At 36.9% G+C, this 60948-nt stretch overlaps 2 protein-coding genes across 3 annotated transcripts in view; both read left to right on the top strand.

Moving 5' to 3' along the window:
• The first annotated feature begins 724 nt into the window (after positions 1-724).
• Lipn (lipase family member N) lies at positions 725-20742 on the top strand. 2 transcript variants are annotated; one of them, XM_048807423.1, is made up of 11 exons: positions 725-868; positions 3441-3555; positions 4814-4929; positions 5745-5862; positions 8282-8480; positions 10048-10157; positions 12725-12861; positions 14544-14690; positions 16083-16154; positions 16697-16768; positions 18995-20742. In XM_048807423.1, the coding sequence occupies exons 3-11, from the start codon at positions 4825-4827 to the stop codon at positions 19226-19228; spliced, it is 1194 nt and encodes a 397-aa protein (XP_048663380.1). In that variant the 5' UTR covers positions 725-868; positions 3441-3555; positions 4814-4824; the 3' UTR covers positions 19229-20742. The 2 variants fall into 2 exon arrangements, with proteins under 2 accessions (XP_048663380.1, XP_048663381.1); XM_048807424.1 differs by lacking the exon at positions 725-868 and having other exon boundaries at positions 2491-3555.
• Positions 20743-47277: 26535 nt separating this feature from the next.
• The window catches only part of Lipm (lipase family member M), a 20796-nt gene continuing 7125 nt past the window's right edge, over positions 47278-60948 (top strand). The window contains exons 1-5 of the mRNA XM_015498867.2: positions 47278-47593; positions 52841-52958; positions 56362-56560; positions 57398-57507; positions 60907-60948. The exon at positions 60907-60948 is cut by the window's right edge and continues 95 nt beyond it. Coding sequence (XP_015354353.1) covers positions 47447-47593; positions 52841-52958; positions 56362-56560; positions 57398-57507; positions 60907-60948 — 616 coding nt within the window. The 5' untranslated portion in view covers positions 47278-47446. The remainder of the gene's footprint in view (positions 47594-52840; positions 52959-56361; positions 56561-57397; positions 57508-60906) is intronic.

Genomic DNA, 60948 nt, shown 5'->3' with positions numbered 1-60948 from the left:
CCTGCTATCAAGTTTCAATTTTTTATTGAATTAGTATGCTATGCAATCTATGAATAATAAAGTACCTACTTTAGTTCAAACATACAGCAAAATTGAGTTTTTCCCGTAAATTTTATGTCTCCTCTAAAATTTGCTAGATACTGTTAAGAACATTTTCCTTTGAAACACTTAGCAGAGCAATCCAGGAGAATTCATAGTCAAGCATCTCAAAGTAAAACTGACAGAGGAAGTACTCAATTCTTCAGTCACTAGGCTACATTCTCTGGACTTCTAGATCAATCCATCCATTCATTGCTTTAATGGTGATGTTGATGGGAAGGGGGAAATGAAATCAAAATCCTCTGCACTAAAAACCACTTACTTATTTTCAGGGATGCTGGTGAGATTTGAAAGTGATTTATCAGTAATTAAACAAAAAGAGAATATGCACTCAGGATAGATATAGGTGTATATTTCAAAAGAGTCAGTGTTACCTCTTTGTACATTCCAGTCACAATTTCATTTACCCATAAAATTGGATGACACCATATCTAAAACTAGATCCAACTTGAATTCCTGGCTAAGTGTCCTGTGTGTTTTTTAAAAAAGAATCTCCATTTGAATGTACCTCCTACGGAAATAATTCAAATGCAAAATGAGCTGTAGAAAATACCACACTTAAGTGGTGCACATTAGGCAAGCAGGGAGGCAGGTAAACCTGCTTGGAGGAGTAGATGGTATAATTTCCCCCCTTCAATGGTATGGCCCTTCCTCTTTGTTCTCACAAAGCTGTGACCTTTCCATAAATACAATCCCGATCCTGCCATTTCAGACATGGATGTCATCAAGGGCAGCCACCAGCATTTTGGGTAAAAACTTTTCTTTAAATGTAAGTTATTTTCCTTTGACCATTTTGTATTGGGATGGGTATATGTTCAACTAATTTATTATGGTCTCTTCAGAAACCTTTAATACTTTATTTATTTATGATCAATCTATCTTTTTGCCATTTCTCCTGTCTCTTTATCATCACTATGCTGTTTTTTAAGATGGGTGTAGTTTAGTGGTCCTTAAATGAAGATTTATTGTCACCAACACTAAAGAAAACATGTTCCAATCTAACAGGGAATCTCAAAAGCAACACTTTCTTATAGATATCATGAATATTGCTTTATGGGTAAGGAAATAAAATTTTAACATGTAAATTAAAAGTATTTTCCCACAGTCAGAATGTGCTAATAAATCATTTTATACCCTCCCCCCATCTCTTTCTCATGGTTCTGTTGAACCCTATTTTAATTTTAGGGTGCAGAATGAGTTAATCATCTCAGGGGGGCAAGAGGTAAATTCCAGGCTCCCATTCCTGCAGAGTCTTACTCTAGGGCAAAATTTGTCTCAAAGGTATAAACTTTCAAATTACTTATATTTTTCAAATTCTTATTATTTTCTATTTTGTTGTTTATTGCCTAAGTCTTTAGACTTGGAATTATATTTAAGGGGGAAATTATGCACCATTTTGCAAAAAGTTGATGTGTTAAGATAAAAAAACAGTCTTTGGAGAGAAAGAAGCAATCAAACAAACAAAAAGACAAACCATTGCTATAGCACACATGTTTTTAATTAGATGAGAACCATTTTTATAGTTCAAGAGATGCAAGTTTGACCATGTATTTTCAGCCATCTTGATAATTCCGTGGACGGTGGTCAACAAATACTGTGCCCAAGCTGTGACAGAATTCTTAAATCAAGATATCAGAAATACTAGTTTGTCCAAAAGATTGTCCCTCAACATACATTTTGCCCATGTACCTTTCTAGCTCTAATATCATCTAATTTTGTGAGGGGAGGGAAATGGAAATAATAATAGATGAATAGAATAGAGGCTACCATTTTCTATTTCACAGGGTTAAGGAAGAATTTTCAATTTTTATTTAAATAAATGTCAATATGAATATTAAACTATATAATAATTACATATGTTACTATTATAGATTTGTATATAATAATATGGATACGCATTATTGAGCTTAACACATACATATATTACTAAGTATAATATATATAATATTTAATAATATGCTGAATACTTATTAAAATAGCAAGATGATATAAGAAGAGTAATGAAACTGCCAAAAAGTTTAGTGTCATTTATTTGATACAGCTTTGTTTCTATAAAAGCAAAAGAATTGGAAGAATTCCTCAGATTTTAAGCTAACCCTCAAAGTTGAGGAAAGAATATGAGAAATCAATGATATAGTAATTTTTTGAGGTTTGAGTTAGTCTATAATCTGTAAAGACCTGAGAAGTTGAACTATACTCATGCTATTTCTACATTAAATTATGGCAACAAATCAACAAAATAATAATAATAATAATAATCTTAGAACTCTCTAGAATCCATTAAAGTTTTGTCAGTAAAGATCATTTTAAAGTCAAAAGCCATGAGCAATTCCAAGCACATCCATACACCTCTGTCATCACACAATCAATCAGAGCAAAACATAGTTGAGTTTTTTTATCAAAGACTGAATGAGTATCAAGTGGTGTGTTAACTTTTCCCTGTTTCAACATGCTGAGATCTTCCTTTTGCTCCACATTTATTTAAGTAGCACAGAATTTCCTACTTAACTGAAACAGATCTTAGGATTTGGACGAACACTGACCCTACCTTTGTTTCTGAAAGAATTTGACAATGAGTCCAAATGAATAGAAGTGAAACTCGTGTATCATGCTGAGTGGCAACTTAATTTTCCCTATCCTTCATGCTGTGATAAAAGAGACTGAGTTCATGTTTAGTCTCTATAGGTATAAAAAGTGAAGTAGAAAATTGAGCACATGTGCCTCCATTATGTGATATTTCATGTAGAGTTTAGAGATAAATTGTCTTCATTATTCTCTCAGGCTTCCATTCCTACATCGTTTAAAGCAGTAGTTAAATGGTTTCTGGGTCAGCTAGCACAGCAGTTACTGCCAAAGTTGACAACAGGCCAAATACATTTAACATGTGAGTCACTTTCCTCTGCCACATTGCTAGCTCCAAACTCCTCTGGTCTCAAGCATCACCAAACAAATTGCTTCATCTTCTTTGTCGAGTGACAATCATGCATATCCTTGCGAACTTCATGGTTGACACTATACTTTCACATACTTTGCTTCATTAGATTCTTACTGTTAGACTATGGGGTTTGAGGGGTGATACTATTATCTCTGATTTTGTCCATTAGAATCCTGATCTACTTCCCCGTTCCATGCACTGGTTTGAAAATGTTCCTGAACACTCCCCACAAGGACAGTGGAAATATGAATGATTCAGCCAAAGTGGTTACTTGGCATTATGTAGACCACAATTTCCCAATATGCAAACTGTATCATGACACTGTGTGTGCCAAGGAGACGCCTTGGGTGAGGCACAGTCCAAGTTTTCCTCATTTCCACAAGCTTCCTGTTTCTCATCTCTCTAGTTTCTAACAGTTACTGCAACCATATCTTACTCTTCAGCCTGATGTCAAAAGCAAAAATTCAGAAGTTCCTCATCAATCAGGAGTCCTTGGGAGCAGGTGAAGCTCACCTAAGTAGGTAAGATGGAGATTTTATCACAACTGGGAGGCCAGATGGCAATGACTCTCAGATGCAAGAGCTGCCCAGCCTAGACCTGTCACCGGCTTGTTCTGTATTCTTGACTAGGAATTAAATCTCTCCAAGCTTTTGTTTTGTTTTGTTTTAATTGATAAAATGGAGAGTATTGGTACCAGCTTCATGGAGATTTTCTAGCTTTAACTTATGAAGCACCGAAGACAATGCCTAGCATAAGGTAAGCACTTACCATTAGCTACTAATAGTTTCAAAGCAGTGTTTAGATTATATAACATTTACAGATATAAAATCATCTGCATCTAGGTAGCAAATGTATGAAAAGCTATTTTGCTTCAAAAGTAAACTGTAATTTTTATAAGTCAGACATGGTTTTGTTACAGTAAAAACTCTCTGGTATTAGTCATTGGCTTATTCTTAGAAAAAAAAATAATGAAAACATTTATTAAGGACTTACACTGCACTGGGTGTGTTATATATATTATGTCACTTAGCCCTCCCTATAACACTATGAAATAGGTGATATTATTATTTTTATGATACTGACAAACAAAAAGACAAAGCTACAAAATAACTTGCCCAAGGTCAAAAATCTTGTTTGTAGTGAGGCTGAATTTCAAGTTCAGGCCAATTGACTGCAACACACTCAGATGATGAGCAAGCTACTCTCTTACTGGTGTCAGCCTGCTTTTGAAACTGCTTTTGAACCATGGCAAGAAAGTGAGGTACACATGGACATGTGCAAGATTATTCCTCTGGATGTCCACATATGACATAGTCACAGCATGAGAAGCTGATCATAGCTTGTTTGTTGGCAAAAGCTTCATCAATTCAAGGTTCTTGGTTGCTTTGTGGGATTCTGGTCTACCCTAGAGACACCTCTACTTTCACTGTGCTGTGATGTGGAAACTTGTCCTATAAATCATTAGGAATTCAGGCACTTCACAGATGAACAATGACTTAAAATAAATTAAAAAAAATGATTAAAATAAGAGCAAAAAAAAAAAAGCCTCTGTGCTAAATTGAATTCATTCCCTTTTAAGAACTGGACTATGTCAAGACAGTTTCTATGTGCAAAAGTAGATTAATAGTGCTCTGAGTTAGTTCATTTTATCTGTTGTCTTCCAAACACTATCAATGTTCCCAGGATCTTACTCCAGTTTCCATTAGGGCACTGTTTTTATTTCACAAGTCAAGATTGATGGATGAAATAAATCTGCGAATGTTAAATATTTTCTGCCAGGCATTCCTGTGATGTGGCTGTTTTTAACAACAGTTTGTTTGATTTGTGGAACATTAAATGCTGGTGGATTCTTGAATTTGGAAAATGAAGTGAATCCTGAAGTGTGGATGAACACTGTAAGTCAAGAGCAATTCCAAAGAACATCAAATAAAGCAGGATTAGTGGGTGGTGGGAAAAATCTCTGATAAGAAAAACAGGTGGATGGTTTTTAACCACTCTAGAAGGGTCAAGCTAGGTAGATCTGCTCCTTCAGTTGAATAATTAATATTTTCTACCAGTAATACAAAGCAGAATTTTATTGTATTATATACACCAACTCTTGTACTGAATGTATACTTTAAGAATATTAAGCCATTTGGGTGATGTATGAGACTGCCTTCTATTAGTCTATAGTTTTACCATTTTTAAACCTAGAGAGGTCTCTAATGACAAGTGACTGGAAAATATAGCTTTGTGAGAAAGAATGTGTCAATGATGAATATCACCCCCCTCAAAATTTGCCTACACTAGATATTATCTAACATTCTACTTGTTTCTTTTGTTTTGCATTGTTTTTATTATTTTTAGTTTTTTAGGTACTGAGTATTTAACCCAGGTGTGCTCTACCCATGAGCCACATCCCCAGCCCCTTTTATTTTATTATTTTACTTTATTTCATTTTTTTGTCAGGGTCTCACTAAGTTGTTCAAATTGGCCTTGAATTTATAATCCTCCTACCTTAACCTCCCAAGTTGCTGGAATTACAGGAGGATGCCACCACACCTGACTATTTTTATTAAGACTTTAAGTGGGTAGATTAATTTTATGGTTACTTGTGGCTGAAGATTTTACACACTCCACCCCAATAAGATGCGCTAGGTGCTTTGTTCTAGTTCCTTTTGATGTCATTCAGAGAAGAAGTTTAGTGGATGGCTGTCTTTTCCCTGGGCAGAGTGAAATCATCACCTACAATGGCTACCCCAGCGAAGAGTATGAAGTCACCACTGCAGATGGGTACATACTCAGCATCAACAGGATTCCCTGTGGAAGACGGCATGCTAGGAGCACAGGTACAAGATACGCGTCTGCTGAGAAGGGACTGCATGTGACTGAAATGTAAAACTGGATATTCATAAAGAGAGTACTTTATCAAAATTTGTTTGAATTATTGGGGTGGTCTCTAAAAAAAGACTCATTCTTTTGCCTCTAATTCTTCAAAAACAGATAAAAGCCTAAAAATACCAAAGGCATGACCGATCCTACTCAGAGCCACTGGGGTTGTTTCTTAGGGTGGAAATGCCAAGGTGGAGGCTACATTTTGTTAGGTCATTCCTGGTTCCTCATATGTCCCAGGATATTGGATTTCCTCATTGTTGGAAGAGGTTTTTCTGGGTGGAAAGAAATTGACTCCAGTGGGGTACCCAGACAAGCTTCCTTTGCTCCCACTAAGATCCATGCTCCTTTCTCTGCAGAGTAAAACATCAAGTTAAATGACAGTGGCACTTCTGGGAACTTTTTCCAGGAAGGATAACCAATATTCACATGCCCCTTGGCCTAAGGGACGGTTTATGAATGGGAACAGCCTGGTATTGTAAAATGAGGCCTGAATTGTAGAATGAGGAGCCAAACATGCAGAAGCCTGGGATAGTGCTTCTTAAAAATGAACTATAACTGCACAGGCTTTCAGAAGGGAAAAATGAGAGTAAGCAAAATACGTGCAAAAACTCAAAGGCAAGTCACTTATTGGCAGATGCTTACCATCACTGTTGGTTCTGTATGGTTTCCCCCATCACCACTTTTAAGTGACAGCTAAAATCACTTTGTTTGACACTCTAAGAAAAAATAATTTATAATAAATATGTAAAACTAATTGATAATTAATAAATAATACTGAATAAATAAATTCAAGAATTTCAGAATGAAAAAGGGGAGTGGGATATAGATAGTTCTCCCAGATAAAGTAAGGGATTTCCAGTTAGATTTGAAAGCAGAATAAGCAACAAATAGGTTTTTTTGAATTTCCAATTTAGGCTGTGCTTGTACTAAAGAAATTATTTGTTGTTATCATGATTTCAAATTTAATAGTGCATCCTGCATCTCTTTGTTTACTTTGGGGTTTGTCTTTTACTAAATCTGGGCAATAACAGGCTTGAGGGCAAGGAAACTATGAAATAAAAAAGGAGGAAAAATCTTATAGAAAAAAGTTTGCTTAAGGACAGAGAATTTTGGAAACATTTGTAGCTAAAAACCATTTATTTTCTGTGTTATTCTAAATAAATCAGTTAAAACCTCCAGCAACCCAGTAGTCACCATCTTACAGATGATGAAACGGAGGCACCACAGATTATGTAACAAGCCCATAGTCACACAAATAACCAAGACACAGAACCAGAATTCCAGGCAGCCACTGAATTAAGGTTACTGTTCTGCATTGTTCGCCCTGGTTCTTCCTGCAAACTTTCCCTTATGAATTTGGGAGTTGAAAGAAGGATAAGCTAATTTTACTTATTAATTATTAATTATTTCAATATAAAAACTACTGTTGTAGTTTGCCAATGTTCTCCAGTGAGCAGAGGCTGGAGTCTGAGATAGACTTGGTGAGGAACTTACAAGTGCTCATTTATGCTTACCTCCTCTTCCTCCCTGGAAGAGATGTAGGGATCCATTAAGCATGATAAATTGTGCATCTTTATAAGCCACGTGCAGAACCTATGTTTACAGATGCTTCTCAACTTAGCATGGGATTATGTACTGATAAAATCAACTAAAAATTTAAAGTAGCATAAGAAAAAGTGAATTAAATACACCTGACCTACTGAACACCATAGCTTCACGACACAGTGCACTGTGTAGTATGGATCATTTATCCACATGATCACATGCCTGTCTGGGAGCTGATGGTCATTGCCATCATTGACCAGCATCTTCAGAGTATTATATAATATATTGCTGGCCTAGAAAAAGATCAAAATTCAAAATTTGAAGTATGATTTATATTGAATACATATCAGTTTTGCACATGGGAAGGTTGAAAACAGTAAGTCAAGCCGTCATAAATTGGTGACCATTTGTAAATGAACACATAAAAACAGAGCAGTTACAATTCTCTGTTGGAATGAGACATAATCAGGTTTGTCTCTTCTCTGTACTTTTGTTTGTTGAAAGACCTGCTGGGAAAATCACTTATCTTCCCTAAGCCTTGTTTTCCACATCTTTAAAATAGCAACTACTTTCAAAAGTTATTATAAGAGTTTAATAAGCTAATTCCTGTAAATCATTCTACCTAGCTCCAGGTACAAAGTTTGTGCTCAAGAAATTGAAGTTATATGATTATAATTCTCTGCACTAATGATAAGGAGAAAAGCATATTCTGTTTATGTCTTCTATTCTTGGCATGTATTTGTGTGTGGTGTGTGTTGCTATCATGTTTGGACATACTTTATTTATCACAGATTCTTCTTGATTTCTGTCTTTGTACCACCGTCACAGGTCCCCGGCCAGTTGTGTACTTGCAGCATGCCCTGTTTTCAGACACTGCCTACTGGCTTGAGAATTATGCCAATGGAAGCCTTGGATTCCTTCTAGCAGATGCAGGTTACGACGTATGGATGGGAAATAGTCGGGGGAACACTTGGTCAAGAAGACACAAAACACTCTCAGAAAATGAAGAGAAATTCTGGGCCTTTAGGTAAACTATATCTAAGAAAAACAAGTTGGAGGCAATTTCTTGAAATATATAATAGTATGGATGGTATTAATAATAGTCTATAATACTTGAAGTCATGAAGCTCCTCATCATTTCTACTGACATCTTAAATTGTAAGAATCTTTCATTTTGACTGATTCTCCCACAGGCAAATTGTGCCAGTTAAACAAGATCATCTGACATTCCAATTCAATCTGACTATACTTTATAAATATGCTCAAGGGACAACTTAGAATACTCCTATGACCCATGCATGCATTCATTCAACCAATATTTATGAAGTGCCTGCTGTATGCACTATCTTATGCCCTGAGCATTCAAATCTATTCAGATCAAATCCCTGGCCTCATGAAGCTTTTATTTATTCTAATGGCATTTTTATAAATCTTTTCCTAGACAGCCAATCAATTTTGCAAAGATGATGTGTATTAATACTGTATTTATTTTAAAAACACTGTTCTGAGATTGAACAGAATACAATTTTCAGGAAAATTTCAATATAAAATTTTCAAAACAGTATTAATGGGCAATGAGAATATTTTAATATGTTGTCTGTTTCTTTTAATGGAAGTGTTTCTCTGCTACCAGATGATAAGCTGGTGCCCTTCCTCAAACTTAAGCTCCCTATTGGTTTGCTGCTAGAATAGACCATGCGTTCCTATATTCTTGAATATTAATGAAATATTAAGCACCCAGTGACAGGCTGAGAGGAGAAGGAGGATAGAATAAATTGTTAGGGCTAGAGCTCTGTGGAAGGTGCTAGTCAGGAAGCATTTCATGTCACCAAGTCCTTGACTGGGAGCTTGGCGGTAAATGCACTTGAAGGCATTACAAAATTCCACTTATACTTGGTAGTATCAATTTAGAGATCTCCTCATATATGCTTTTAATAAGCAGGTCTCTAGCTCTTGGTATACCTGACAATATAACAGGCCTTTTCATTAATGCTGGTTGGACTGGTACTATAGAACTTTTGTATATATTGAATATATAGAAAGAAGTACTAATAATAGCAACATCTGATCAAGTGCCTACCAATAGTCAGGTCATTTCTTTCACACTATGCAACGCGTAGAGCAGCCCTGGAAACCAGGACCTATCCTGTTCATTTCTCAAATGAGGAAGTTTAGGCTCAGGGCATTTCAGGAACTTATCAAAAGTGACTCAGCTAGTGAATGATAGGACCATAACTGACAACAGTCCTGTTTCCAAAAGTGAGTATTACATAGCCCTAGGAGTCTTGAATCCCATGGGATTGTCAGAAGCAGAGACATGCAAACTATATGGGGAAAGGGAAGAGAAAGAAAAGCAAGAGAATAGAATGAAGAATAAGACTGAACTTTAGATAGCATCCCCAAGTCTTACAAGCACTTCTGTTATTAGGAAGTGACCTGTAAATCAAGACAAAAGCTACAATGGTCTATACTTAATTGGGTAAGTAATGAGATATCCACTGACTAAGTAGACAGCACAGAATTCTGGGTGGGAAAGTGTCTGAGTTTTAAACTTACAGTTTCAAGTATTTATAAGGCCTTGTTTTATTTTGCAGTTTTGATGAAATGGCCAAATACGACCTCCCAGGAATAATAGATTTCATTGTGAATAAAACTGGTCAGGAAAAGTTGTATTTCATTGGACATTCACTCGGCACTACCATAGGTATGCTAACAAAGGCCAGTGTTATTAGAATCTTATGGGAATATGCCTTTAAACTGGAATAGAGTAACTGCTATTCATAGTGCCCTTACTACTCTGTCCTGTGCTGGGAACAACCCTCACGCTCTGAGTGGCTATGAACCTCCAGTCCAGAGACAGGCAGCATATCCAGCAAACTTTTCCTCAATTTTGGGTCGTAGCCACACATCTGTAATGATGTTGTAATTTTCCACAAATAATCACGTGCCCCCAATCCAGTGAGGAAATTCTAAAGAATAAGTTTCTAGATTTCCTCTGAGCTGAAAAACTGAAGCATAGTATCATGAAATATCTCTGAGAAATGATAAATATAAACCAATGGGGTCTTCCTTACAACCCAGATTGGATTGAAATAAAATAAAAGGGAGAGGATCATATTTAATTTAAACAAGTTTAAAAGATAAGGTCTCATTTGTTTGTGGATTGGACACAAAAGCTTATTGTGATAAATTAACTGAGCTAATATGCTCAGCATATTATCTAATATTCATCTAATAACAAATGTAAACAGTATAGATATTTATAATTTAAAAAATCACCTTCTTTTAAAAAATGTATACCTTAATGATTGTCAAGATTTTTTGGAAAGAAATCAGTAATCTAGTTCCAAGTAAAAGTTTAAAAGAGGTAAGCATGGTGGCACATGCCTCTAATCCCAGTGGCTTGGGGGACTGAGGCAGGAGGATCATGAGTTCAAAGCCAGCCTCAACAAAAGTGAGGCTCATTAAGACCTTGTCTCTAAATAAAATACAAAATAGAGCTGGGGATGTGGCTCAGTGGTTGCGTACCCCCGAATTCATCCCTGGTACCCATCAAAAAAAAATTTTAAGGAAACTACTAATACAAATTTGAATTTGTTATTGATCTTCCATTAAAGTTTCTAATTTTAAGATAATAACTTTTTGTGGAAAATGCACAATTTGGGTAAAACTATGCAAGAAACAATAAATCTTGTTACCATATTTCCACAACCACCACCATCAACATCAATAATAAACAGATACAGAGCATTACTTTATAATGATAGTTTACAAGCTTGAAACAGGCAGGGAGATCAGAGCACACAGACCAAAAGAATATAAAAAGACTACCAGGAGAGTCCAAGAAATGCTACTGAGAGGAGAATAATTTTACCATAATTTCGAGTGCATATTGAGCACTGATTATGTTTAAGACCTATGTCCAGTGCTTTTTCTCCCTCTAATCTTGTGAACAACTCTACTGTTATTATTTTCATTTCGTACAAGAGGAAACAGATGTTCAGAGAAATTGAGTTTCCTAAGGTCTCTGAGCACATAGAGACAGAACATACATTCAAACCAAGTCAGTCAGCCTTCACCAACAGAGGGTCTGGGCACTGTGGAAAGAAGGACAGTACAGAGGAGAATGACTTGGGTTGAATCTGGGAAAGTGAGACTTAGATATACTCTTATATTTAATCTGCAGAGAATACAGAGAATATGGCCATCCGCGTTCTGCACTAGACCGAGGGCATGAAATGTTTCAGTGAGCACTGTTTGTATTTTGGACAGAGCAACTTTGTCACATGGAAAGGATCCACTGTTTGTAGGACATTTAGCAATCCAAGTCCCAGGCCCACTAAATGTCAGTATGGCTTCCAAATTAGTGTAACCACCAGAAAACTCACCTGTATACGTTTTCAAAAACCCTCTGGCAGAAGTATTACCCCTTGTTCAGAGTTGTTGACTCAATTGTTTAGTCAAATTGTCCAGTTTTTCCCCCACTGGCCAAAATAGTTTTAACATTTTAGTAAGCATCTCTGTGTGCCATACACCCACCCCGCTTCCATCAGAGGCCCAGGAAATCACCTCATGAAATCAAAATATATAGGTACCCTGCATAGTCTTTTTAGCCTAGTGATGAACTCCACCATCATCCTCACAGGGATACTGTTGAAAGAGTAGAACCAATGGAAGGACTAGGTCCTTACTGGGATCATAGTGGACCCAACAAAAGCCCCTTCCATGTTGGAAGCTGGAAAGAGTCTGAGTTATTGGTGAGCGTCCAGCAAGGCACTGGTGCAAAGAAATCTTACTCTATAGTGAGAAAGAAATCCTATGGAATAACTGGATAATATTGTGGATGAACCAATCAATGCATGTTTTGTGGACTGATTCTTTCAGAAGCTCTGTGACTCATTGCTCATCTCAGAGTTGGGGGTAAAATGATTCTCCCCATAATTCACCCCATGCTTGGGAGGTGAGACTGAGTACAGTTCACCCAGCTATTAGTAGATGCTTCAGCAGCCTCCCCCTCCCCCTTCACCTACCAGGTACTCCATATCCACAACCAAATTAAATTGTCCATCAATGGAATAAAAGAAAGGGGGACTTGGGAGTAGAAAGAACTGAAGGCAGATTATCTTTGCAGAAAAAAATCCCACTTCATCCACAAAATCGTTGCAATAGAAGGACAAAGGAAATGAATAAATAGATCCCCACTTTTGCTGGTAGAAATATTGCCTATGTATTTTTAATTTTTACAAGATTATCTTGTCTCTATTCTCCCAGGATTTGTAGCCTTTTCCACCATGCCCGAACTGGCACAAAGAATCAAAATGAATTTTGCCCTGAGTCCTGTGATCTCATTCAGATACCCCACAAGCATTTTTACCAGTTTTTTTCTACTTCCAAATTCCATAATCAAGGTAGGCTTCTCCTTTTGCCAAAATTTACCTGAGGATCTCATTTGGGATCATAGATCTTTATTAGCTTTAAATATATTATGAAGTAAAGTAGGAACTCTAAGTAAATAAAATCTAAGACTCCATGAACATGTGCTTGTGAATGTGTGTATTGTGTGTGCCATGGTATCTACAGGTCCCACACAATATCTACTGTACCCAGTCACAGAGCTGAGTACATGCCAAAATCTCAATCTGAGCTGAGTGCTATATTCATAGAGAGTCTTCTCACAAGTTTTCTTGTTCTATTTATTTGGGCAGGTCAATGAATTCACAATGTCCAATTAGAAGACACTCTTCAAGTTATGTATGATCATGGATGTCCTCGTTTAGATGTTAGAAAAGCCTAACATGATTTTTTTTTCCATATGGGAGCTTCCTCTAATTTATTAAAGTTACATTCCAAAGCCTCAGTGTCTTACAGCTCATGTATTTATTCAAGTATTTATTGTTATTATTTAAGGGATGAAAGGGTTCTGTAATTGACAATTATAGATTTGAAATTTTATTCACTAAATCATTGTTCTGTATTTTGCTTGTTTTTGTTTTTCCATGAAGGTCATGTACACAAAGAGCATATATTTTTAAAAGGTTGCCCTTTCAATTTGGGGCAATGGTAAAAATGGATTTGGGCTAAAATCAAGTCAAGGGAGACTATTTAGAATATCATAGTAATTCGCTTATAAAAAGATGAGACCCAGATTTGGAGTAGAGTAGTAGGAATGGAAAAAATATTAATGAGCTAACATAAGGAGGAACTTCTATTAGGCCTAATGATTCATTTGATAACAGTTTTATTCTATTGTTTACTGTGAGCACAAGTGAGGTGACATCCCCTTTGCAGGGTTGGTAGTTTTTCTTCAAAATGTGTTGACATCAGTTAATCGTGACTGTTACCTCCATTTGGGCAGGGTTGAGTAAACTAATCTGTCAAATTCAGAGGCAGATATATCTATCTATAAATAAACCAGTCTTATACATGTGTTGCTATCTTATAGATCAGAAGTCAACCAAATAATGTCCCTGGGTTATCTTAGTTCACATTCTGTACTGTCAAAATTCCTGCCATTTTAAGTCCTATTCTCTGGATCCCCACTGCCTTTGATTACCTCCGGAAGCTTATTTTTCCAAGACTTTGAAGTTTTTAGCTATGCTGTCTGTGTGACGTCATCACAACTTCGATGTCCAGTGGCACCTTCTCTTTGGTACTACATTCTGTACTTTACATGGTGACAGCTGACTAATCTAGGACAGTACAAGAAAGCCAATGTGTACGTGAGTAATATGAAAAACCTGCTTTTCCTTTCTAGTCAGTATAATGTTTCACCTTAAGAAAAAAAACTGTCCCATTTCTCTTATCAATAAATGAGGAATAATGGCAATTGCTGATTAGACAGAAAACAGGAAGCTTCATCATGAAGAACTAAATTTGAGGTGAAGATTCCTTACTGCTGACTCCCTGTAAATAACATTTAATGATCTTCCTCATTTGAAAGTGAATTCCTAAGTCATTTTTCCTGAGCAACTTGGTTTCCTGGACTAAAACAGCAAATAGATCCTCCACTATGATGCATTTCTACAATGAAGGTATTTTCAAGAAGTCTGAACATGGATCTTGAAAAGATAATTGATTTTTATTTTTACAGGCTATGTTTGGTACTAAAGGTTTCTTTTTAGAAGATAAGACCAAGAAGACACCTTCTACCAAAATCTGCAACAATAAAATACTCTGGGTGATATGTAGTGAATTTATGTCCTTATGGGCTGGATACAACAAGAAAAATATGAATGTGGTATGTATAATAATTTTGGAGCCATTTAATGCTTGAAGAAATCCCAGCTTTCCTGTGACTCATTCTTATCCATGTAATACACTATAGTTTGTATGGTCTTTTAAAGGCACCTTTAAAGGCAGATATTTGCTGTGCATAGCTGATTAGATATTCCATGGACCTTACATGTAAGGACTCTGGAAGGGAAAGGCAGCTGCATCCTTCCATCCCTGGTCAAAGTTAGGAGCGTGGATGTTCCATGATGAGTAATAGATTTTCACCTGTCCACAATCAGCCACAATGTACTACAGTTAACATGTATTTATTGCATTTGAATATGTTTAGTTATAAATGAAATCCTAGAAAAGGATGAAAGCATTGTTCTCATTTCATATGTGCCTTCCTGTATGAGTGACTGTGGTTTCAAATAAAACTCACCACTTAACTTGGAAAAATCTCAGACAATATGGGAAATAGAATCCCCTTTCTATGAAGAAGTAGTAGTCCATTTTAAATCAAATCTTTGTTATTGAGAATTCAAAAAGGAGGAAGAGGTGAGCAATTTCCATTCACAGATTCGTGTGGTTGAATAGTTTTCTCTGCTGTATTCTAATTATCAGCCAATTAGTGTGTTATAGTGAACTCAGTCCCAAGATATCTATTTTCCACAAGCCAGTCCATCCCTATGCTTATAGAAGCTAAATTATGTTAAGTTGAAACTCATGAGGAACCATTGTTCAAAGCCTATTTTTTTCCAAAAGTACAGATTTTTAAATTTCCCTTGAATGAGTACATTATATTCTAAGACATATAATTACAATTACTCTTTGATCTCTATAATTTTCATCCTTAGAATGTTTACAGAGATTGAAGTACTCTTTGGAAATAATTGACTTTTAGTTTTATTTTTACTCCCATAAGAGCCTAGCCAGTTTGTAATATTTTTAATATATTCATTTACGAGAAGTGAAAACAGAAACTCAGAGATACTCAATAACTTGACCAAGGTCATAGAGCTGATAATGAACAACATGGGTCTGAAATCCAGGTTTTATACCTCTTGATCTGTGACAGTGCACATATGTGCACATGCACATACCAACGTGCTCTTGCACATAACACCTTCCCTGGTTTCTGAGCTCCTTAATGTCCATCACACCTGATTCTACTTCAAAATAAGTGAATTACCCTGCATATTCAGAGCTGGCGCAAGTTTGCTGTCCAGCAGCCCATCCTACTAGTCAACCTATGGTTCACTCACATTCAAGTTCCTGACATCAATATGGGTTTATTTAGATGATTCTCCCTCATCATTTTCAAAACACCAGTATTGATCATTAATTCCTGCTTTTGAAATGCATGGTTCATTTCATTGGGTGATTGTTGCTGTAACATGGGTTTGATTTCTCTTAGAGTCGAATGGATGTGTATCTATCCCATGCTCCCACTGGATCATCAATACAGAACATATTGCATTTAAAACAGGTAGAGTCCTTGTCGTGGGAAACCACACCGATCCTTACTCTCATTATAGATAAATGGACAGAGTTCACGCTCAGACTCACCCAAGAACTTAGCAACTTGCTTTCATTTTGTCCTTGTTGTCTCCTTCCTGTTTTGATTTCCCTAGATTCACAAAGAAGGTGGGGAGGTTTATAGTGCAGACCAACTAGATGACATAAATGAATCCCATCTAAAATCAAAACAAATAAAGTAGTCCCTGAGTTTAAGTTAAGAGTTAAATTGAGAGGGCCTCAGAAGAGCTGCAACCTTTCCAGAGAGAGAAAAATCTGGGATTTGACTTTCTTCTACAGAGACTTGATTTTCCATTAGTTTTTCTTGTAAACCAAAGAAGACCATTGTTTCCCTTTCAATAGAAAGGACACAATCTTTCATGATAATAGTAAGATATACATTCTTCTGGTGATCCAGGGGCCTTGTTTTCTTCCCAGTGTTTTTCTCAGATTTGCTGTTGGAACTCATGATTCTTATCCTAAAATTCTTTTTCTAAAACACATTTATTTCAGCTTTACCGATCTGAAGAATTCAGAGCCTATGATTGGGGAAGTGAAGCTGAAAATATGCTTCATTATAATCAGGTAAGCTACTGAGAATGACCCCAGGAGGGGATTTTGAGAAGTTTTAATATGAAATTATTTGAGAGTAAGAAGAATCCTACCTGCTAATTGGTGACATTTATGCTGATGAGAGTTTTATGAAATAAATATCTAATTTTAATCTGCATTCATTTCAGAATTTTTAGGAAATAAAAGGGATACATATAAAGAAAGTAAAATCATTTGTATCCTACCACCCAGAAATAACTGGATGTATTAATGATCTGACATATTTATTCTGTTTTTTTCAGGATCATGTTGGTTTGTACAACTTTTAATCTTGCTTCTTCATTTTAAATTATAGCAAGATAACCAATGTTACTGATAGCTTTTTTTTCAAAATATATTTTGTAGAGGGAAATACATTTATTCATACATAGCAGAAAGTATGAATTTCATTTTGCGTTAGTTCCTCTTTTTTATTCAATTTCTGAATATTGGTCTCATATTTTACTATCTTTTTGTATAAGAACATTTTAAAGTATTGGGTTTTCCAAATATGCAATAAAATTATCTTGAAATAATAAGTTTCTGATATATATATATAATATATATATTATATATATATATATATATATATATATAATATATATATTATATATATATATGTGTGTGTGTGTGTGTGTGTAATTTTAATGGGGGCATAATAATGGAAATTGTTTCAGAAAAACTTTGACAGAATACATACACATTTTTTAATACCAACAGGGGAAAAAAACTAAGATTCCACATGAAAGTTAAAAAGCTTTATTTAACATTTAAGAATTGGATTATAAGGCATCTTTTTCTATATAACTTTACATATCAAAATTTGTAGACTCATTTAGCACTTCATTTGAAATCTCTCCCTTTACAACCTTTCTATTCTCAGTCAGGGATTGGGCTTCTAAATATGAACTAAGTACATTAAATTAAATTTTCCAATGTCTTCCCGGACTATCTTAAAGACTTTTTGCTAGTGCAAACACATATCAATTAAGTTGTTTCTCAGGATCAAAACAATTAGACCAGTCACTTTCTGAGCAATGAAATAAATTGTTAAAGGAATAAGATTCTACTAACCTCTTAAGACAATTATAAGAGGTAAACTGTATCATTGAAGTCAACTTTATTACATTCCCTAGAGAAACTAGTCTGTACTAGCTTCAGCTTGCTCTCCCTCAAGTCCCCAGCTTGATCTCTGTTCCCACATTATGTGTTATTGAGTGTTAGAGAATCAACCTAGTGCCACGAGTATAGGGCTTTCCCTCCATCTCATTCCCCAATGTTTTCCTCACCTGGAAGAGAACCTGGCATGTCCAGAGCCCTTAATACCTATGTGTTGCGTAAATGAACTTTACCTGCACCCAAATATCTCTGTCCTCCTCATTTTTTCCCTCTTTTCTCTATTAGGAAGATAATCTGCTTCTGTGCCCATTTCCCTATATCTTCTTACCTCCTCTTCCTAAAGTTTTGGTGTGTAAAATTATACGGAAAAATATACCTTGGGATCCAATTCTTACCTCCCGTTCCTCCTGGTTGCTCTTTTTATCTTACATGAACTCCTGTCCTTTATGAAAACGAGCAAACAAACCTTCTCTTAACCTGTCAATTCTATCTAGTTGTCATCATTCCTTCACTGTTTCTGTTAACATTTTTCAATATTCAAGAGAGCGTCTTTCCCTCTTTGGCTCACTCCTTAACCTTGGAAAATGTAGTTTCATCCTTTATCTTTCTATTATAAGTACTCTATTAAGTCACTCTCAGCTTTTAATTGCCATCCATCTCATTCACCAGTGTTTTGTTTTGTTTTCATTTTGAGGCACTAAGTTACCTAGACTAGCCTCAAATTTGTGATCTTCCTTTGTCAGCCTCCCAAATCACTGGCATTACGGTTATATACTACGGTGACTGGTGGACTCCTCTTTTTTGAAGCCCCCAGTTAGAAACAATTTCCTCTTCCTTTTCACTTCCATTGCCTTTCAGGGGTGTTTTATGGCATGCAGCATACACTACTTTACATACAGATGTTTGTTTAGCTGCCGTGTCTTTCTTGCTCCTCTGCGCTCCTTGAAGGTAGGGACAGTAGAGTATCTTCTTACCTCCCTCATTGCCTCACAGAGCTATGATCATGGCAGACACTCCTTTAGCAGCCTTCCCATTTATTGGAGTTCAGCTGCTGCTATGAGGCGCCTCCTCTCATGAGTGCCTTTTCTTTCTCTTTCACAGAGTCGTCCTCCACTGTATGACTTGACTGCCATGAAAGTGCCCACTGCTATTTGGGCTGGTGGACATGACATGCTTATAACGCCAAAGGACATTGACAGGATACTCCCCCAAATTAGGAATCTTCGTTACTACAAACTATTGCCAGAGTGGAACCACTTTGATTTCATCTGGGGCCTCGATGCCCCGCAACGGGTGTACAATAAGATCATAGCTTTGATGAAAGAATATCTCTAAATCTAATGCATCTACTTTTCAGTTCAAAATTTCTTCCAAGCCCCCAAGAAGCCTTAGGAGAAATACTAATGAACAGTGAGATCGCCCCCACCACCCTTGCTGCTATTGCCAAGGTGTTCCCTTATCTGGGCATCCCAACTAGGGATTACTTGAACTGCGCCACTCTTTTCTTTAAGAGGTGTTTGCACCTGAAATCTCAGGATCCTACCCTCTTAGACAGGACTAAGGTCTCTTTTTAATCCAAGATGATCTAGTAAGCACGTCTCTATTAAATGTACAATTGAGAGACTAGGTGAAAAGGAGTTTCTTTGCCCTACACTTCATGCAAACAATAACTCACCACCTCCCTATACCCTTTTTCAATGGATTAAATGGAAGCAGAGAAGCATTGGCTGGAGAGAAAGTCTTCATCAGGAAAGCCATTTAGGAATATATCTGTGGCTGTGACCTTATGGTTTTCCTGAAGCCACAATTGGGCCAATAGTCATTATAGTCGTCATCTATACACAAGTCCTGAAATAAATTGGCCCATATCAATAAGCCTGATGGAAATGGCAGAATGAAAAACTAATAAAATTTAAGTTTTCCAGGAGCTTGTTATACTGTAACAAGCTAGAAGGGAAAAGACTGAGATAAGCTGAGTGATTAATTACTAAACTTATTCACTATAGGCCATTGCCTCTGAAACAAAATCAAACTAATACATTAGTCTTATAATAGTGTGTTAGAGATCCCTGGCAGAAGACAAATCTTAGAAATGATTTGCTCTAAGGAGAAACTAGGCTGATCAGCTACTATGTCTTCAGGATCAAAATGGAATTTATACTAATTTATTTGTAAATAGCATTCATACTGGGGCTGGGTTGTGGTTCAGAGGTAGAGCATTTGCCTACCATGTGTGAGGCACTGGGTTCGATCCTTAGCACCACATAAAAATAAAATAAAGATAATGTGTCTACCTATAACTAAAAAATAAATTTTAAAAAATTGAATTTATATTGCACAATTTATAACATTGAAAGCAGCTCCCAGAAAGCCTGATTTAGAATGAGCAAAGGAAACTCACAGACAGCTCCATAACAGTCTCTATAAAAGGCTGGACACTGGTTCCAGAATTTCATAGAAAGCTCAGTGTGTAGCATGAAGTTTTACTGTTAGTTCCTGTAATCCTGAATGATGTGAACTCAAGAGTCTTTACCAGTAGTGAAGATGTAACTCAGAACTATTCATGTTCCTTAGGAAATCATTAAAAAAAGTGATACACATTCATACTCTTGGTAATTTATTTTTACTTAAAACAAGAAAATGTAAATTAGCACACTAATTAATGTTTTCTTGCAGGACCAAGGGCTTTCTATTATTGGGTACAACATAATTTATTCTTCAATGAATAATCTATTATTCATCATTCTTAGTTTTTAGTTTTAGAGTTTTTAAAATGTGGTGAAAATTAATACCACTTGAGAATCAATTTTAAGTGAAAATCTATATTTTTTAAATCTTTATGTTGATAACTATCTTGGTCATAATTTTTTACAACTTTTAAAATCTAGATTTTTAAAGAATATATAGTAATTATCATACAAGCAATATGTTTGTCATTGCATCAAAATTGATAAAATAATTTAACTGCTATAATAAATAAAATGGGCATACACAGAGAACTCTTAGTACGTATATGAGTTGATAGGAAGCAATAGGAAGGTGTGACTATTCCAGATTAGCCTGCTAATAGCTATGAACATTTAAGTGGCATTGAACATTAGCTAATATTGTTTACCGAAATACAGGACATTGGTTAACAAAGGAATCCATTAAGTGGAGATTAGTTGAGAGACCTCTTGTTACAACAATGCTGAGAAACAACCAACCATGAACCACTCCCAAATTTGAGTCCTGTGTGGGCAATTGAGCAAGATCCTATCTCAAAAATAAATAAATAAATAAAATAAAGTAAAATAAAAAGAGCTGGAGATATAGTTCAGGGGAAAAACACCTCTGGGTTCAAACTCTAGAACCAAAAACAAAGCAATGATTAAGAGAGTAAAAATTCCTTATCCCTTTTGATTAACTTAGTNAATGGAATTAGACCCTCATTTTTATACAAAATTACATATAAGAGGTTGTGAGGGGAATGGGGAAAAAAACAAGGAGAGAAATGAATTACAGTAGATGGGGTAGAGAGAGAAGATGGGAGGGGAGGGGAGGGGGGATAGTAGAGGATAGGAAAGGTAGCAGAATACAACAGTTACTAATATGGCATTATGTAAAAATGTGGATGTATAACCAATGTGATTCTCCAATCTGTATTTGGGGTAAAAATGGGAGTTCATAACCCACTTGAATCTAATGTATGAAATATGATATATCAAGAGCTTTGTAATGTTTTGAACAACCAATTAAAAAAAAGAAAAAAAATTTAAAAAAAAGAAAAGAAAAATGAGATCTTATACTACAAAAAAAAAAAAAAAGGGAGTAAAAATTCAACCCATAGAATGGAATTAACATATATATTCAGAAAACACATATTTAGAATATATAAATACTTTATTTAAATTGATTTTTTAAATGAAAACATAATAGAAAATGGAAACATTTGCACAATCATATCAAAGGGAGCACATACTCATGGACAAAGTACTAAACTTTATTATTATTATTATTATTATTATTATTATTAGTGTTAAACTAAATTATAATTTCTTAATAATTAGGAAAATGCAAAATTTACACTACAAAGTAATATTATCAGAATTGCTAAAATTACAACAACCAAGAAGCATAAATGGGTACAAACACTTTCGATTCTATCTTTGGTAGCAGTATCTACTTCAACTGAACAGATCCATGTTGCAAGACCTTGTAATTCCATTTCTAGGGTCATATGCAGCAGAAATACAGATGAATGGCTCACCAAAATATTTGTACCAAAGTATGAATAGCATCTTAATGATAATTGTCCCTAACTCAAAACAACCCAGATGTGTAGCAATATGAAAATCAATGAATAAAAAAGATGGTATCATCATACAATGGCCTATAAAAATCAACAAGGAAGAATTATTCAAAACCTAAGATAAACCTTGCAAGCACAGTAAAGAAAGAGAGACAGAAAAGAATACATATTTTATTATACATTTTAATATAATTACATGTTAGTGCTACAAGCCTCAAAGTGGTTACCTTCTGGGGAGAATCAGGACTTGGAGGGAATATATGAAGGCTTCTGGAGGCCAGAAAATGTCCTAATATTATATGTGGGTGCTTACATCCAAGTGCTTTTATTTTGTGAAAATTTATCCAGCTATACATTTATAATATATGAATGTGTTCTATTGTGCTTGATATAGTAAATAAAAGTATATTTCTTTATAAAACACTCACTTTCTGTTCTAAATTAATAGATTAAAAAGTACAGAAGAAAAGGAGACTATTATCAATACCACTTGTTCACATGCTATCTCTGCACATGGTAGCAAATCTATCAACTCTCATAGGTCTGAGTAATAATAACATATTCTTTGCTAAGGACTCTACATGAAATATCTGATTTAAAACTTATAACCATATGAAATAGGTATCATGGTTTTCTTTATTTTATAGATGAGAAATTTGAGGCAAAGAATTTGTCTGAGACCACACAAGTGAAGGATCATTGTTTTAGCAATGGGAGTCTGACACCCTAAAAGCTACACTACGGCATGTAATAGTTTACATGTATACATGTTGTATGGTATAGAAATGACAATGGGACACCATGCTGAAGGTAATACTTATATTACCTTGGACCAAAATCCCTTGGAAAATTAAAGCAAGAGAGATTGGGGAAGTGATTTTCTTTACAAACTCTAAACATCAAGTTTTGAGATTCCTGGGATATTGCTAGTGACATCAATTATACCATATTTAATTATTTTTTCTGAAATATCAAGATTGCTTCCAAGTCGGCACAGTCTAATAATTTTTCATCAATGAGCAATGGCCTAGACTAGCTACAGAGGGATGATATTAATTTATGGATAAGTTGGTGATATTTCTTCTTAGTTTTCTTCTCCTTATATCATACAAAGCAAGGAACTTATGCTCATAACCCTCTCACTGTCTCACTACATGCCTATAGTTTGTCAAGCCTAAATATCCCATTGCTATAGGGCAAGGTAACTAACAATATCCATTTCAATCAATATAAATTCATGCGAAATTTAAACTCTGGACTCTGGATTTTGTGAATTTCTTGCAGGCAAGACAATCACTTTCAGGAAGATGAGCAATGACCTTTCTGGGGCTCATTAACCAAAGAGGCAGGTGTTTCCCCAATAGTATGTTGGTCAGCCTGATCCCATATCCCTTCTGTTCTCCTTGGAAGGTGCTTATCCAAACACAAAATTACAGTTTGGATCTGGAAATACCCCCAAAGCCTCATATGTTGAACATTTTGCTCCCAGCTGATGGTGCTATTGGGAGGTAGTAGAAATTTGCAAAGTTAGCCCCTTTCCCTTCTCATGGCCTTCACTCTGTTCCACTACACACACTCCTGTCATGATGTTCTGCCTCCACAAAGGCCCAAAGCAATCGGGCCTAGTGACCATGGATTGATAATGTGAGTCAAAATAATATTTCCTCCTTTAAATTGATTTTCTCAGGTATTTTGTCACAGTGACAAAAAGCTGACCAACACACAAGGTCTGGGCAACATACCACCATTTTGGAAGAGTTTTTTCCTGAACCCCCTACCCCAGAATTACTGCTCCATTACTGCTCACTTTTTATTATTATATTTTTGAAGAATTTTGTATACATCTATTTTCCCAATAAATTTTAAGTAGTTTGAGAACAGAAGCTGTGTCATTCTTACCTTTAATTTTTTTTTTTTTTAAATCAAGGGTAGGAATTCTGAACATGCATGGTATGGGACATGCACCTTCCACAGAATCTGTAACTGAATTGCCCATCACTGAATCGCACATTCTGACCCATGAAATAAGTACTTTGATTATTTTGTATTGTGATGAGCCAGCTGTAAAAGGCCATCAACATTGTTGGGGGCAATCTTAGTACACACATTTCCAGACTGCAACTGGGCTGTGTCCAGCTTCGGCAAGACTGTGGAAGGTTCTTCCTGAGTGCAGCACTACATGGAGCCCAGAACCAAAGTCACCAGGTATTTTGACACCCCAGGACCCAATCTTACTCTCATTCTGTTTGTTTTTCTAAATTTGCATCCTAAACACACCCTCCTGCTGTGCCTCTCCCTGACTCAGGCAATGGCAAGGCCCTACTGAGGTGGATGGCGCAAGGCATCCATCCTCTGGAGGAGTGCAGTATGTTTCTGGGAATGGCCTGGTTTGGTTTTGTAATCCTTTAATTAGTTGTGACTTCTCATATGACCATTAAGTATGAAGGAAAAAACATGAATTTCCCAATTAATACAATTACTTCTAAAGAATAAATCTGTTTGCTCTAAATGCAATGATTCAGCTGTGGAAGGTAAATTGTTAATGTTTAATGAAAAACCCCCTGTAGGAAAAACAGTCAAGGAAGTTTTTGAGAAATTAAATTAAAATCTAGAGAAGAAGAATTAATGTTAAGAAGACAGATTAGTACTTAGTACTGGGCAACTTGTTCTTGTTCCTGTGCACAATGGTTTGGTGCTCTAGCTCTTGTTCGATTAAAATTAGTAGCCTCTCTTTTCAAGTTAACCATTTGCCATAACCGCGGCGCCGGTTCTAGTCAGTAAATCAAGAAAGAATAGTCAAGATATAGGCCAATAGTCTGGGACATTTCTAACTATTATTAAAAGCTAATTAAGCAGAAACAGCTCAAAGCAAAACGCGAACTGAAAGAAAAAATGCTTGCTTATGCATAAACCAAGATACATTCTTCTTATCTAATTGTAGCTACGTAATATTTTGTTTCTTTGAATAATGATTCCTGTTTTGTAACCACAAAGTACTGTGAGCCTGCCAAAATGAAAAGTATATATGATTAACTTCACAAGTAAAGATTGGGATTCAGCACCTTCACTTTGGTGTCTGTGTTGTTTCTCCACCCCCCTTTCTCCGACTCCTCACGATCCTGAGACCCCCTGCCGGAGCTGGACTCTGACACCCTCCTTTTCTCTTTCTGATATCATCAAAATATTTCATTCTGTTTTTGCAGCATTTATACATCTTTTATACAAGTTCATATTCATTCCAGCAGACACCTTTGAAGAACTCTCATTTGTGATTAAAAATATTTGACATCTTCTTAACTCTCTAGTGATTCTGATCAGATTAAAATTGACCATTCATTTAGGACTTGGGACAAGTCAGGAAAAAAATTTCTTTTTATATCACCTAACAAAAAGGTAGCCTTAGTTAAACTCAACACTTTCATCCAACCAGGCCTTACGTTGAAAATGGTGTAACCATGTTATTATAAATCACCATTTATTCATTAAATTATATATGCATAAACGTGTGTGGAATGGTGGCATGCACGGGTCTGAGCAATATCCAACTTATAACTTATGTTGAAGCTTTAGTCCTGTCAGAAGGACCTACCTCTGCCCACATTTCACATTTGTGAAAAGAAAGCACAAGGAGTTTAAAGCAGGAATGGTAGCTCCAATCGCCCAGCTTCCAGAGTCTTCAGTGTTAACAAGGAATTCTCAACAAACAAATTCTTTTGCCATTTTCAGGGTTTAATTACCACTTCTGTGACCACGGGCTTGAGAAGCACACAGTAGTCTCAACTAAAATAGCACATGGCCCCTGATAGGACTGCCTTCTTACCAACTCTTCAGGAAATCCTTGGAAATATTTTGCCATGGACAAAAAATTTGTTAATGGAACCATGTTATTATAAGACTAAACTTTTTAAAAACTGAGCTATACAACTTGGAGTTATTTAAAATGCTTCCATCCAAGATCATTATCAAAACAGTTACAAAAACTAAAATTCTTGCAGCTGTATTTTACATATGGAGAGCAATTTTCTGTATGAATTGGAGAAAATCTATGTTACATGAACATGATGATACTTATTCCTGTATCTCCTGACACTTATAAATAGTACATATGGTTAAAAAAGCATTTTTACTTTAAAACTTTTTTTTTCTTGGCTCAAAGCGAAAAAGGGAAACTATTCAAATGACACTTGGCATATCTTTTTTTTTAAAGGCATCAACAGCTGCCAAGGCAAACATGGCCCCTTCTGACTTTGGTAAAGGTCCAATGTAATCAAGCTGCCATTGTGTCAAGGGATGCATCCCCACATTATTTAGCCAACTGTGGCCCCAACGCATCAAGGTTATAGATAATCCTGAGCATAAAGCATACGTGTCTGGCAGGCCTCTACCAGGGAATTGCATGTTAAATGCAGATCTTGCCAGCCACCCACACTAACGAGATGAACTGGCTTCGAAATAGCTGGCTGCAACACTAAGCTAAGAAAACAGCGAAAAAGCACAGGACACAGAAGTAATTTTTATAACAAGAGTAGGGCAACTCTGCGACCTTGAGGGTCAGCTGGAAAAGAGCCCTGGAAGAGTAAGCGTGCACCAGAAATCTCTTTATTTCTATAGGGGGACCAACAAAGGAGTTTTGATAGAATGTTCTTCACCAAATAAGGCAGGGGATAAGGTTTCAAAGGTGAAGTCTTGCTTCATGATGTCTTGTGGTCAGCATATTTATTGACATCTTGGAAAGTCACACCCATCTCAGGTGCTGTGTTGGATCATAGGCAGAGAGAGAGGAGAGGCACACTTGCATTGTGCAGTACAATCAGCATGCAATGCCAGACCTGTCCCCTCCTATGGCTACGATGTGCATAGCTCACACACAGCCCAGGGATGGCTTGCGACAGGCAGACCCCATCGTTTGACTACATTTCATGTAATTTTTACACCTGCATGCTATAGGCAGCAATGCAACCAAGCTGCCAGGTCAGTGGGAAGCACCCACTCTAACCACCACACCCTTGCAACATATCTGCTTCATTATTCCCTGGATTAGTCAGGAGGGCATGTCCAATAACATGCCCTATAGTCACCTGTTGCTGGTAGTTTACCCTCCCAGAGCTCTTGCCACAGAATATGCCCTGAGTATACTGCAAAACAGTCAAACATATCGTTATGGGGGATACTTTATGTGCTATCATTATTTAGCTCAGTTTACTGGCTATTTTGTCTTGTACTGGTTTCAAAGTAAACAGTGTCTCTTTCTGGCTCCACAGCCACTGCCATCCACACAGACAGCTGTCCACAGCTGGAGTTATGAATGTACCAAACACTGGAGAGTATAGATGCCTCACCTCCAACGTATAAGCCTGTTTCTGGGGTTCACCCACATAGGTAACAGGCCTAGCACATCCTAAAGTTTCTTGTCCTGCCAGCCCCTAGCATACCTGGACTTTTTCTTGATCCCTACCAGTTCCTAACACAGGAATCTCTCTTGGCCCCTGTTGGCTCCTATGGAGCCTACATATATGGACTCCCTCTTGGTTCCTAATAGCTCCTAGTACACTTGAGCTTTTTTGATCCCTAATACCTGGGATCTTTGACCCCTGCCAATTCCCAGCACATCTAAGTCACAAAGTTGTGCAGGATCCATAATATGTAGCACAAGGCAGCTTCTATTGGCTCCTGGGAACCCTAAATCTCACAGGCATAACAACAAAGCAGCCAGGGGCTCTCTTGGCCTCTGTCCAAATTATTTTCCTAAGTCCACCAACTCTGCTTAACTGGTGGAACATGATGAACTTGGTTACCTGGGCTGGCTCTGCTGATGGCTGACCTTCAGAGCCAACAGTGGCTGCTGTTTAATTTTCTGCGTTACTGTTCTCCAGGCTTGCAGGTGTTAATATTCCTCCTCCTTCTTCTCCTCCTCCTCAGTCTCCATCAGCACTATAGGGGAGGCCTAGGGGTATTTTCAAGGTATGAGAGCTTCTTCCAGTGACCATATTCTGGCTTCCAAGGTCTCTTCCTTACCTTGCAACTCCCTCATCTTGGCAGTCTCTGGAATATCGGTATCAGGTTTTACTCTCTGAGCTGTAAAAACTATCTCATGACCCAATGGATATTCATGCAGCTCCTCAGGTCCTTCCCCTGTCTTATCGGTACTGCCACTGCCATCTTTGTCCTTGGCTTCAGGCTGGTGCTGGGCTCTGTGGCTGATTTTATAGTCCATTTTGCTGGGTCTGTATTCACCATAGTGCAATCAGAAGCCTTCACTTTGCTCACAGGGAACCCATTCACTGCATCCCAACTCTACACAGAAGTCCATGTTTGCAGGACCTTGGAAACCAAGTACTACATGCTGCTCAGTGACCACAGGTCCATCCTGTTCACCAGAGTTGAGACATCTCTCACCTGCATAGTATCCTGCCAGCTATGCCAATTGTTGGGTAGAGGTGAGGCTCAGGCCTGGGAAGCAAGGTTCAGGACTATAGTAGTTGAAAGAAGAAGCAAGGCACAGTTGGGATGTTGGTCATTCTTAATTTGGAAGTTGCATTGGTCCTTAGCCAGACCCCAGCTCCAGCTTCATCCCCTAGCCATTTCTATTTAGCCCCTGAATCTTTTCCATAGGCCTTTTTAATATGCAGACCAGACAAAGAAGGCACATTGCCAACAGGTTACATAAGTGGACACACACTCAGAAGCAAATGTTTATGACCTTAACTATATACTAAAAACATTACATAGGTAATCCCAGAAGCTCCCGAGGCTGAAACAGGAGAATTGTGAGTTCAAAAATTCAAAGACAGTCTCAGCAAAAGCAAGGCACTAAGCAACTCAGTGAAACCCCATCTCTAAATAAAATAAAAAATAGGGCTGGGGAAGAGTGTCCCTGAGTTCAATCCCCAGTACCCAACCCCTCCCCCGCAAAAAAAAAATCATAACATAGCCCACCAGAAGCTGCAGTGAGAGAGCCTAAACATAGTTATTTGGAGCCTGCCTCAACAGCAAGGAAATAAAAAGCATTCAAAATTCTTTTGACTCCCAATAACTAAATCCTAAGATAGAGAAGTGGATGAAATGCCAGACAAAGAATTTAAAAAGCCGATAGCTAAAAGGATCAAGAAACTAAAAATATAAGAAATGAAATATGAGGGAAAATGTAGGAAATGAAATATCATTTCAATAAAGATATAGGTATTCTTTAAAAGAACCAAACAGATAAAATAAAATAATTCATAAATCAAATAAAAAATTCAATGGAAAATATCACTAATAGTTTAGACCATGAAGAAGACAGATTTTTCAGGCCTCAAATACACAGGTATATGACCTTGAAAACTTAGCAATAAAGTAAATATGATAAGAAAACATGACCAGAATATTCAGAAAATACGGGACAACATGAAGAGACCAAATATAAGAATCATTGGCATTGAGGAAGGGAGTGAGATACAAACTAAGGGCATGCACAAGCTTTTCCATGAAATTATATAAGAAAATTTTCCAAACCTTGAGAATTAGATGAATATCCCAGGTACAGGAGTCATTCAGAACACCAAATAAATAAGCTCAAAAAAGATTCTCACCAAGACACATTGTAATTAAATATATACACAGAACAAGCATAGAATTTGTAAAGATGCAAGAGAAAAATGGTGAGTCACATTTAGAGGCAAACCAATATGAATCAATTCTGATTAGTAGCCCAGATCCTAAAAGCCAGAAGAGCTTGGAATAATACATACCAAACGCTGAAAAATAATGATTGTCAACTGAAATTGCTTTATCCAGCAAAGTTGTCCTTCATAATTGAAGATGTGAACAATAAAACTTCCATGATAAGCAGAAACTAAAAGAATTCATGACTACTAAACTGGCACTTGAGCAAATACTTAAAAAAATATATTTCACGCAGAGGAAATTCAAACCAAGCTTCAAAGAAAGCAAATGAATGAAACTTATAAGAAGAGTACCTTATTAAAGGAAAGCCAAATCTGAATAAAACATTAGAAATCAATCAAAATGACAGAAAAAAATAATAACCTCTCTGTTATAACACTGAATTTAAATGGTCTCAAATTTCCAATTAAAAGACATAGACTGGTAGAATGGATTAAAATCAGGACCCAACCATATGTTGTTTACAAGAGATTCACCTTACAAATACATACATAAGCTGCAGGTAAAAGGTTGGGAAAAGGTATACTATCAAATGGAGACTGAAAGTAAGCAGGAATAGCCAATCTCATATCTAAGCAAGCCTACTTCAACCCTAATCACAAGAGACAAGGAAGATCATGCTGGTAAGGGGGTCTATCCAACCAGAAGACATAATGAATGTAAATATTTTATGTCCAAAATATCAGTGCACCTACTTACATAACCAAACACTACTACACATTAAGTCCCAGATAAACTTCAACACAATAATACTGGCTGATTTCAAAACACCTCTCTTACAATATATAGGTCATCTAGACATAAATTAAGTAAGGGATCTTAGTGGACCTAAAAGATATCTATAGAACATTTCATCTATCATCTATTGAATTAACTTTATTTTCACCAGTATATGGAACCTTCTCCAAAATAAACCATATTTTCAGGCATAGAACAAGTCCTAGCAAATACCAAAAAATCAAAATAATTCCTTGCATCTTATCAGTTCCTAATGGAATAAAATTAGAAATCAGTAACAAAATAAAGAACAAAAACCATGTTAACACATGGAGATTGAATAATATACTTTTGAATGAAGAATAAATTAGAGAAGAAATTAGGAAAGAAATTTTTTAAAAGTTCAGAAATAAACAAGAAGAGAGATTTAATACATAAAAATCTGCACCACAGATTTTTAGGAAGGTAGTTCTAAACAGAAAGTTTATAGCATTGAGTTCCTACATTAAAAAAAAAAAGAAAAGTAGAAGGATCTCAAACAAACAATCTAATGTTACAAATGTTACATCTGAAGGCCCTAGAAAAGCAAGAACAAACTAATTTCAAAACTCGTATAAGATAAGAAATAATCAACATTAATTAAGTATGTTAATTAGTAAATCAGTAACATAATTAATGAAATTAAGAATTAAAAAAATGCAAAGGATCAGTGCAGCAAAGAGTTCTTTGAAAAAATAATATTGATAAACCCTTTGCCAAACTAACCAAAAGAAAGATATAAGACCCAAATAAAAAAAATTACAGATGAAAAGGGAGCTATAACCACAGCTGTAACCACAATTGCTGAAATTTAGAAGACTGTAAGAAACTATTTTGAAAACTTATACTCCAATACAATTCAATTTATGACAACCTAAAAATGCTTGGGAATAAGTATAACCAAGGAGATGAAATATCTCTACAGTTAAAATTACAGAACACTGAAGAAAGAAATTGAAAAAGACCTTACGAGATGGAAATACCTACCATGCTCTTGAGTAGGCAGAATCAATGTGTCAAAATGATCATATTAGCAAAAGCAATACACAAATTCATCGTGATCCCCATAAAAATCCCAATGACATTCTTCACAGAAGTAGAAAAAAATCCTAAAAATCATGGGGAAGGATAAAAGGCCTAGAATAGCCAAAGCAATACTGGACAATAAGAATGATGCTGGGGGAATCATAATACTTGATCTCAAATCATACTTCTAAGTTATAGTTACAATAACCAGCACGGTTTGGGCATAAGAATAGACATGGATACCAATTAAATAGGATAGAAAACACAGACACAAATCCACATAGATACAGTCATCTGATCCTTTGCAAAGTTGCCAAAAAACATACATTGGAGAAAAAATAGCATCTCTAACAAATGATGCTAGGAAAACTGATGTCCATATATAGAAAAAGTAGATCACTCTCTCACTCTGTACAAAAATCAAGTCAAAGTAAATTAAAGACCTAGGAATTAGGCAAGAATCACTGCAACTGCTAGAAAAAAAACATGGGATCAGCACTCCAATATATTGATGTAAGCACCAACTTTCTTAATAAGACTCCTAAATTTTAAGAAATAAAATTGTGGAATATGATATGTCAAGAAATTTGTAATGTTTTGAACAACCAACAATAAAAAATTAAAAAAAAAAAAGAATCAATACGTGAGATGACTTCAAACTAAAAAACTTCTGCACAGCAAAGGAAAAAATTAAGAGCATGAAGAGAAAGCCAACAAAATGGGAGAAAATCTTGGCTAGCTACTCTTCTGAAAGGAGATTAATAACCAGAATATACAAAGAACTTAAAAAACTTAACACCAAAATCCATATAACCCAAGCAATAAGTGGGCAAATGAACTAAACAGACATTTCTCAAAAGAAGAAATGCAAATTGCCAATAAATACATGAAAAAATGTTCGGATTCTTGGCAATCAGGGAAATGAGCATCAAAATTACATTAGGTTTCATCTCCGTCTAGTTAGAATGGCAGTCATCAAAAATAAAAATCAAATCAAAACTGCACTAAGATTTCATCTCACTCCAGTTAAAATGGCAATGATCAAGATTACAAACAACAATAAATGCTGATGAGAATGTCGGGGGAAAGAACACTTATATGTTGCTGGTGGAACTGCAGATTATTACAACCGCTCTGGAAAGCAGTATGGAGGTTCCTTAGAAACTAAGAATGGAACCACAATGTGGCCCAGCTATCCCACTCCTCGGTATTTTTCCAAAAGAATGGAAATCAGTATACTATAGCAATATAGCCACCTCAATGTAAATAGCAGCATTCACAATTGTGAATTGTGAAATCAACCCAGCTGCCCCTTAATAGATGAATGGATTAAGAAACTGTGGTATATATACACAAAGGAGTTCTACTCAGCCACAAAGATGAATGAAATGATGACATTTGCTGGTAAATAAATAGAAATAGAGCGAATCATGCTTAGTGAAATAAGGCAGATTCAGAAAAACAAAGGTTGAATGTTTTCTCTCATATGTTGAAACTAGAGTAAAATAAAGGGAAGGATAGAATATTATAAAGATATATGGAAGATCAGTAGTGTAAAACAAGGAGATTGGGAGGCAGAGTGGAGGGGTGGGAAAGGGGAGACAATGAGGAATAAATCTCAAAAAAAATCATGTTATGTGCATATATAAATATACCACAGAGAATTTCACATTTAGGTATAAGTAAAAAGAATCAATCAAAACTAAATAAACAAATGAAAATAGAATGAAAGGAGGTCCAGTAAAGTAAGAAGAACCAAGGAGGGGCGGGAGGAGGAGAGGGAAAAGGTGGGATCATGAACTGAAATCAAATTCCATGCGTGTATGATTTTGTCAGGCTGAACTCAACTACTATATATAACTATAATGCTCTAGTAAAGGGGAAAAAAAAGAAAGACAGTCAATGGTCAAATGTTTTCTATTATATGTGGAATTGAGAGTATAATAAGGAATTTTTAAAAGATGGGGGCGGATCTCATGAAAACAGATGGGGGAACAAAGGGGTAGAGGAAGGATCGAGGGGGTGGGATGGGAACATGTCACAATGCGCTCCATTTTTATGTGTAACTACAATGCACCAATTTAAAAACTAAATCAATAAAAAAGAAGTGCGTGGGGATAGGGTGGAAATGGATTACTGGCATTCAAACCTTGATAGATTGAAAAATACATCCCCTAACCAGTGTCAAAGTGCAACAAGACGTTAGCCCTATTGAAACTTCCATGATTATCATCACATCTCCTGCAGTACTGACCTAAATGAAAATGATAGAAATGGTAATAATAACAATAATATTAAGTGATTGTTAAAAATCCTATATAAAGTATAACTAAAAGTACCAATAAATATTTTTTTTCTATTTTTATTGCTATAGATACCAAAAAAAAAGCAACTACTACTAAAGCAGCACACTTTGTGTAGAATGCAGCTTCAAGAAAATCTCATAGTGCCCGCCCCTTCATCCCATTTCTAACTAGAATGCCTTGATGTTCCACTGATCAAGAACTCTGAAGTCAAGCCTTCTTTCTTTCAGCACTTTCTACCTTTGTTTATCTTTCTAATTAGTAAGTGAGTTGTTTTCTTAACCCAACCTGTCAACTAGTTGGAAACAGCTATTTATTTGGAATACTCTACAGTCTTGATCAACTTCATCATAAATCCTTTAAAAAAATACCTTTCATGTTCTGTCATTTGCCTCTCCCACAAAGAAAAGATCCCTAGAAACTCTGCTAAACCTAATGAACACCTGGTCCTGGACTCTGGAGAGCATGAGATCAACAGTGTGGGTTGCAGAAGCTCTGAATTCCAAAACCAGATACCAATAAATCAGTAATGGGATGGAGCCAAAGAAGACTTGCCACAGGTGTATGTGGAAACAAGATTGTTTATATGTTATAATGAAATACTTATCCATATGAATGATGGAAAGTGAAAATGCAAGTGTTATAAGAATAGTTTGGTACTAAATATCTTTGGTTTTTTGAGTATTAATATAATGCATATCTGCATTTCCACCATTATTTATGTTTATCAGATTTTCATATATTTTCCCACTTTTGTGATATATATCTTAGTGTTTGATAGATGTTTCAAGTAATTTTCTTCAGGAGGAAGAATGTGTTGAATATTATCTGTGTCTCTGTGTGCCTGACAATGTTCTTTGTTTGTCTTTACACAAAGGGTCAAAAAATAAATAAAATAAATAAATAAATAAAAACATCTTCTCATCACTAAGGTCTGGAGATGTTTCCTTTTTATCTTCTGGAATTTAGTATCACAAAGAGGTCTGAAGTCACCTTAGTTTTTATGTATTTGCCAGTAACCTATTGTGGTTTTTAAAAAATTATTACTTCTTTGCTCATATGCTTGTTTTATGTTATTTTGGCTTTGTTATGTTTCATCCCTATAATTTAAAAAAATTAGTAAGAATATGTTCACAAATGCACCTCCCTTGATTTTAATTTTTCAGAGAGTCCTTTTTATCTACATTTACAGGACTTTTAAAAATCAAGTTTTCTTCTATTTTGCCTTTCAATATTGGTGTATCTATTTCTTTGTTTTTGTCCCTGTTTTTAATTTAGTCAAAGAAACTCTATTACTATATGTGTTTTTCTCGATGTCTGGCATCTTCTCTGGCATTAGTTTTATGTCTTTGGTTTGTTCTCTGACTTATGGTCTTGGTAATCAAATTATTTCTCAGGATAACTCACATGCTTTATGCAATTCTGTGCTTTACAGGCTTCAGTGATTTCAGCTGTTGCTTTTAGTTTTGTATAGATTATCTTGTCCATTTTTCTTTATTCTTCATGCTATTGTATATTTATCACAAAAAAAAATCAGACCTACAAAATTATACAGAAAAAAAATATAATACCTACACTTACCACACAGGTTTGAAAAAAAAATTACATATGGAGTTTCTTTTTGGTACCAAATTCAGTATATTTTTCCAGGATATTGTTTATTTCCTCTAAATTTATATGTCTATTTACCTGTGAACATACATATTTAATTTTACATATGCATGTATATCATATATTTGAGTGTATGCCTGTGTGCATTGTGCTTGTGTGTGTGTATAAAACATTATGTATAAAAGGCACTTTACTGATTAAGTTAGGGATCTTGATGTGGTAAGTTGATTCTGTATTATCTGGTGGCCTAAAAGTAATCACAAAGGACATTTCAAGATGGAGACAAGAAGGTCAAAGTAAGAAAAGAAAAATTGTAATGAAACTCAGGGTTAGAGTGAGCAGCTAGGAACCAGGAAATGCACGGAGCCTCCAGAAGCTGGAAAAGGCAGGGAAATGGATAATGTCCTGAAATCTCCAGAAGGAATACCACCCACTGACACCTTGATCTTAGAATTATACCACATGATTCAAGGTTGTATAATCCCACACCAATTGCTGTAGTTGGAATCTTGAATGTCCTCCAAAGACCCATGTGTTAAAGGCTTGGTTGCAGTGCTGGGAAGTGACAGAGCCTTTAAGAGGTGGGGCCTGGTAGAGGAAGTTAGGTCACTAGGGCTCTGCCCTCCCTTAGAAGGAACATTGGAACCCAGCCTCTTTCTCTCTGTTTGTTTGCTTCCCAGCTGCCATGAGGTGAGTCCTTGCTGGCCACGTGCTTCTATCATAGTGCAATGCCTCGTGAGCAGCCTCAAAGCAATGGGACCAATGGACTGTACACTGGAAATTCCAAAACTGTGAGCCAAAATATGCCTTGATTTTTTTAAAGATGATTATTTCAGGTACTTGTTATAGTAATGGAAAGTTGGCCAACACACACACTCAGGTATCACCTAAGAACTTCCAGAGCCTCAATGGTAAACACGCTACAAATGGGTAAACACCACCTAGTTAACTCCACTAGGCAGAGAGGGAAAATGGTATCCATAGATTGAAGCAACTGCAGAGAATTTTGACTTGAGGCAGTAAAGCTGGTTGCTACGGTGATGGATAATTAAAGGGAAGCTCTGCATGCTCAGTGTCCTGTTTCCTCCATTACTTCTGCCTCCCTTTATACTGCTGCATCCAACCTGACAGGACGCCATTCCTGCATGAGCCCTCAGCAGATGGACTCTGTGTTGAGGTAGGTCATACCTATGGTTCTTTCTGCTTCTAAACTGTACTCTTTCAGATTAAAATAGGTTTGGGAATATTTTCTTTAAGTTTAGAAAAAAAATGATTTATTTTGCTTGTGTCTAATTGCAAAAAATAAAATCTTTTTATTAAAAACATTTAGAAAATAGGAGCTAACAACAACCAAAATAACCAAGATCCTTAACACCCAGAGAAGCTTACTTGCTTAATAATTTGATGTTTCTCTCTAATCCCATTTCTATTCCTGTTTGTTTATAACTTAAAAATATTCAATAAATAAGGTTTATTAACTTTCCCTGTTAAAATCTATAATGCACTCTTTTATATTACCTATAATATATCTCAACAATATTTTTGTAATGACCGAATAGGATTGTCATAAAGATAAACTAAAATTTATGTAAACATTTTACTCACATGACAATTTTGCTACTTCTAATTTTTTAACTATTTTCCTCATGTTTTTGTTTATCATGAATGGCTTCTAAAAGTAAATTTCTGAACTAAGAATATTTAAGTTTTTTAATATATTTTTGCCAAATTTCCCTTCAGAAGCATAAAATTTATGTAAAAAATTAATATTTTTAAAGAGAGATAATAACAAGTTGAGTGAATAAAAAAGAGGGAAATAAATGGTGACCTTTTCTAAGAGAAAGAGAGAAGACTCTTTTTATTTAATATTTCATGTGAAAAGCAAGCAAATGTGCTTGCTTCCTGTTAAATTGACCATGTATTGGAGAAAGAGGTGGGAAAAATGAGAAGTTCAGGAATGGAGCCACCTTTTAAGGGGATAGAAATAAGTGAGGAAATTTTTTTCCTAAAGACATTTAAATGGATTTAAAAAATCTTCTAGTGCTACAGGTTTTCAGGTTTCAGAGATGGGTAGTGAATCGGCAATCCTTATTAGTGCAAAACATAGAGTCTTATCAAAGTGTTGGCGTATCTCAGAAAAGTCTCCGGAAACACAATCAGCCAACAATAGATTGGTGAAATAATCAATTTGGACAATCAATCTGTGAAGCCCACTTTGGCTGTCTACACAGATGGTCAGGTGGAGAATCCTCAATTACTCACTTGCTAAGTATTGTCACGGCAAAAACCAGGGTGGCCCCAACAGCTGAGCACCAGGCCAGCAGCTTCAGTTAAACCTCGCCCGGCATGTAACTGATAGACCGCAGGTTCCATTGTTGGAATCACCTGTTCCAAGCAAGCTGTTTATAAATTTTACATGAAAAATAAGAAATATTTTTTAAGTAATTGGCTTTATTTTCAATCTTTTTCACCTCAAGCCCACGAACTGATATTTATCCTAATAATAACAGGAATGGCAACAACATTGGACAGTAACAACGTATTAAATGGCTTCTATGACAGGCTCTATGCTACACTGTGCTGGCACACATACGTGTGTACCTCACACACATATTTTACTTTGGCTTTACAACAGTGTCGCATGGAAGACTTTATTATTATCAGTTTGCATATAAACACAGAAAATTATCTAAACTGGTAAGTGGCAGAGTAGGAATTTGAACCCAGGTGGGTTGGATTCTACTGTTCTCTATTGTCTCTCTTTTTTTGTGGGGGAAGGGTATCAGGGATTGAACTCAAGGACACTCAACCACTGAGCCACATCCCCAGCCCTATTTTGTATTTTATTTAGAGACAGCGTCTCACTGAGTTGCTTAGCACCTCGCTTTTGCTGGGGCTGGCTTTGAACTTGTGATCCTCCTGCCTCAGCCTCCTGAGCCACTGGGATAACAGTCCTAGTGCCTCGCTTTATTGTCTCTTACAGGTGGGTTTCCCTGCTCAGTGACACTATGGCTTCAGGCTTTAGTTAGTATTTTAAATCCCATAACCAAAAGTATGCATAACCCCATACTTATTCCTCAAAGAACCCTGGGAAAAAAATATGAAGAAACCTAAGGACCACCAGAGTCTTGTCTGATCCCCAATAGTTCCATCCTTCATTACATGTTTGGAAGAGCAGTGGAGAGCAGGAGGGGAAACAACTTGTCTTCTGTGTCTTTAAGGGCATTGTCTTAGAATTGTTCACAAAATTTCTGGATATGTTTGTGGTTGTTTTTATTTAATTTGTCTGCAGTGTTTTAGTGTGTTAAGAACAGACTGCATTTTTCCTGTTGGGAAGATATGCCAGGCATTTCACAAACAATAAAAGAAATCACCCAGAACAGGAGCCTTTGGGGAGAGACTTCTGGCAATGAGATGTATCAGCATAAGTAACAGGATGAGGTAGGCAAACTGCTGAGATGTTCTGGAAATGGAGAGGGGAATTCCAGGGCATCAATCCAAGAACCAGAATGTGTAGGAAGAAGAGGCAATCTCTGAAGAGACACACTAGTCATTAAATTGTTTTAATGTGAGAGAGTGGATATTGCTAGGCTGTTGCTAGGCTGCCCCTGAAATCTGCCTAGTGATGTGGTGATAGGGAAGGCCTCTCTTTACTCCACTTTCTCCCCATTCTCTCTCTTTTCATTCCCACCTGCCCCTACTCCACTCAGTTTCCATGGTGCTGAAGCTGACCTTACACACTTGGGCAAGCTGCTTCCATCTTCTGGGCCTAAGTTTCTTCATCTGGAAAATAAACGAGGTGCTCTGCCAGGTATTTGCCAGCCCTAACATGGTACAGTCCTATAATGTGAACACTTTAAAAATCAGGTCAGTCGGACTGGACTGGGGTTGTGGCTCAGTGGTAAAGCACTGGCCTAGCATGCATGAGACACTGGGTTCAATTCTCAGCACCACATGTAAATAAAAATAAAATAAAGGTTCATTGACAACTTAAAAAAAATCAGGACAGTCTGAAAGCAAAGTAGAATAACCATGCCCTTCTGCCCCCCACCATCCAGGGAAAACATAGCACCTGCCATTTCCATGTCTTTGGGAAACCCCTCCATTGCTTTATCAGGGTTTGTGCTGCTGTTTGAATGACCCTAATTTGGGAAACCACCCAATCCTGACTCTTCTCCAAATATGCAAGGACTAAAATGATCCCCAGCCATTTCTCTACTGCCTACACCAAATTTTCCAGAATCACAAAGGATCACAATATAAATAGGTATTTTCTTTGTTTTAAAGTATCTAGATATGTTATCAGAGGACAGAAAGATTATAGAAACCATTTCCTTCAGTGGTTTTAAAATGTTTTCAGTAGCCAAAAAATGTTTTTGAACAACAAAGTCACACAGGTTCCAATATACATAAAATAAATTGGTAGTACAGTGTTCACATACAGTGATAAGGATAAAGTTACTTTGGTAATCCCCAGAAATAGAAATGGGGTTGCAAACGACAGTGCTCTGATAACTACCAGCTTGGCTTATACTTTCATGTTCCGTTTTGTTTGGCTATATGGTATGATAAAATCTGCACAGAATAGGTAGTTGAAGTAGTAATGGTTTTTAAACAATTAAAAGTTTAAAACAATTTCAAGTGTACAATATAACAGAGGAAGTTTTTCTCTAAGGTTCTAGCAGAAGTTAATGAATATGTGATCACAGATGTTGCAATTTGACATAAAAATTTAATATATGAAATATAAGAGGACATGTGAAACAAAAAGCCTACATGGGCAGTTGGCATTAACTGATGGACAGAATCTTCCAGTTGGCATCCTGCAGACCAATCTATGTGATTTTATTTTCTAGGCTTTGCTATATTTGCTTGTTAAATGCAAACTTGTTTTATGAGGCTTTATTAATATTTAAACCTGCTTTAAGATGAAAGAAAATTGAACCACATAAACTATCATTAGTGATCACAGAAATTAGTAACCTAATGTCCCTTAAACCACTGTAGTTTCTCCTTATAAATTTTAAAAACTCAAAGAGGCTATGATTATAATGAATCATTATTTTATTACATTTTTAATGCTAGTGAATACAAGGAAATCTTTAACCCTTGAAAGAAAAAGTCTTATTTCACTTTCTGGGACCAAATTTCTCTGCAGAAGGAGCCAAGCTGGAAGGATTTGCTTTATATGGATTAGAGCATCTCCTCCTTCAAACAGGATGTCTGATTATGGCCATGGCTCCCAAACCCAGCTTACCCCCAGAATCACTGAATTCACTTGATTAAAATCTAAGTTCTTGGGTTTCAGTAGGCTTGGTGTGGGACCCTAAATCATTATTATCAATTAGGTGATTCTGATGATTGTGAATCTGAATTGTTTTATTATTATTACTATCATTATTATTGTTTTAGGAGATAAAGCTTTAAACACTTTGGTCCTACTTAACCTGATAAAAGTCAGTTCTTTGAAAAAAAAAAAAAAAGCTAGTATACATATTTGTTGTCCAGATGATTAAACAATCAGTTCTAGTGCTGGTGTTATTAAAGTATTTCAGTGTTGTGGAGAACAGGGAACCATCTCATACAAATAAATTAACATTTCTCCCAGGATAAACAGTGAGAAAAAAAATTTTTTTTCTCACATGGAGAACAACCACAAAATCATGATTGCAACCCGATATGCAAACAACTTTTGGGAGATTTATCAGCAGACAACAAAAACCCATAATTTTAAATACAATTTTTAAAACATAGTCATATGTTCTTTTTAAAGTGAAATGTTGTTTTTTCTCAGGTCTATATTGATCTACGGTGATGATTCTAGGATTTCTTAGTCTCAGGATTCTTGACATTAGGGGCCAGATACTTCCTCCCTGAGGGCTGCTTATGTCCTGTGCCTTTCAGGATGTTTAGCAGCATACCAGCTTCTACCACTAGGTGCCAGCACCACTCCCTTAGTAACTCCAATCAACCCGTCCAGACATTGCCCAGTGCTCCCTGAAAAAAATCACTCCTGAGTGGAAATGTATTGATGGAGGAAACTCATGTACTCTCCCTGGGGCTTCAGATTTATGTCATAGCAAATGAGGAACTGAAGGTGGCATTCATCTCAGGGGAATCAGGAAAGACTTAAAATAAGTGATATTGATAAAATCATAATTAAATTTAATTTTAATTCAGATTATAAAATTCAGATTCATTAGAGAAATATAATTTATATTTGATAACATCCCATATGAAAAGTAAATTTCAAATGGACTAGAATCCAATTAAAAATTGTTAAAGTGTTAAAAAAATACAAAAGATATAATTTTTAACCTTGGGATTGAGAAGGCTTGACTAAATAAAACCAAAAACTTATAATGATGAGGGTCTCCTTTCACCATACATCCTATTCCCTTTCTCCCTCCCTTTCCCTCCCATCCCTATTCCCTATCTAGAAGTAATCTTCCTCCCTTGTTCTCCCTCCCAACCCCATTTTGATCATTATACAAAATACATATATGAAGATGTGAATTTGGTGTCAACATACCTTATATACAATCAGAGATATGATAAATTGTGGTATAAAGGTGTACTAAGAAATGTAATGTTGGGCTGGGGTTGTGGCTCAGCAATAGAGAGCTCGCTTAGCGCGTGCGAGGCCCTGGGTTCAATCCTCAGCACCACATAAAAATAAATAAAATAAATATATTTTAAAAATTTTAGTTTTTTAAAAAAATGTAATGCAAAAATAAATAAATAAATAAATAAAAAGAATTGTAATGCAAAAAAGTGCATGTATTGATGTGAACATACTTTATATACAAAGATATGAAAAAATGTGCTCTATATATGTAATAAGAATTGTAATGCATACCACTGCTGTCATGTATTTAAAAAACATAAAATCAGGGCTGGGGCTATAGCTCAGCGATAGAGCACTCGCCTAGCTTTTGGAAGGCCCTGGGTTCGATCCTCAGCACCACATAAAAATAAATAAAATAAAGGTAATGTGTCCAACTACAACTAAAAAATAAATATTTTTAAATAAAATAAAATAAAAAATAAAATCAATAAAAGATCAAAATAAATTAATTAATTTAAAAAAACCCAAAACTTAGAAGCTAAAACCATAAAAGTCTTAATTCTATAACATTTAGATACTTCTCTATGATGAAATAATAATAAAAGGCACCAAAAGCCAAATTTTAAAATAGAAAGAAATTATATTAACACGTATAACAAACTAAAGATCAATATCTATCATAAAGAAAAAGTCTAAGCAAAACATATATAAAATATATAGGCTAATAACTTAAGTGGCCTAACTGCATTTTAAAAATCATAATCTCACTATAACTCAAGAAAATGCGAATGAAAAGTACAATGAGATATAATCTTTATCCCATCAAATTAGCAAAATTAAAATGATTTTTTAAATGTGAAGTTGGTGAAGGATGATATGGAGTAATATCCACATTCATGCCCTATTATAAGAAGCCACATTGATTCAATCTTTCAGTGGAAAATTCAGCAGCAGCTATCAAAATGTAGACTGTACATAACCATTCATCCAATGTTCACTTCTATAAATCTCTGCTATAAATACATTCCCTTATGTGCATACAATATGTGTATACAAGGGCACTTGCTACGTTATTGTTTTGAATAGCTAAACCTTACAAGCAAAAGGCCATGATTGGTACATCAATATAGTTTGATCATCTTGCAAATAAGTTGGCTTTATGCAATCATTAAGTAAAATTAGATTCAAAATATTGAAATGAAAAAGACTTTGTTGCAGAAAGTTTAGAGCTATATGTTAAGTATATACATTACATATATCTTATCATCTATATCAATAAAGTTGGGTATGTTTGAGTTATATAATTATGTGTATATGTGAACACGTAAAAAAATTTCTTGAAAAATGTTAACACACAATCAGGGGGGAGTATAGAAGTTTATTGGATTAGACAAAAGAGAATGAAGGAAAGGGAGAGGGAGATGGAAATAGGGAAGACAGTAGAATGAATCAGACATAACTTTCTGATGTTCGTATATGAAAACACGACCAGTATAACTCCACATCATGTACAACCAACCACAAGAATGGGAGTTTATACACATGTATGTATACTACGTGAAAATACATTCTGCTGTCATGTATATCTAAAATGAACAAATAAAATTTTTTAAAGCTACACATCAAACTGTTAATGGGATTTAAGTCAAGGAGAAAAATAGAATGTGCTCTCAATCTATGCACAGTGTTTGATGTTTTACCACAAATATGTATTCTATCATTTTTACTAAATGATATAATTTTATATTATCTAGTTTTTAAAAATATAAAAGCAAGAATGTTGAACTAAACTGTTTCTACAATCTATGAGGTTAGCTCTAAAACACTATGACTTAATTAAGCCTAGTTTAGAAATACATTTGAAAATTTAAGTCACCAAACTTGTGTCCATACCATTGGTTCCTTTAAATGGAAAAGAAGTCAGGCATGGTGGCACATGCCTATAATCCATGACTCAGGAGGCTAAGGCAGGAAGAGGGGAATTCCAGGCCAGCATCAACAACTTGGTGAGGCCCTAAGCAACTTAGCGAGAGACTATGTCTCAAAATAAAAAATTAAAAGACGGCTGGGATGTGGCTCAGTGGTTAAGCACCCCTAGGTTCAATCCCCAGGATCATAAATAAATAAATAAATAAAAGAAAAGGAAGGGAGAAAGGAATTATTCAATGTTAGATTATATAAAGCTCTCAGGGGTTGAGTTGTCTGCCCAAGATCAGTGGCCCAGGAAAGGATGGAGCCAACATTCACAGTGGAATTGCTGAGTGGGGGATGTGATTGCTGCTCTCTACACCAGATGTTTTCTAGTTTCACAAGTTAATAGATTCTGCTTTATCTTATACGCTTTGGGGCAGAAAACAGGAGACCATGGTGCTAAGGCAGCTTTCCATCAGCATAACCCTTATAACCTGCATGAAATAAAATTGCTGAGATGTAATGGGTGTTCATTCTGCACCAGGCACTGCATTCCTATCACACTTAACCCTCCTAGCAGCCCAGGGGAGAAGGTGCCTTTCTTGTTCGCATCATGCAAATGTGAACATTAAGGTTCAGGAAAAATAGGGAAATGTCCCAAAGCCACATATGCAGAAAGGAATGGAGGTTTTTATCTTACTCCATGGCTTAACTTTTAATGACTACATACACTAAATAATGTTTAAATTATTTGTTGCTAGCTAGACTTTGAAAAGAAAGAAATGACCAGGCATAGTGCTACATGCCTGTAATTCCAGCAACTCAGGAGACTGAGGCAAGAGGATTGAAAGTTCAAAGCCAGCCTCAGAAACTTAGCAAGGCCTAAACAACCTAGTGAGATCCTATCTCAAAATAAAAAAATAAAAAGGGCTGGAATGTTGCTCAGTTGTTATATTCCCCTGAGTTCAATCCCTAGAACAAAAAAAGAGAGAAAGAGGAGGAAGAACTGGAAATTATAAGATGTTAGGTGTTTAAGCAACTCCTAAGACAATGCTGGGAGACAATGATAAAGTTGTTTGCTTCTTTTAAAATGGAATTATGTGTAGTATTTCAGCATTGAAGTGAAATACGTGTTGATTGATATACCTAAGGTACCCATTGGAGTCAAAGTGAGAATCAGGCATGTACAGGCAGGTCTTGACCAACTGGGAGGGCAGATAAAAACCATGCCCATTGGCCTAAAGACCTCAGAGTTTCCTAAGAGGTAGTTCATGCTAAGGGAAGGAGTGGTGGCCCACTCCTATATTCCCAGCAGTTCTGGAGGCTGCAACAGGAGGATTGCGAGTTCAAAGTCAGCCTCAGCAATTTAGCAAGGCCCTAAGCAACTCAGCAAGATCCTGTCTCTAATTAAATATAAACAAAGGGCAAGGAGTGAGGTGTGAGTTTGACTCCACCCAAATATTTTGGCCATTTGATCATATAGTGTTTGCGACAAGAGCATTGACTCTCTCAGATTGGCTCAGTGGCACCATTCCCACTGGCTTCATGGTTGCAGTTTGTAAAACCTGAAAGAATTGCTTTAATAAAACTCGTTTCAACACCCGGGTTTAAATAAAGCAGCACCAACTTGAAAGCCCTCTAGCCTATAACTCAAATCGAAGGGAGAGGGGGTTAAAGGGGAATTTGTAATCTCGTTGCAAAAAAAAAAAACAAACAGAATTTTTTCCCTGAATCAATTTATTGCTATCAACTCTCTCATGAATAAGTTTCTACAGTATTTACAAGTACATTGATCTCATGTAGGAGATGATCTTACCTGAACATACTAGAGCAAATATGCATAGATTGTATCTGCCAATTTAAATTTAAAATGAAATCAAGATTTATTCTGAATTTTTAAATCCAGAAGAGAACCTCAAGAAATAATTCACAGAGAGTGACGTGATGGCTTTCTAATATTAGATGAGACATCATCCATGAGTGAGAAAGAGGACACTGAAATGACATTCTACATGGTCATGATACTAAACAATGAATTAAAATACCTGAATTTTGACTTGGGTCTTGCCACCATCTAGGCAATATCAAACAAGTCATTCAAGGTGTCTTCACATTTCTGAAAATGAAAACTGAATGAGATTTTATTTTCTTTTTGGCTATATAGCATTTTAAAATCTTTGAAATGTCAACAGTGGAAGCCAAGTTCTTTTGCATAATTGCCTGAAGAATTCAGTCGTTTTGAGGACGGGGGCTCTGTGGAACTAGACAGTGATCTCTCTGCTTTGCTAACTAGGTCGAATTGTTTCTCAGTAGCATGCAACAGATCAACCGTGATGGGGATGTTCAGATGGGTCCAGATAAGAATGGCAGGCTCACTTTTTCATACCTATCCAGCCAGCCCTGGGCGTCTTGCCTGAGTCACTTGGGCAGACACTCACAAACTCATCTTTCCGGTTCCAGCTTCGGCTTCTTCACCCACCACATTCCCAAAGTCTGCAAATTGGCATGGCTGCTGTTAGTTCATTTCTGAAGAGTTGATATAAAAGTAGAGAAATCTTTCACTTGAATCTTTTTTGCTAATATCTAACACGTCTTTACTTAAAAGAACAAACAAATCTCCTTTCCTAGCTGCTCAATCATTAATTGGTCCAGGAATTGCTCAGATTGCCTTATAGTCAATTGCACTGGGACTTCAGTTCATGGCAATAACTAGGTTGTAACTCACCATTTCATTTATTGCAGATGATTTAATTACTAGGTATCAATCTCTCGGCAATTAGCTAGTGATTGCAAGCCAAATTGAAAATTTTATATCTATTTAATTGAACTAGACAAGAATGGACTAAAATATAGATTTGTTTGTTTTCTTTCACTCAATGTTCTCACTCATCATTAAAATTTAGAAAATGCTTTGTGATTTTTGACATTTTAAATAAAAGTATTTCTCACTACATTTATTCTTCAACAAAGGACAGTAATCATTGAAGCTACAGAATGTGACTACAGAAACTTGCAATGTTCTCTGCAGGCTCCAGATCTTGCTACATGTAAAAGAAAAATATAAACTGGGTTGTGGGGAGGTGCTCCTTACGGTCCTTATTACCCAGTGATGAAGAACAGGGATTTTATAGGCTGTATCATATGCCTGAAACTCTGGGTGGCATCAAAGCAAATTCTACACACCTAGAAGTTGAAGGATTGGTGATTACAAGTTGTGTGAGGGAGGAGCGGGAGGAGCCAAATGGTGTTGGGACATCCTAGGCAGTTCCAGTCTACTCTGTCCTATGAACTAAGTTGTTCAATTCACTTGAGCATTTGGAGAAGAAATTGTAGCTGGGAAATATATAAAAGGGTTTTGAAATCTGTAGATCCCTCTTGTGACTTCAGATGTAGTTGTTTAAAATAAATGCAGATGTTGGACCATGTCAGAAATCTTGTCAAGAGTGTGGATTGTTTCACACAGAGTGGAGATGTGGCTTCTCATTCTGGTGGCGTATTTGTTCCAAAGAAATGTGAATTCAGGACATATGCCTACTAAAGCTGTGGACCCAGAAGCATTCATGAATGTTGTAAGTCGGGGTTTTTCATAATGTTTTGGGGAAGTGGAGTGACCTATGTGTTCATGTATCATCTGTGTGATATCTGCATTGTGTATCATATATTTATATCTGGTGGCGATTCATGCTAGCAGGGCCCAGTGGTAAAATAGGTAATCGGGCTGGACAGAAGGCTACACTGTGTGTCAGTAGACCTGGGGCTCCACCAATTCAGTAAACTTGGGTGAACAGTTTCCTTCCTTTGGGCTTCACATAATTTATCTTTTAACTCTTAGGTTCATCCTATGAGCAAGAAGTAACTGAGGTGTTTGGGGCCCACCTCAGACCCCTGGTTGCCCCGACCCATTTTGTCTGTGCTTTTATTCTTTTTCCACTTTCTCCCACAATGTAAGGTATCAGCCCTGACTTCTTGCTACCGGGCCACCTACTTCTGGTAGCATCTGGTACCATCCTAATCTATGCTTTTCACCCTGCTCTGGACTGCTAACTCTGTTGATGACAATAAGAGGGTCCTCTGAGTTCTGGAGAAGGCCTCCTGTGAATGAAAGGCATGAATAATGACACACCTCTTTACACCTCCCAGGGAATTTTTTTGTAGCTTACTTTCAAATTCCAACCCTTATCCCATAGCAGACATTGTGTTAAAAGTGACAAAGATATGATTTTATTTCGTCTTTACTGCCCTATGCAGTAGATAACATCATGCACATTTTTCAAATCAAGAAACTGAGATTAAAGAAGTTAAGCAAGTTAAACAAGGCCCCACACTGGTACATGGCAGAGCTACAATTTAAATTCAGGGCCCGCCTAACCTTTACAAAGCCTATAATTATAACCACGGTGCATGCAATAAACAATAAACCCTCCTAGGTGAGGAGGAGGAGGAGGGGCTACCTCCAGATGAGTGAGATGATTGTGTGCAATGTCCACAACAAGAACTCATCTAATTCCTCCCAGAAAGAAGAAACTTAACATATGTTTTTGTAGGTTTAAGACTCTTTTTTATAAAAACCTATTTTTGTGAGTTCTAAAATTGACAGGCAGTAGAAATATTCTGAGTCTGCTAACTATCAGGTTCCTTCTGACCATCCCAATGACTGACAGATGGTTTGTCTAAATAGTAAATATATTAGTGTAAACCCTTGGGGAGTCATTTTTGGGCCCTGAGACTGTCCTGTACAGAGTCCTCTGGTTTATATGTAAAGAGAATTTCTTTGACTACCAACAAAGACAATCTTCCTAGATCTCCCCATACTACTGGATCTTCAAGAAGGATTTCTTAAGAATAAAACCCATTGAATTGTTCTCTGCCATTGAGCAGGAGGTTTATATAATTATTGGTGTAAATTCATCAATAGAATAAAAATAGTTGAATCTGAATTGATTTTGACTCTGTATCCTGATAAATATGGGTTGTAGTCTATCCTATACTTTGGTATACAACTGGCTTCATTCATGTATATTTTTAGCAAGTGTTTATTGAGCACCTACTAGACACCTGATATGGTGCTATGCACTGAAGTCACAGAGATCTCAGAATATCAAAAGCCTTGACTTCATGGAGCTCACAACCCAGCAGGAAAGACTATCAGTTACTAATTAGGAGAATAATGAATTCAAAGAATAAAACATAAAACAGAAGAAACTAATCAGGAAGCTTAAGAAAGTTGCTAAAGTAGGGTTTCTCACCTGACATCTGAAGGATGAAGAGGACTTAGGTAAGAGGGTGGTGGCTGAGAGGTCAGCATGTGGGAGAGATGGAGCAGCTGGGAACATGCCATCTTCAAGGAGCTGAAGACAGGCTCTGGTGAGTTGGCTTTTAAACACTGAGATCCTTTGTTATTACAAAATAATATGTTTCATTATAGAAAATCTGAAAAAATGCAAAGGAGACCAATAATCACTAACAGACCCTGGACCCAAGACTACCCACTAACAACAGTATCATATATGCTCTTGTTTTCTTTAAAAGCTACGACTTTTTCTGCTATCTCAAGCAAGGAGGAAGAGTGCCATGCAACTGACTGTTCTCTAACCTTTTTTCTACTTCATCTATGTCATGAGAATTTCCCAAAGAGTTTAAATAACCTTCTAAGCACATCATTCCAACTTTTCGCATGAAGTTCCATTTGTCGGGGGAGGGTGTATATTTTTCTCAGGTTCTCGGGGGAGCAGACAGACTGTAAAGCCGAATTGATGTTCAGGTTGTTTTCTGAGGAGAACCCTTAGAGATGGGTGCAGTGGTGCACACCTGTAGTCCCAGCTACTTGGGAGGCTGGGGCAAGAGGAGCACTGGAGTACATGAGTTCAAGACCAGTCTCAGAAATAGAGTGAAACCCTGTCCTGTCTCAAACACACGTACACACACACACACACACACACACCACAGAGAGAGAGAGGGATGGAGGGAGGGAGGGAGGGCGAGCGAGCGCCTTGGGATCAACAGCTGTGGAAAGGAGTAGCAGGAATGGGTAGAGTGTGCATTATGATTTGGACTCTGAAATAGCCTCAACAAACCCCCCTGGGGAGCTCAAGAACTAGAATCATCTGGACTGAGATGCCCAGTCTTTGTGCCCCAAACAAATCCGTCTTTGAATGTGGCAGGAAGGGAGGTGCCTTTGAAAAAAAGTGATTCTCTACAGTTGAGGCCATCCCTTAAGGGGGTGACAGCCAAGGCTCTCTGCTGACAACAGCAGATAGGACAAGTGCTTCAAGGAAGGGGGATCTGGGAAGAGCTTCTCAGCATCCACCAGAATGTTTATTTAACCAATGTCCCAGTATAATTTTTTATTTCTATAAATAATGCTGGCATAAACATCCTTATCATTATGCTTTAATATATAGCTCTGATTTTTTTTCCTTAAGTTAAATTTTGAAGAATGGACAATGGAATTCGAAGTTAAATGTCAAATACAGTTCTAATTTGTGAATTTACAATTAAATTAAAAAGTTAAATATTTAGAGTTTAAAAATATGTACATATATTGATGAACTACCCTCAAAAATGGTTATGCAAACTGGCAAGTTGAGAAGCAGTATCCCATCCTTCAGACTATGCTGGGCCTGTATTTTTATGCCCACAAATTTACGTTCTAGGCTGGGGATTTGGCTCAAGCGGTGGCTCGCTCGCCTGGCATGCGCAGGGCGCTGGGTTCCATCCTCAACACCACATAAAAATAAAATAAAGATATTGTGTCCACCTAAAACTAAAAAATAAATATTAAAAAAAGTATGTTCTACTACTATCATGCATCTGTTGACTATCTGTAAACAGTGTTCACTGAGGCTGGGATGCCCACGCCCACAATGCTTACTTCCTCAGTTCCCTTGAGTAACTTCTTTTCAATCCTCAAGGTCCAGCTGAAATCCTTCCTTCACAGGGCCTTGCCTGACTAGCCCTGCTCCTGACACCCTCCCCGCTCACGATTCCTTTACTCTCTCCTTCACTCACATCTCTCAACCCTCATTGAAAAATAACCTCTAAATAAACACTTGTCACAGTTCTTTGTTCTGATGTTTTACATATTTATTTTATCTCCCTAAGTAGTCTCCAATAGTGATCCTTGAATGTTAGTTCCCAGACCAGCAAAATCAGCATTACCTGGGAACGTATGTCATTGAGGCCAGACACAGTGGCCCACACCTGGACACCAGCTGCTTAAGATCCTGGAGGACTGAAAGTTCAAAGCCAGCTTCAGCAACTTAGTGAGGCCCTAGGTAACTTAACGAGACACTATCTCAAAAAATAAAAAGGACTGGGGACATGGGTGTTAAGAGCCCATAGGTTTAATTCCCAGTACCAAAAAAAGAAGAAAAAAGAAATGTCATTGGAATTACTGACTCTATTAGAAACTTTGAGAGTGGAGTCCAGCAATTTATGATTTAATGCTAAGTAATTAATGATTTAAGGTAAGTAATTCTGATGCATGCTGAAATTTTTAAAAGTTAAGTATGCAATGGTGCAACACACACACACACACACACACACACACACACCCTACATTCCATAAGATACGGTTAAGTTTGAATTACAGTAGCAGCCAATATCAATTGAGGACATACTACTAATTAGTGTTATATGTTTATTATCTTTTTACAGCACTATTATGTAGTATGAACCAACAGTGAATAAAATGAAAACAATTTAATCAAATTTCCCAAGATCATATGGTCAATTTTTGTATTAATGTTAGAGTCAGGATTAAATATTGAACAGTAGGACCAAAGGGCTTTCCTGTTAATGACCATGCTCTATTCTACATCAGGCATTTGGCACTTGGCTTCTCTTCTCTTGCTCATTTTAAAGCATCCTTGAAAAAAATAGTTCTCTGCTTCTCTGGATGATGACAGTGAGCAAGAACAGTGAGGATGCTTAGGTGATCTCTGCAGCTTCCTATTTTACAAAGAGGTTTCTACACATAACCAATGCATGGAGTAGGGACTTTTAACCAGGAGCCCATAAATAGGCAATAAGGATCTGAAACCCCTGAAATTATATGCAAATACATTTTTGTGTGTCCATGTGTATATCATTAAAGCCTTGAATTCATAAGGGCTCTTTAAACTTGTTAAGAATCGCTGCTCTTGAGTATGTCATTTTAGAACTGGAAAGAACCTTAGGAAAGGCATGGCCCAGGGATTCTCATAAATTGTTCTGGAATAAGTCCCTGCTGGCTGTATTAGAATCATCTGATTTCTAACTTGAAGTAGAACCAAGAATCTGTATGCTTAGATGCCCTGGATGATTCTGACGCATGTTCGGTTTTTGGAATCAGTGTTCTCATCCAGTGCTTCTCAAACAATAGAGTGCATTAGAATTCCTTTAAAAGATTGTTAAAACAAAAATGACTGGGTCCTATCTTAGAGTTCCCAATTCAGGATGTTTGGTTGGAATGTGATAATCTGCATTTCTAACAAGTACCCAAGTAATGCTGATGCTTTGGGCCCACACTTTGAGAACCATCACTTCAGTCCAGGTTCCATATTAGAAATAAAGAAAGTGAGGGAGAATGTAGCTCATGGTAGAGCACTCTCGCCTAGCTTGGCTGAGATCCTGGGGTCAACCCCCAGCATCATAAAAAGGTGAGCACTGGAGAAGGTTGGCTGTTTCTTGTTTTTTTGAGGTAACATGGTTTGGGAAAATCAAGGACTTTTTTTTAATCTGTCTTTCAGCATCTGAGAATCAACATTTACTTTTGAATCCTTGCGAGTACAGCCATATAGAGCTGAATTCAGAAATAAATTGTGCTTTTTCCATAGAGTGAAATCATCCTCCATAAAGGCTATCCCTGTGAGGAGTATGAAGTTGCAACTGAAGATGGGTATATCCTCTCCATTAACAGAATTCCTCAAGGCCTACTATCACTTAAGAAGAAAGGTATGGTTGGCCCAGTGTCACCCCAACACAGCAGCTTCCTTGTACCTGCGACTTCCTCGTGATTTCTGTTTGTAGACGTCAGGATTCTTAGTGCAGCCAGGTAACCATCAGTCAGGTCAAAGGATGATGTTAGTTTCCCCAGAATCTCCATCACCACCACCCTATCCCACTCAACACCCATCAGTTATTTCAAATAAACATACAGTGTTTGCTTTTTAAAAAAAAAAAACACCAATAGACTGAGTTGGGGGTTAGTTCAGTGGTAGAGCATGTGCTTAGCATGTGTGAGCCCTAGGTTTGAGCCCCAGCACCAACAAACAAAATCCAAAACAAAATAAACCACCTTCAATAAAAATCCATTTCTTCACCTCTTCTAGCACTTAACTCTTTTCCCAAAGTCCTCCTGTATAAATGTTCTAGAATATTCAATGATGATCCCTTGAACCTCACCAACCCATACCGGTGAAGAGTGGAAACTCTACCACGCTCACCACCTCACATTTATAAGCTGTATTCCCCCATGCAAAGAGCACTTTAAATATTTAAAATGTCTCCTCATTTTTCTTCCTTTGTTTGTTTTGTTGGTTCTTTTTAGTTATACATGACAGCAGAATCCATTTTGGTATATTATACAAGCATGGGAGATGTATAATTCTAATTAAGATCCCAATCTTATGGTTGTACACAATAGTGAGATTCACTGTGGTGTATTCATAAATGTATGTAGGAAAATTATGTCAGATTCATTCCACTGTCCTTTCTTTTCCTATCTCCCCTCCCTTCCCTTCATTCCCCTTTGTCTAATCCACTGAATTCCTGTTTTTCCCCTCCCCCCACTTATTGTGAGTTAGCATCTACATATCAGAAAAAACATTTGACCCTTGTTTTTTCTTTTTTAGATTGGCTTATTTTACTTAGCATGATAGTCTTCAGATCCATCCATTACTGGCAAATGTCATAATTTCATTTTTCTTTATGGCTGAATAGTATTCCATGTGTACATATGCCACAATTTCTTTATCCGCTCATCTATTGAAGGGCAAGTAGGTTGGCTCCATAGCTTAGCAATTCTGAGTTGAGATGCTGTGAACATTAATGTGGCTGCGTCACTGCTGTATGCTGATTTTAAATCCTTTGGATATACACCAAAGAGTGGGATATCTAGGTCAGATGGTGGTTCCTTTCCTAGTTTTTTGATTGCCTCAGTTTTCACTAAGGACATTTTAAGAACCAAGCTGTGTATACACATTTTTAATTCTTGATATATCTGTATAGTTTGTATCATTTCATTTTTTTTTAATTTGTGAGATGCTCAACTAGTAGTGGCTTTTAAAAAATTCATCTTCATTACTAATTAAAATATTCTCATCTCCCATTTTATTTGGCTCTCATTGTTTTAATACTCTAGCTCTTTATTTGCAGCAGTACCTACATTATCTGTCACATCTACAGATAGTATCATTTCTGTTTTTAAAAAATATATTTTTTAGTAGGGGATAGGAAAGGTAGCAGAATACAACAGTCACTAATATGCCATTATGTAAAAATGTGAGTGTGTAACCGATGTGATTCTGCAATTTGTATTTGGGGTAAAAATGGGAGTTCATAACCCACTTGAGTCAAATGTATGAAAGATGATATATCATAAGCTTTGTAATGTTTTGAACAACCAATAAACAAAAAAGAAAATGGTTTTGGGATCACCACCCAAAAAATAAATAAAAAATAAAAAATATATTTTTAAGATTTTTTTTTTAGTTGTAGATGGACATGCACGATGCCTTTATTTTATTTATTTATTTTTATGTGGTGCTGAGGATCAAACCTAGTGCCTCACACATGCGAGGCAAGCATTCTACCGCTCACCTACAACCCCAGCCTAGATAATATCGTTTCTTACATTCTTATTATATACCAGGTACAATAGTAAATGCTTTACTATCATTTAAGGTTCACCATAACCCTAAGAAACTGCCACTCACAGAGGTTATGTCACTCCCAGAAAGTCTGTGCTAGCACTTGCTAGAATGTTGCACTCAGATCCAGATCTGTTTGACAGTGTAGCCTTTGTTTTTAACTAGAATCAGAAAATACTGGGAAACACTGTTGGCCTTCAGAATAAATAAGCTTCAGGGTTCTTGTTTTGTTCCAATTTTTACTCATGTTATTTTTTGAAAATCAACTCCTTTTTTACACTAGAGACCCAGTTGTGCTTTATGTATGTCCAATATGTTTCCACCTCAGTGCCTTTGAACTTAAGTTCTCACTTTGGACCATCAGATGTCTATGCAGCTTGCCCAGACCCTTCTTCCCTGATCTGCCTTCTCAAAACAGCAACCCCTTGCCATCTAGTCACAGCTCTCCCCTTACCTGGCTTACTTTTCCTTCCAGCATTTAATATTCCCTAATATGGCAGATAATTGCTTGTTAGTGTATCATCTGTCTCTCCCCTACCAGAGTGTAAACTCAGTGGGAACAGGGACTTCATCTATTTTGTTCCAAGGCAGTAAGACTATTGAGCACATTGTAGGTGCTAATAAATATCTTTTAAAAGAATGAATGGATTATGTATAAAAGAAAAAAATGAGTTGCCTAGGAACATGGAGAGAACTTTTCACTAAGCCCCACAGATCCTGAGAGGTGAGCAAGACATGCCACTTTAAAGCAATTAGCTAAGCATGGGGTTCAGCCTGCAGCCCCGTTCATGGATCAAGTTTGCTTTCTCATACCCTGACTCAGGGTATGAGTTGACTAATGCTGAACAGCTTGGGGTTCAAGGGAGCAGTCTTCTAGTCCAGTTGGAGGAACAATCCCCCCCCACAGTGGCTGATATTGTTCCTGTAGATCCCGTTTGCCTCTATGGGCTATTCTTAATTTATTATACATTTATTATATAGATATCATTCCTTACTATAACTTTATTTTGATGCTCAAATTTTCCTTCAAGCTGGCTTGAGGTTCCTTTTGACATGAAGGACCCTTACTCAATATATATGTATAGTATACTCTCTACTGGGGCACTTCTAATATTTTCTGAGGAGCACAAACAACTCCAGTAATAATAAATAAATAAAAACAACAATGGAAACTGAATTTTATTCTTTTTTGGGAGTTTTTTGGGGGGAGGGGTAGCCAGGCATCATGCCATCTGTTCCTTGTGCTTGATCATATTCAATATTAAAAAGAAGCATTTTACTGATGATGAGGAAATTGAGACACAAAGGTGTTTAGCAATGGGCCAAGATAATCAAGCTATCAAGCAGCTGAATCAGGATTCTGTCTGTATCTGATCATAGCCTTTCATAATTTTTTGTTTCGTCTGACCTGAAAGCCCTTGCACACTGGGGAATAACAAGAAGAGCAGAGAGCACTTTACACATGTGGAATTTTCTCTTGACTGCAGGTTCCAGGCCAGTGGTGCTCCTGCAGCACGGCCTGCTTGGAGATGCCAGCAACTGGATTTCCAACCTGCCCAACAACAGCCTGGGCTTCATTCTGGCCGATGCTGGTTTTGATGTGTGGATGGGGAACAGCAGGGGAAACACCTGGTCTCGGAAACACAAGACCCTCTCCATAGAGCAAGATGAGTTCTGGGCTTTCAGGTACATGGAGGAAGGTAGATATGGATGTCTTCAGGAGCACTAGGTAAAAAATTATAGCTTCTAGTTTCTGGATAATTCATTTTGGTTGTGTCATCAATATCCTAATATGATAATCCTGAATTTTCTTAATTCACTAGTAATTCTTTGGGGGAGATGGAGAATATTGGGTCCCCACATAGAAGGTTGGGTCTGGCTAATGGAGTGAAAATGCTCATTGGTGTCAGGTGATTGAGGCTGGAATGAGAGACGTGTAGACCCATTTCCTTGTAGGTGGGTATCCTGAGACTGGCTTCCATAAATGATAACAAGGAGAGTGCCCCCCAAAAGGAGAAGAGACCAGGTGACATATAAAGGAGTGGGGGGACTGTTATACCTTGGGGGCCATTGATTTGATTAACATCTCTCATGGCCTAAATAGTTACTATTTTTACCCAAATTATATATTGATATTCAACCTTCTCTTTATACATTTCATCAAAGAGTTCCTGCCATGTCTTTAATATGTTTCCTATAAAGGAATCTGTATGACCTGCTGCTGATCTGCTAACTGTGTAAGAGGACCCCTCCATTAAGAGGTGGATCGTGTGCTCAAATAAATATTCACTGATGATCATTGTTCTATGATAACATCTGGAGAAAGCAGAGAGGTTCACTGACAGCCTGTAACCCCAGTGACATCCATGGATGGCAAGTTTGAAGCAAGTCCATCTGAGTGGCATAGTGATGAGCTATCAGGGCTGACCAGTCAAGAGCTTATTTGCAAATCCTGGGAGGGGGCAGTGATTCTGTCTGTATCTGATCATAATTTTTCATATAACTTTGTCTTTTCCCCTGTAGTTACGATGAGATGGCTAGGTTTGACCTTCCTGCAGTGATAAACTTTATTTTGCAGAAAACGGGCCAGAAAAAGATCTATTATGTCGGCTATTCACAGGGCACCACCATTGGTAGGTTCAAAGTCCATCAGGTTTGTATGCTCAGAACTGAGACATGAGCCTTTGGCACAAGCTGTGCCTGGAATCACTCCCTCATACTTCTTTCTGATTGGATGGTTTTCTCTTTAAAACTGAGCTGACAGGAACAGGAATTGAATTGAGGGAGGGATGCAGTATGGTAGAAAGAGCAAGGGCTTTGAAATCAGAGAGATGTGGATTAAAATATTGTCTTTGCCAACCCATACCTAAATATCCTTCAGCAGATTCTCTAACTCCTCTGGCCCCAGTTTCCTCATCTACAAAATGGGGATAATAACTCCCTCTTAGCAGTGTTAGAACTGTTGGACTACTCGATATGATGATGTATGTAAAATCAGTGTCTACTCTCCTTTTGCTCTGGATGATTTTGTGAAAGACTTAATAGGTGGCCCATAGGATTCAGAACACTTACCTGGGGAGATGGAGATTGTGGTCATCTTAGCTCCTTATCGTATCAAAGTCAATAAGTGAAGTGTGATAGGCTTATATTAGGAGGCAGAAATATTTCAGGAGGCATGGCATGTGACGTGAGGAGGTGGCTTTCCAGAGAGAGATCTCTTTCCCCTCATCCTGAGGCCAAACCCTAAGATATAGGCCAGGGTACACTTTTCTAAGGAGAAAAGTGAGCAGTCACTTACTGTAAGTAATACTCATTCTTTAACCAGGACAGCTGGGTCCAGCCACCAGGATAAGGTTTATACTCATTATTATGGAAATATATAGTTTTGTAAACAATTTAATTTCGGGCCTCCTTTGGTATCTGTATTTTAATATCATCTTTATATCATGCAAGCCTTCATAATAATAATAATAGCCTTTTTCCAGGCACAGTGGTGCATGCCTGTAATCCCAGTGGCTCAGAAGGCTAAGGCAGGAGGATTGCAAGTTCAAAGCCAGCCTCAGCAAAATTGAGGCATTAAGCAACTCAGTGAGACCCTGTCTCTAAATAAAATACAAAATAGGGCTGGGGATGTGGCTCAGTGGCCAAGTGCCCCTGGGTTCAATACCTGATACCCGCTAAAATAAATAAATAATTGCCTTTTGTGAACACCTAATAACTGCCACCCCTTACATATGCATCATTTTGCTTTGTCTCTGCACAACAATATGTGAGAAAGATTTGTATCCCTATTTTATAGATAAATAATTTGTGGCTCACTGAAAGAGCTTAAACAAGTGCTTATACAGTAGGCTCTAAGCCAGGGCCTGTACCCATGTACTCAAAACTCATGCTAAATAATCACTGTGCAGTGAGGTCCATAAGGTGAGTAGGAATTATATACACATTGCTAACTCCTATAAGAGTCTTTACTGCCACCTCCAGAGACAATCTTAATGTCAAATTATTCCAAAAAACAAAAATAGATGACCTCTAGGATGATAGGTTCATCATCATACTGAAAGCCTTATGAATGCAGGCCAATCGTGGGGATGCTTCAACCAGCCTTTAGTTAACTCGAAGGTTGCTTATTGTTCCCTTGATGTGACAATATACCATGCCATCAGTCTGAAACCATGTTTCTGAGACCTCAGTGGTCTATTCTGTCACTTTGTCTGTGGATGCTGACTTGCCAGGTGATTTGCTTCTGCAATCTTTCACAATGACTATTAAACATCATCAGCAAGCCACGAGTTCACCTTTGGCTCTTTATCTTCAAGCAATAGTGGCCTCTTTACCTTTCTCTGAAATTACTCAGGTTTGGGCTCTGTCCTCAAGCAAGTAAGGAAAATAAAGTAGTTTACATACTCGCTTTGAGAAGTTTCAAGGAAAAAGGAACCACAATTAAAAGGGGGAAATCCAATATATATGTAAGGCAAACATTTTCTAAGAAAGCCCCTTCTGTATCAAATTATTTGGATCTCTGCTATAAGTTGATTGGCCCTGACAAATATATCCTAAGAAAGGAGGCTGAGACTCCTGACAAACCTGGTTGGCAAAGACTAAAAAACATATGGCCCACATCCTCTGGTCATTGACTTTTATTAAACAGAGAGCACATGTAGTTTACCACACAGGATGAACCTGACTCCAAAGGAGAGTAAGCATTGCAGAATAATCCACTATTTATTCATTATTTTTATTTGATTCTCTCTTGTTTGTGTAAATCATAATGCTGCTGTCAGAATCCATTGAGGATGATGTGATTCACCAGGCTTCACACTACCAGCGTTCAATTTCACATGAAGGCAAGGTGCTGATGACAAGGCTAGGTGCTATTTTGAGAGGAAAGAAGGGGTAAAAAAGCATAAGGTTTTTCAAGTGGTAAACCATGGAGCTGTTAATATGGAGAACTTGAACATGCTTTGCATACAGAGAGGTAGTGCTGGGAGGGGTTATCTAGAGTTCTCAGATGTTGACATTGCTCAGGCTTAAGGTGGGGTGTAGTTTGTGTATTTCCACCCATTCCTGCTGATGGTATCACTGAGAGAGCAGAAGGTAAAAACATGTCACTTCTGTGCCTGCCTTTCTTTGCATGTGGCTGCCAAACCTAATCAGATGGGGGGAAAGGTAGAGAAAGAGCCTCTTCCTCATGCTCATCCACCTTCTAGGAACTAGCCTGAAGGCATGTGATTCTAGTTTTTCTCTGCGCAGCATTCTTTGCTGATTCCTCAAACTGCAAATACCACCCTAGGCAGAGCTTATGCAGGCTTTAAAAACAGACACATGGTATTTAAAATATAATGACAACATCCTGGCTTTAGGTAATTTCTCTTTTTCCCATGGGCTCCATAAAGATCTTCCCTAAATTTTGAGGAATTTGTCTCTATTCTACAGATATAGAAACTGAGTCACAGACTGATTTAACCAAGATCTTATGCCAAGTTTAAGGCATAAATAAGAAATGGAATCTAGTTCATTAGACAATTAACTGTCTATCATACTATGCTACAGTTTGGGTTCCTGAAAAGTTAGGGATCAAGGAAAACCAACCCAAACCCCGTGACCCCTATGCTCATTGTTACAGAACATACCTCTTACAGAGCAAGATAATTTCTTAAATTCTGTTTCTTTCACTATAAAGTTGATTTTTATTTTTTAAAAAATAAGCTCAATTCTGGGAATTAGATGAGGTAAGAACCATGAATTTTCCCAGTAAAGTGTTCAGCATGTAATTACCCCAACATGTATATTTTTTCTCAAAGTCAAAATTTTTGTGTATTCAATAATTCAATGGAGAACTTACTGATTGAAAGCAAATATCATAGAAACACGGAGGAGTCTTTGCTGTTGCCCCTGCCAGAAGTTTATAATTTTATAGAATGATAATTAAGACACAATCACACTTAATTATTAAAATATTTTAACAAATATCCTTTTTACAGGTTCTAGGACATTTTGTGTCCATGATGACAAGTATTTCTCTCTTACAGGCTTTATTGCATTTTCCACAATGCCAGAGCTGGCTCAGAAAA

Source organism: Marmota marmota, unplaced genomic scaffold, assembly GCF_001458135.2.
Source record: "Marmota marmota marmota unplaced genomic scaffold, marMar, whole genome shotgun sequence".
NCBI classification, from domain to species: Eukaryota; Metazoa; Chordata; class Mammalia; order Rodentia; family Sciuridae; genus Marmota; species Marmota marmota.
The sequence above is the reverse complement of the archived record's forward strand: the minus strand, read 5'-3'. Positions and strand labels throughout refer to the sequence as shown.

Bases quoted from the DNA above. Each gene is read 5' to 3' on its own strand.
- Lipn (XM_048807423.1), top strand. From the start codon at position 4,825: ATGTGGCTGTTTTTAACAACAGTTTGTTTGATTTGTGGAACATTAAAT. The intron at 4,930-5,744 runs GTAAGTCAAGAG...TTCCCTGGGCAG, and splicing joins CTGAAGTGTGGATGAACACT to AGTGAAATCATCACCTACAA. The intron at 14,691-16,082 runs GTATGTATAATA...GATTTCTCTTAG, and splicing joins ACAAGAAAAATATGAATGTG to AGTCGAATGGATGTGTATCT.